The 72,089-nt window shown below is 33.6% G+C and overlaps 4 protein-coding genes across 5 annotated transcripts; 1 reads left to right on the top strand and 3 right to left on the bottom strand.

Annotated features, from left to right (window-relative positions):
* Positions 1-19,152: 19,152 nt before the first annotated feature.
* LOC131841073 (tudor domain-containing 6) lies at positions 19,153-37,164 on the top strand. Of its 2 annotated transcripts, XM_059189308.1 has the most exons (16): positions 19,153-19,299; positions 19,390-19,510; positions 20,734-20,863; positions 21,366-21,668; positions 22,788-22,929; positions 23,445-23,586; positions 24,242-24,367; positions 25,572-25,672; positions 26,226-26,314; positions 27,259-27,380; positions 28,319-28,430; positions 29,241-29,384; positions 30,062-30,168; positions 30,489-30,593; positions 33,378-33,586; positions 34,267-34,417. In XM_059189308.1, coding segments are annotated over exons 1-16 (2,106 nt in total). In that variant the 5' UTR covers positions 19,153-19,297. The 2 variants fall into 2 exon arrangements, with proteins under 2 accessions (XP_059045291.1, XP_059045290.1); XM_059189307.1 differs by lacking the exon at positions 33,378-33,586 and having other exon boundaries at positions 34,267-37,164.
* A 1,758-nt stretch (positions 37,165-38,922) lies between these two features.
* On the bottom strand, positions 38,923-40,574 carry LOC131841125 (uncharacterized). The gene has a single exon (XM_059189373.1). The coding sequence runs from the start codon at positions 40,468-40,470 to the stop codon at positions 39,127-39,129; it is 1,344 nt and encodes a 447-aa protein (XP_059045356.1). The 5' UTR covers positions 40,471-40,574; the 3' UTR covers positions 38,923-39,126.
* A 1,814-nt stretch (positions 40,575-42,388) lies between these two features.
* On the bottom strand, positions 42,389-49,427 carry LOC131841158 (suppressor of cytokine signaling 2-like). Its single transcript, XM_059189417.1, has 4 exons — positions 48,844-49,427; positions 46,954-47,246; positions 44,539-44,684; positions 42,389-44,077 (listed from the first exon to the last, which is right to left on the bottom strand). Exons 1-4 carry the CDS (start codon positions 48,917-48,919, stop codon positions 43,750-43,752), a joined length of 843 nt encoding a protein of 280 aa, XP_059045400.1. The 5' UTR covers positions 48,920-49,427; the 3' UTR covers positions 42,389-43,749.
* A 12,043-nt stretch (positions 49,428-61,470) lies between these two features.
* LOC131841083 (uncharacterized) lies at positions 61,471-62,500 on the bottom strand. Its single transcript, XM_059189320.1, has one exon. The coding sequence runs from the start codon at positions 62,386-62,388 to the stop codon at positions 61,471-61,473; it is 918 nt and encodes a 305-aa protein (XP_059045303.1). The 5' UTR covers positions 62,389-62,500.
* Between the last annotated feature and the right edge of the window lie 9,589 nt (positions 62,501-72,089).

The raw sequence follows: 72,089 nt of genomic DNA, 5'->3' as shown, positions 1-72,089 counted from the left end.
AACCAATTAAAACTTTATGTTAACTTAATTGAAAAATTTAAATAGCAACAGTTAAACAAGTCAATTCACGCGTTAAGGTGCGGTTCAATTAATGCGATTGAAAATTGCTATGTAAATGTCAAATAACGGCTGCCGTGCTAACTAGGGGTTATACGCATGCAATTTTAGAGAATATTGATCACTCGCAATTTATTTAATACTAGCTCTTGTACGCGGTGTCGTCTGTAGAAACTTTCACTCCCTATTCCACACGTTTTAAGATAATTTTTTGAGATAAAAATTAACACAAGGTGTTAAGTCCGTCATGTGCATATTCTTTTAGTAGTATATTAGTGTGTTATGGTTTTAATCTTCACATAGTATGAAACACAATAGCTCCCGTTGTTTATTTCCTTAGATCTTTTATACTACGCAACGGATTTTAATGCAGTTTTCAGCGATAGATAGAGTGATACAAGAGGAAGGTTTGTATGTATACCTAATACATGTATAGGCATGACCTATAACTAGCAATGTACCATGTCAGGTTGACCTCCACGCGGTTTCCCCTGGAAACCATCGTGATAAATTCGTGGTGAATTTGTTATGATGGGCTAACTGACCTGACCTCATGTTCATCTTATCATCCTCCACTGGTGCCCCGTCAGAGTAAACCGTTAGCGCAGGCGGCTGCACCATTCCATTATCATCAATAAAAAAAATACATGTATATGTAATTCATACGACCATGCGATGCCGGGGCGTATACCATATACTAATATGGGATATTCGTGATATAATCTTTCTTTATATAAATATTTCTTTAATACACGTTCGGTCATTTAATAATGAAAATGCAACAAAGAAATAGAGATACATTAATTTCAATTTATAATAAATAGAGAAATTTATTCTCAATTAGCTATGCTCGCGGGTTGATATAGTTGGCAACATGGGCCGCACTCAGCATTTGCTGTGACATCTTACTGTCACAGCTCTGAGATTCTGTGCAAGCCATTAGAGACCTCACCATTTCGGCTACTTTTTTAGGACGAAGCGTAGCCATCTCTCCCTGGGATACAATTTCATTGATATCTTTCAATGAAAAGATAAGAAGCATTCAGACACACGTTCGCATTTACGGTGTCTGTAGTCTAGTAGTTTAGCACACTGCCTCGCTTACGATGGTCGCGGTCGCGGGTTCGATTCCTCGCACAGTATTCACGAGTATGATTATTTATATCGGTCTTTATATTAATAATTTCATTTTATCGGAGTTTTCTATGTATATTATGTATTTACAATAAAATATCTAAGTATTTATATCAGTTGTCTAGTACACAACAGAAGCTCTACTTACCTTGGGATTAGATGGCGTTGCGTGAATTGTCTAGGGTATTTTTGTTATTGTTATTTTTGTTATTGTTTATAATACTAATTTGCCGGCTATTTGTCCAGTTTTTAAAACAAATGATAGTCTAGTCTCTAGTCTCTAGGATACAATGTAACTACATGTAAAATTTTATTGATATCAGTTAGCCCTTTAAGCAAGAAAATGTAACAAACAGACAAATATCCTTTCGCATTTATCATATTAAAAGTATGGATTGATGACTTGCAATTTAATACGTGCTACAGATAATTATGTCTGTCGTAACACGGTAGACTATATCTACTGTCGATTCACAGTGTCCACAAGTTTGTATTCCTGATTTATTAATTACAATGTTGAAAGCAGGCATGAAGAATGATAGAGAAGTCAATAGTAGTACTTTATTTTTAAACTTTACTTTACAAAGAAAAAAAAAGTAACACCAAGTCTCCATATAATTTAGTATCGTTTGTCTAAGTGCCGATTCTAGAAGACTGTCTTCCTGAGATACAGTGTTCCAAAACTTTGGGAGCAAGCGACGAGCATGCAATAACGCAATGCATGCTAAATTGTCTTAAATTATTATTATTGGGTAAACAACACTAAATCGAACCCAGTAATTTTTAACCGACTTCAAAAAAGGAGCACGTTCCAAATTTGTATTTTTTTATATGTTGCCTCAGAACATTTTTCTAGGTGAATCGATTACGATGATTCTCTTTTCTATTTGAAAGCACCAGCCTTCAGTATGGCTTCAGATAAAGATTTAATAAGTCTTCTTTGAGTTATATTTGAGGTGCGATTGAGGACTTTTATACTTTCCGTGTCCTGAACACGATAATAACTCTCTGCTATCTAGTTTAATTAATAGTGTAGGTTACAAGGAATTTATCATCAATATGTATATAATTTTATAACGACTACTAAAATTGTAAACATAGGTATAATTACTTAGACAGGTATTACTATATCAATATTGATGTGAATTATCAAATTTATATTTACCAAGAGAGGAATGATGCAACGAAATATTATAAATATATCTTTATCTATCATAATCATCTTTATTTATCTATCATAAATGACCTTCCCTTTATGGTAGAGAAAATTGCAGATATAGTGCTGTTTGCGGATGATACTTCGTTAGTGTTTAAAATTAATAATATAATAATAATAATAATCTCAGGACAATTCACACAGCGCCATCTAGTCCCAAGTTAAGCTAACTAAAGCTTGTGTTATGGGTACTAGATAACTGATACAAGTACATAGATATTTTTTTTTTCGTAAATACATACATAATATACATAGAAAACACCCAGACCGATACAAACAATCATACTCATGAATACAAATGTTTGTGCCGTGCGAGGAATCGAACCCGCGACCATCGGACGTAAAGCGGTGTGCTAGACCGCTAGACCACCGAGGTCGTCAAAATTGGACGTCAAACTAATCAATTAGACGATGTAAATTGTGCTATGTCTGCTATATTAAATTGGTTTACATGTAATAACCTATTATTAAATTCCAGCAAAACAAAGTGTATAAAATTTACACTTCCTAATGTAAGAACAATACACAGTTATTGCTTAATGATGAAATAGTAAATTTTGTTAATGATACAGTTTTTTTAGGTATAACAGTGGACTCGAAATTACAATGGGGGCCCCATATTTCAAAATTGGCCAATAGACTCAGTTCAGCTGCATATGCAATTAGAAGAATTAGGCAATTAACAGACGTGGCGACGGCTAAACTTGTATACTTTAGTTATTTCCATAGCATTATGTCATATGGTATACTACTGTGGGGTAAAGCAGCCGATATAAATACTATATTTATTTTACAAAAGAGAGCCATACGTTCTATTTATGGTATGGGTTCAAGAGAGTCATTACGTCAGTGTTTTAAAGATTCAAATATCCTCACCGTTACTTCACAATACATTTATGAGAATATCATGTATACACGGAAGAATTTAGAGAGTTTTAGAAAACTTAAAGACTGTACAAATAGAAACTTACGCAATAAAAATAAGCTAATTTTACCTAAATGCCGCCTGCACAAAGTCAGTAATTCATTCTATGGTAATTGCGTAAGATTTTATAATAAACTGCCAGAATCTGCACTAAATCTGACAGAGAGGCAATTCAAATCTTATATTAAACAATTTTTGTGTAAGAAAGCCTATTACAGGATAGACGAATTCATAGACGACAACATATCAAGTAAATAACTAGTTTATTAGCATACAACGTTATAATTTAATTTTCTCATTGCTTTCTTGATTTAATTGATTGATTTTAGAAATATGAAAGCGTAGCGGTTTTTGTATTGATTGCCGCATGCATTCTTATGTAAAATGTGAATACTATAACTATCAGATAGCAATTGTAAGTAGCTTTGACGTAGTCTAGTGTTTTGAGTTTTACTAAAATGTCCAGACTTGTGGCGGCGTGGTGGGCCGGGTCATTGGGCTCCCTAAAATATGGTCGAGCGCAGTGATGGCTGGCTCATCCGTCATACTTGTGAACGGGTGCTGCTTGTAGGGACTGGTCTGCTCTAATCACTATGACTGATTTCCTCTTATTAATTGTTTAACCAGTTGGTTATATATTCAATATTATTTCTATTTGAGTATTTAATAGAATTAGTGCTAATTGGTGGTTTGTATTCACACACTTAAACTTAAAAATGTAAAGTAATAATAAAATTATTTAAAAGAGCAACACGCAAGTTTCTTGCTCGTTCTTCTTGTGATGAGACAGCTTTCCGAACGAGCGGTAGATTAAAAAATGTAATGACTATTCAAAAGTGCTTCAATGTAAGTTTATTTGAATAAATGATTTTCTATTCTATTCTATTCTATTCTATATTATACATTCACTATGTCAACACACACAAGTATACCTGAACTTAATACATTGACCGGGGTTTTTATAAACAAATGGAATGGTGCAGTCGCCTCTACTAACTGGCAGGGCACCAGTGGAGGTCTTCATCCACTGAAGTCAAGTTAGTCAGTCTTATGCATGATAATGGAATGATGGACCCACTTGCGTTAACGGTTTACGCTGGCGGGGCACCAGTGAATTCACCATGAATTTATCACAATGGTTTCCAGGGGGAACCACGTGGAGGTCAACCTGATATGGTACGGTAGCAATGAGGTTATTAATCTTCATTACTAACAATCCCCAAAGTCAGGTTAGTTACCCCATCGTGGTGAATTTACCAATAATGATTTTTAGGGAGTTGGAGATCGATATGATAACCGAGCTCATATATTAACAGCCTCGGTGGTCTAGTGGTATGCCGCATCCGATGGCCGCGGGTTCGATTCCTCGCACGGTGCAAACATTTGTATTCATGAATATGATCGTTTGTATTGGTCTGGGTGTATTTTACATATATTATGTACGTATATAAAAAAAATAAAAACTATCTAAGAATTTATATCAGTTGTGTTGTTGTATCATAACACAAGCTCTGCTTACTGTGGGACTAGATAGCGCTGTGTTAATTATTCAGGATTATTTATTTATTATTACCAATAAACCTCTCCCTACCCTCCACTTTGTTGCCATTTAGAGACAGAACTCAAGTAGGTCTTACTAAAGAAAATACACCTTAAATAGACACACAAAATAAATACGTAAAAAATTGTAGCTAACGATAATTAGACACGCGAACAGGCAATAAAGCAAATTCTAATCTGTTTGTAAACGACTATAAAAAAATGTAAAAAAGGTAACCAAACCGAGTTGCTTCCGTGGAGATAAGGCGACGAGATTTTATCTAAATAGCGTGAGATGTAGTACCCTTATTACGTATTACAAAATCGTCTTGTCCCAAATCCGTATTAATTATTGACTGTTGATTTCAATAATACTTGTAATTAAATCGTTTAGTTTATATTCTTATGCACTATTGCACACAAGCTGTTCCCGTGACTTCGTCCGTGCGTAACTTTATTTTATTATATCAATTTATTGCACTCTAGCTTTTGTAACTTTATTAAATTAAATTTCTAAAATGTAAGTTGCCTAAGTTACTACTTATACTACATTAGCTATCTGAGAACGAAAGTTCCGTCAACAACGATCGAGTCATTTCAGAGATTAGCAAGATCAAACAGACAGATAGACAGAAAGAAAACTAAAATTTATTTTTTGATAAGTATATACTTTCATATGCATGAAATTAATTAAAAAATTAGTGAAACGCTGTTACTTTAAAATCAAAAGTCTGATATTTTTATTTGTATAAATGTAATAGCTACACCGTGGTGATATGGACCTGGTTGGACCTGAACCATGGACATAATTCAAATTCAAATTCAAAAATCATTTATTCATGTAGGACATTTTAGCCGCTTATGAACGTCAAGTTTTTACATTATATTTTTTTCCCCTACCGTCCAGTTCGGTATATAGATCCAATTGAGAAGAACTGGCAAGAAACTCAATTGAATTACTTTTTTTTTTATCCAGTTTATTTACAATGCATAGGTGTCTATATCTAACATTAAATGAAAATCCCGAACATGAAAACTATTGCCATGCACGCTCGTTATTCAAGTAATCGTTTAGTGAGTAATAGGCCTTGCTCAGTAAATATGATTTAACAGATGTTTTGAATTTATTTAAGGGTAATTCCAATATATCCTTTGGTATCTTATTGTAAATTTTTATACCTATTCCCATAAAAGACCTATTAACTTTTTCTAAACGATACTTGGGGACAGCAAGTGTGTCTTTAAACTTAGTATTAATATTATGAATATTGCTGTTTTTTGGAATGGATATACATACGAAAAAAATGACCGCGTCAAATTTAAAACAAATATAACACAGTCTGTGCCTAAATAGTGTTTCACTAAATATTAATCGCTTGTCCCTTTAAATAAATATCTTAAATACCAAGGGAGACCATAAATTAAGTCGGTAGACTTTCGTGTTTGACAAAAAAAAATGTAATTCTCTTCAATGATTACTTGAGTACTATATCGAACGTTAAACCTAATACTATCTCAGGATGAAATAATTTTCTCACTAATCCTAAAAATATATCGACCATAAATAATCACTCATATTGCCGTCTGTCCAAACCCTTTAATAGTGATGTCAATGTATTATCGATATGAAATTGTATCGACACAATTAACACTGGTTTAAAAATAATAGATATTAATTAAATATTAAAACATACTTAATTTAGAATGATAAAACTAACTTCTAAGCACTATCGTAATAAATACATATGTAGTTATCATCCCAGATTTGTTTCAACTAAACTCATTGAATCGATACAGGCTAATATTTCTAATATTAGGTAGATATATAATTTTGTGTTTGATAAAGGAGCTGCAGATTGTGGTGGTGTGGTGGTGTGGTCAGTACCTACGTGAGAGTTAGAATGCTTCATCAAAATTCGTCTATGGTACAATTTAAAGTTTCATATATAGGTACATATAGATAAGATAAACTTATATGATAGAAAAAATGCACCCGACGGTAACTTTAATTTAAAAGAGCAGAGTAAGAAATGCAATTGAAGATAGCCCAAGCTATATCTAAGCTGAATTTGCTTTTCTTACTCAATTGATTCGTGGAACTTCGGACGTCATGCAATAAGGTAATATATGTAATGCTGTTCATGTATGTAATCCATAGTTACCGCTTGCTGCTATCAGATGTGCTATTATCTTGTTTACCATTATAATGCAGTATATAAAAACCTCTTTTTTAGATAATAGTATTTTATTGATGTAAATCAAAAACTATCTTATTTGCGATATTTTATCGACAACTGCAGTACATCCCTAAAGCTTAAAATCGGGAACATCTGATTGGTTATAAAGACATTTGTGTAGATTAAAATATATATCGGTTAATAATATATTAGTTGTTATTAAAATATTCGTTTTATTGTCGCCGATACGGCCGCTTTCACGTCCTAAGTCGTCGTTAAACTGTTTTTATGTCGGATATTTTTCCTGATTTCTTTACTTACGGCCTTTTGTAATCCTTTTTAATAACATTAAGAATTTACACAAATTAAATAATTTTAAAGGTTAACATGAGCAGCTTGATAGTTGTGTACGAGTATACGGCCTCGCTCTATGGTAATGAACTACATTCGAATGAATTGCCATATTTTATGTTAGATTACATATGAATTTTAATTTGAACCACGAATGAAAGACTGGTCGCACTGCAATTTTTTCAATAAGGTTTAAGCGCGCAGCTAAGGAAACGGATGCATATCAAAGCTATCAGATACCTACCGTTGGCTATTACCTAATTTTTATCTGTACATATTATTGCAATATATGGACTGATCTAATTGATAATGGGAACTATACCTAAACTCACACACAGCTAATTGTGCGTAGTGTATAATTATATTTTTTATTTTATTGTCTAGTATAATGATGTAAGCAGATACTAAGTAGGTATCATTTGTAATGCCTAAGTACTTAATATGTATAAATCACTTCTTAGAATAAAGTGATAAAAATAACTACAATAACCCAGATATTTGTTCAAAAGAAACTTTCTCAATACTTAGAAAATAATATAAAAAGAAACATTCCTTATTTATAAACAGGGCCAAACATGTCCTATTCTATTCTATGAACGGTTAATTGAGCTATATAATTTGACACCTCACGGCGTAGTGAATAGCCAATTATTAATATAGGCCCTTGATTAATTGTGATATCAGCATTTAATTTTCGTGTTAACACTCTCGCCTCGCGCTGCGCCGCCATTGTGCGCCGCGTGCCTTTGTGTGCCGTGACGTTTCAATTTTGAATAAATTAAATTTCGAACGCTTCATTTTTTCGAAACCTTTTGGCTTCACACCGAAAGGAATGAGCTCGCGGCCAGTGATAATTTATTGTCGTAATAACTAAGAATAGATTTTAACTTGTTTATATTTCACTATGTTAATATAATACAGATACACACGTCGCTTTAGTTTGAATTATATAGATATATACCTGACACAATTTTTGTTATTATCCCTTAGGTATACAATAAATAAATAAAGTTGAGATAAATTTTATAAATGAATAGTGATTAATAATTCATGCTTTTTTAAAATAAATTTTGCCATATTATCTACTTATATAAAAAGTTGATCCAAACTTTTTATATCAATTAAAAACTACTTACATTTCATAATTTACTGCCTTCAAGTACCTATCAGATGATTTATTACATGTTACTAAGTGGTGCAAAAGAATGTCCATACCCTTTGTACAGATCAACACATTAGTAAAAAAGATGTTCTAAGCAGTAGGAAGACATCATAAATTACAACTTGGTAGTAGAGACAAACGTCATATGCATAATTCTAAAAATTTAGTCAGCCAGTATCCTACTCCAATTCAAACACGCTTACGGAGGTGCCAAAGCCCAAATAATAAATAAAAAGTTTATGACTGCAATTTACACAGTAGCTACCGAACTAAGTTCCATGATCAGAAATAGTTAATGAACATTAGTTTTTTTTTATCAATCAATATTCTAATCCTAATTTTATTAGTCAGTTATTAAGATACTAAATTAAATACCGATTCACATTAACCATATAACGAGGTTATGTGATTAACATGAATAATGGCGGCAATTCTAGAATTATAGTAGGTGTCTGCTTATACTATGTTTTGCATTGACTATCTTAATCTTAATTTATATAAAATTGGAGTGTCTGTTTGTAATATTAAAATAACCGTTTTTTACTACAAGCATTTCAATATAATAGTAAAACAAAACAAAAACAGGAATGACAATAATAGTAACAAATAACATTTTTTACTATTTTTGTCTGTCTGTCTGTCCGTTTGTTCCGGGTAATCTCTGAAATGGCTTTGACGAGACTTTTTTTAGCAAGTAGATATTATAATAAGGTTAAGATTTTGAAGTTACATTCCAATACATTTTCTGTTAGCTCTACATAGCACTTTCTAACAGTTCAGCAATTTTAATATTTATTAAATATCTCCTGCCAATAGATTTGCCACAGATTATTTAGAGTAAGTACCTACGTACAGAATGTAAGAATGTTTATTTCACAATATAATTCTTGAATAAACTTTACCTTATCAAACAAAAATAAAAAAATATTTTATTTTATGAATTATTTTATGTTAATATTACCTCCAGCCAAAAAAGATCACTTACGGATTTCCTATATACAATATTTAAGTAAATATGTGCTAAATGTACTTTTTTAAATTACTGGATACAATATCATAAATATTCTAAATTCGTATGACTTATTGGCTGAACATATTGTAAGTAACCTCAAAAAGATCGACAAAACATAAATGCAAAATCACAACATTATTATATTTAAATAAAAAAGAAATATATATATATATTCATATAGTTAGTATGTATATATTTAAGTAACTAATATATATAAAATATAATATAATACATATGTATTTATATAGTCGTAACTTAGCACCCCTCCAGTGAAATACATTAAACAATTTAAACTTTTGCCATATAGAATCGAATTTAACATAACGGAAGAGAATCATAATATAATTATTTAAAATTATATCATAAAATCAAAATATTATCCTTATCCTAGGATGCGGGAGTCCTAGCGCGTCCGGGTAATCCTCTAATGCTTTTTTAATCACTTGACGCCCTGCGCCGGCGCACTTCACACAGTGTAATTACACCAGCGATCGCCACCTGCCGACCATGATTGAGTCATTCCTGGTGATGACTATTTTTATATATATTTATGTAGCATTGAATAGTGTACGTTTAGCGAATATCATTAATGAGATTAAGAATAAAATAAGCGTCAGAGAAAAAAATACTGATAAAGATTTTGCTTTTGTAACCTGAAACATGTTTTGTATTGAATTTATTTTATTTCTGTTCAGGATTTACAGATCTCTCATTAAATCTAAAATAACTGAACAGTTGAACCTTATGGGAGAGTGGATGGAAGCTTATAAAGCTTGCTAACATAGGGGCAGACTCTAAAGTTAAGATAGATCGAAATTGCGACGAATCGAGGTTTGAACTCCTAGCGGTGCACTAAAACTAAAGTCCTACCTGATTGGTAGGAGTTGGCCTTGGCTCCATAAGTCCCTACGCGGGTTTAGAACTGTTCTTTCTCCCTCTTTAGGCTTCGATGCAGCTGTTCAGGCCAAATGCAAGTTTTGGTATTCGAAAAATGTTCAAACGGCAAGTTGCATTCTAAAAATGTTATCAAACTGCTTTTAATATATATCTTCTACAATTCAGTAATTGCCATCAAAGCTAATTAATTTATGAAAAAAGAAGAAAGTTGCCATTTAGTAATGACTATGTCTATTCAAATGTATGCAAATTACAAGATATACGCTGACCATTCCTTCAACATGTCACTATTATCATTCTAACAATATAATCTTATACAAGTTAAGAAAGTCACAACATAACGCTGTCAAATCAATTTCATTCACGCGAACAGATCATTAAAGTTGAAATAAAGCTATTTGTAATGCTCTCCGTGAGAACACCACTCATTCGCTCACTCATTCGTTCACTCAACCCAGGGTCCGCATAAATTTTACTTATAACAGGATAAAAAAGAAACAATAAGAAAAATATTAATTATTAAAAAAATATTTTGTAATTGAGGGTGATATAGTTTTTAGAAGTATCTTTAAAAAAATGCATATACTAAAAAGTTTATGAACTCAAAAACATACATTGTATAACTGTTGATATAATATTATAAGTTAAGATACAGAAAAGCTCTTTTTGAAGTACGACATACGAGTATATTCATATCGAAGACGATTTTAAAAAAACGCAATTTAGTATATAACTAATATACTTAATTGCGTTTTTTTAAATGTCTATAATGTTATCTATACATATAAATAAAATTGGAGTGACTGTTTGTAATATTGAAATAACCGTTTTTTAATACATGCATATGAATATAAATATGTTACATATACCAAAATAACATTTTTTCAATTTTTGTCTGTCTGTCTTTTTGTTCTGGCTAATCTCTGAAATGGCTAGACCGATTTTGACGAGACTTTTTTTTAGCAAATAGCTGTTATAATAAGAAGTAACTTAGACTACTTTTATTTTAGAAAAATATAGTTCCACGACTTCGTCCATCGAGGTCGCTAATTGTATCCGTCGAAGTCGATAAAATACTAGCTAAATGCTAGTATTTTATAAGATTACACGATACGATATGCAAATATTGAAGAAATTGAAGTCCCATTTGAAGGTTAATAGTAATTATCATCTACGTAATAAATTCTATAGCATCATGTACAGCACTAAACTGTCTACCTGTAAAAAGAGAAGGCTATAATCCCCGGAGGTTTGATGATTTGAATAATAATAGTATTCTCAGGACAATTCACCCAGCGCCATCTATACCAAAGTTAAGCTAGCTAAAGGTTGTGTTATGTATACTAAATAACTAATACAAATACATAGATTCATTTTTTGAAAAATACATATGTACATATCATACATACAAATATTATTTAAGACATGTTTAATAATATATTTTAGTTATTATATTATATTTTTAAGGTTTTTAATTTTAGGTTCTTAGTTGTACAATTAAGTTGTGTAAATATACTTTTAACTGGTAGAATGTAACCTATCCATATATCGCATTACATTTGATTTAAATGTCCGAGCTAAACAGAATGTATGGTCCCTACAATCCTCATTCTTCTAGTGTCAATCGACACTTGAATGAAACGTTCCCATATTAATTTAGGAGTACTGTCACACACTGACAGTCGGTAATGTGCAACAATTTGTCGGCTGACTGTGCTCGATATAGCTGACTCGTCATTAGATGACAATGACTGGAATCGAGACGTCTGCTCTATTGTGATTACGTTTTAATTTAGGTGATAAAATAGATTTTTTTTCACACCGTTTTAGTGTCACTCTTTTACAAGTAGGTAATTACGATAATTGCGTTTCAAAAGTAGATAGATATGCAGAGTAATAGGTACTTTAGGACAATTATGCTCCAGATCTGTAATGGGTTCGTGAAGTCTTTAATACAAATGGTGCAAAATGTATCAATGAAAAGCAGATCGTTTGAGACTGAGTATATAGCTACCTACCTCTATAATATAATGGAGTACTTACAAATTAATACAAAAAACTTAAATTTGAATGTTTGGGAAGGGGAAGGTCAGTGGTTTTGGACATATGAACTCTATTGCAATATATAATAAAATCATATCAACTCGAGTGTAACTGGAGCGGGAACATCACGCTCCAGTCACATCAACCTCTTTAGAAGCTATAGAACATTCCAGACAAATTTAGGTACTTTATCCTATTTGATTGTTGATATTGTATTGTAAGTAGTGGCCCTAGCTGTTCAGTACCGCATGGTACTGTCCCATCTGAAAGCTTTGTAGTATATTCTGGTGAATTTGCTCCAAAGCTCTGGTGCCCCGTCAGTGTATACCATAAGCGCAGACCCAACATACCTTGCTATAGATAAATATACCATTGGAGCAGCCATGATCACTATTCTTAATGCCAAACCATCCAACAAACAACAAACTTCCTATTTTTAAAGTTACTTTGAAATACCTTTATGTACCACACCGTAATAGCAAAAAATCTTGTTCTAATTAAGTAGGCGCTTATAATTACTAGGTAGGCATATAGACATTACTTACTCACATAGAAGTCTACCTAGCACTACATAATAATCATCTGTCCGAAATTAAAGTCGAATAAACCGCTACACTTGATTAATATATACTATTATAAGTATCTACTAGGCATTAATCATTCTCATATAGTCTTAATGAGTGTTAGATGTAAAGGCAAAAGTATAGCAGCCTCAGTGGTGTAGCGGTTTAACACACAGCCGTACTTTCGATGGTCGCGGATTCGATTCCTCGCACAGTACAAACATGTTTGACAATTCTTATTGAATTTCATTAAAATTGCTGAAATCACATTCTAAAGACATTTTTTTTCGGACTACTCGAATGCTGTTGGTCGTTGGCTTTTACAGTTTCGCCGGACGGTAGGTAGCGAATGCAGATCGCATTCAAAACCGCGGAAGAATTTATGGCGCGGCGTACTGATCTATAGGTTGTATCAACAACAGCGACGCCTGATCCCCTTAAGGATTATTTTTCTCAGCCGAGTCCCCAAGGAGAATTGAATCAATTTAACAAAATGTAAATTAAAAAAAGAAGTTTGCATAGTTTCATACAAAAATTGAGGCGGGCCTGCATATGCGGACAAAATCTTTATCTATGCATACAATTTGTTATAAATAGGATTTACCTACTACTACAACAGAAAAAAAAATATGGGCACACAGATTCCAGGTATTATTTTCAAACAAGAAATATTTTGTTTCTATTACGCAGGCCCCCTCACAACTAAATACCTATTATAAAAACAAAAATGAAGCAAATCGGTATACGATTTGACGTTAATTTACTGTTTGAAAGAATATTATACCAAAATGACCTAAATTGTATTTATATTATTTTATTATACTTATATCTTGTCAAATTATAAACACCCGGGCAAGCCAGAAAGAGCCATTAATAAATACTTTCATTTTGACATTGATCTAAATCATGAAATCAAGTAAATATTTAAAAACATGAAAAGGCCAGTAACCTATTAATAAACGAAATATATATATATCCATAGATTACCTATACTTTTATAAAACATTACCCTTAAAAACTTTAATTTCTCAACTTTATCGGCAAGTGTGAATAGTTGAGGACCAATTTTCCAGTAGCTGTATCATAGACAATATATCCATAAACAAATCACGCCATTCTTCAACATCCATAGACAAGCGTTAACAACTCTACACAGAAAACAATGGAGGCTTTGTGAACTCGCGCTCAAGAAGCCGGGACCCGTTTAACTCTGTCCCCCTCCCACTTACGACATGTTTATAACACCTTCTCTTTTATATTGACATGTTAATAGCTTTTTGCTATGCCCCGCCCATTCACTTGTATTGTGGTTAGAAAAATAGTTACAGTTTTGTATTTACAGAAATTACTATTGGTGGAGTACGATGATTTAGTATTTATGATTATTTTGAAATAAGTTCGAAAAGAAAAGACTTTTAAAACGACTTTTTTATTGTGGCTGTTCTCTGAAAGTGAAAAAAAATTGCTGACTGGTCCCATTTTGATCGATCCCCCGTCCAATTCAAACGGGGATCGAAATTACGACGGCCTGAGCCGAGGTTCGAAACCCTAGCGGTGCCCTCAGACAGTCGTATCCTTCCGCGGGTTTGGAGTGTCATCTGCACTCGCCTCCTGTTGTCCGATGAAGGCCAACAGCATTAGAATAGTCCGAAAAAAACTCGTTTTAAAGTAATGAATTGTTTTTGTATAAAAAGATACATTACAGCTTATGCTTGTCTCTCCTCTAAATTGTCTACTCTGCAAAACTAATTAATTAATTAACACACAGAACTAGACTGTAAGAAGTCGTTTGCGTGGGTAAGTACTTAGGTACCTACCTATTTCTATTTCAGCCACCAGCTTGCTTTATAAGCTGTCTTTTAATTTAAAGGGCAGTGATTTAAGGAAATAGTGTTCCTGTATATATAGGTATTTATTTATATCAGTCACCCTTTCAAGCAAACTACTGAACAGATTTTGATGAAACTCTACAGTAATATAACTTATATATCAGAATAACATATAGGCTACAAATTTTATGCGGTTGAAACCGCGAGCACAGCTCGTTTTTTATATTTGAAAGACGTAAACATTGGGATATTACCTATATATCTCTATTCTAGTAAAAATTAATAGTTTCCTTATATTCATTTTTAACTACCAACATACAAAAAAATACTGTTATAAAGTTGTGTGTCTTTTTGTATCTGACATAATCGAGTTCTTAACTATTCTTAGCTACAACTTCTTAGCTTGGTTTAACATCTAATCTTAACTAAATCTAATTTTATAACAAAATATATAAAGTTATTAACAAAGAAGACCAGTAAGGAAAGATTTTAGTAAATATTGTTTCATAATTTATTGCCATCAATTACGAGTACATTTGGCATGTAAAAACGTGTAAATGCTTTATACCTACGTTATTAATGTAATCATCTGTTATAGTTATCTATTAATATGATTCGAGACCGCTCTAACTATGTTTTAATTACAGGCCACAGGCGAAAGAGATGTATGTTAATAATAATTATAGGGATCATGCTGGCGATGCTTCGTTTAGATTTTGTAGGTGTTTAGTGATTAGTTGCTAGCGCTAGCTGTGATATTCAGTAAGCTGTCAATGTAGGTATACGCACAAATGTTTTAAAGTATCCGTGAAAATTTTATTATCCAAATTTCAATTAAAAAACAAAAGATTTTTAAGTGAAAGGTAAGTAAAGATAGCCGAAGATATGTTGCAATCTGCATTAGATATGCTAAACGATAGAACAATTTTTTATCTAGTACCTAAGTTAACAATTATTAATTTTGTCATTTTGCAATTTGCACCTATTGAGATATGAAATGACTTTCACGTGTGCTGTCCCGCTATATTTTGATCAATTATTTTATTTCAATATAAATAAAACACTACTACTCAAGTTTGTTTCGAAAAATCTTTATATTAATAAATTATTATAAAAAATTCAAACTATAACATATGTATATAATTAGTGAGATCAAACTAAGACTGATGTCTTATCAAACACATCTGATAGGTTTATTGTCGATTACCTATACTTTATTTTTATAAAGTAGGTACGTCTATAATGTCACATTAGTTACATATTTTTTATGAAAAATAATTATAAAATAAAATTACAACAAAATACGCCTTAATTCTCTGATATGTTGCTACTGGACTAAATACTTGCCGATACGGCAGTCGAGCAGCTTTCACGATCTAAACGCAACACAACAGGGGCTGACTGACACCTCCAATCCGACCGGTGATTCCTAGTTGTAAACGTAATTAGACAAAATTAACCCTCGAGACGTATTCAACGTTTTAATTACTTATTAAATACCCAGAAACATAACACGTATTACGACACCTTCCATTGAATATACACTCTTTTGATTAATGTGTAGAACTGAATACTTTCTATGTAAACCTAATAATTATTATAATTCATGCCAAAAAATATATAATTGCGTTGTCCTCATGTTGAGATAGCTTGAGTCAGCTATATACTTAACAAAATATAGTCTTGTAGGGAAAAGAACGGCAATTGCCGCAAAAATTTCTAGGACCGTATTTATGGAACAGTATAATCAGTGTTCCACATCCCCCTCACATTCGATTTTCTAAGTTGTCCGTAATTATGAAACAGCAATAAGTGGACAATATTTAGTATTGGTTAATTAATTATAACAAAGTTTGTAGGTCACATTACAATGTGTCAGTACTGATGGAAACTATTATGGTTATTTCTAGTAAATTCATCTTGCCTTGCCTTGAATGCCCCGACAGAGTTAGGCGTTATTTTTAGCGCCCGTGTTAACACAATTTCATCATCATTCATTAAAAACCATAATACTGGGGAGGATGGAGGAATGTTAATATAACGTGTAGACTATTTTTTTTATGATAATAGAATGGTGCACTCGATGCACTAAAGGTTTACGCTGGCGGGGCACCAGTGGATGGTGATAAAATGAACATGAAGTCAGGTCAGTTAGCCCATCGTGACAAATTCACCAACAATTTATCACTATGGTTATCAGAGGAAACCGCGTGGAGGTCAACCTGACATTGCTAGTAATGGAGTCATTAGTCCACATTATTAACAATCCCCACACCCCCTCCCCCCTCTAAATGTAGGCTATTGGCTGCATTGAGTAGTAAGCCTTCAATGCGATCTCCGTTAGAAAGTATCCTGTTCAATTTCTTATTAATTCGTTATGACGCCTTTAGTAGGTACTTTGAGTAATTCTCTCTTCGTTGGTATCTCGCCTATTCTATGCTATTAAAATATACCCATATGAACAATAGCGCTGTAAAATCTAGTATCTATTTTTATCTGTTATTTCTAAACATGGCATTTCCACCTTGACAAATAACTATGCATTATCAAATAACTCAAAATGCATAACAGCCTGCAATTTGACGGTCTCACGAACGCGCGAAATGGAGATATTAGCGCAATTTATGACTACTAACAACGGCCGTATAGCTCTGCTAGTAAACTAATAACACCTACCCTATATCAATAAAAGCTATTAGCATCGATCAGCGTAAGTATCTGTCCGGGAGTATTACCTCAAATTAAGTTAAACGCCCCGCCTGGCGCGATTCGCCCGCGACAGTAATAACAGTACGCACAGCCGCGAGCGACTCCACTCTAAACATGGCCGAACGGGAGTAATGGCGCGAAAGCATTGTCGAAGATTTCGCGCCTTCGTATAAAAATTTGAATTTAGAATCATTTAAGTTTCACTTATAATAATATTATTTTCTAAATAGAACATTGTAAAACTAACGCGGACTGACTAAATTGGCAAATGTATTTGTAGCTGCGCCCGCCCAAATAACACCCCGTAAGTTTGTGCATCTCGCTCGCACTAATTGGTTGTTCGTACCCGTGAATCCAATTAGTAGCGAGCGGGAGCGGGGTATCCTGAATTTATTACGTGGCTCTTGTTTAGTTTGCTGGTCTTTTTAATTGAAACGTAGTGCGTAACTCGCGGCCGCCGCCCGGCTAATGAGCACGGTTGCTTTGGGATCGTTTCACTTTAGCCAGATAAAATTGAACTGTTCCTTTTATTATAGTGAATAGTATATAAGTACTGAGATCTAATTTATCTAATAGGTGCATTTAAAATGTATATATGCCTATATACCGAAGACATTTTGTTATTTAGTTATATGTTGCACTAAGATCATAACCACTACATTGATCTTTTTATGTAGATATCTAAGTACGTAATATTACCTGCTCTTATTTCTTAAACCTAGACTAGTAACACTTCTAAATATTTATTAGAATATTTTTTTATGTCAATAATAACATTAAATTCGTCATATGATTTATCAAATTAGGTTAAATTTAAACTTGCCATTTTAGAGTACAAAACATACGGTCTAGCAATTTTCAATAAAAGATTTGACAATCTCCATATCTTTGCCTTTGTTACCATACTTCGTCTTAAAGCTTTAAATTCTTTTTTAAATGAAAAAATAACTTTTCTTTGATTAGTAGAATGACAACAATGTCGTATCTAAACGTACTCTAATACGTTGTCATAGTTTAAATAATCGTTTGAAGTTACGTTTTATTTTCTGTTAAAAGAACTAGTAAAACTAAGTAGCTAATAATATTAGGTAATATTATTAGCTACTTAGTTTTACTAGTTCGATGAATGAAAAGATGAATAGACATATTATTTATCTAATACACACAGAAGACATAATGCTATTGTGAAGCCGGTTGAAAATAGCTTTAATTGAGATTTATAATTTAGAATTATTATAGGTACTATCTAATAGCTAATAATATTATAACTTTATTGTGTACTAAGATAATAAAACTAAAATGTATTTTATTTTATACGAAGTTACAATTGTATTACTGGCTAGTTACAAACTGCCATCTAGTGATCATTTGCTTAATGCATTTATTAAGCGCATTTTTTATTAGCGTCCTCTAGTGAGGAGTAGTGAAAATTATAAATACAGAAATCATCAGCCCAATTCATTCAATTGAATGAGTCCTGTACTGTGTTGTCAGTATTGTCAATAATTGTCATTCATGCAATGCAACATGTGTGCCATCATACTGTCAAAATGTAAAATTAATCAATCGATCTAAAATCGCGATTCCTGACTAAAGCAATCTACAAATTTTCAACATTTTAATGTTTTCTTATACATAATTTAAGTTTAAAATTTTTTTTTAAAGTATACAATATCCAACAAAATGTAAGTCTAATGTTCTTAAACATGTGTAAAATAATTATTCCAAAAGGTAAATCAACATTTTCCTTTCTAAAATGAAAAATTTCGTTTTAGGAGTTTTGTGGATCTTGCAACTTTAACATTCCACCGACGAAATGAGCTGGAAGCACGGATTAATATCTTCTTAGAGAAAAGCGAACAAGCTATAAACGAAATAAAAAAATTACAAGTCCAGGTAAGTTATTTTTTTATTTATATACCCGCAATGTTTTTGATGATATTCCACACGGATTTTTCTATTTACCTCGAGTTTCCTTCTTTTTGTGGACGATAATGGACTGGTGCATCCGCCTGCGCTAACATTATGTATTGGCGGGCATCAGTGGAAGATAAGAATAATATTAGGTAAGTTAACTATTCAAATCGAAATGACCAGGAATTGTTACCACAGTAATTTCCAGGGCGACCGACCTGAGGTCTGGTGGCATCATTTCTTCATCATCCATAAAAAATATTGTATCAGTAATAAATATTTGTTTTCATAGACTAGTAGAATGAATCCATATTGCAATTGACCCTTATTTAATAAAAAGTTTATTGACTTTATTATCTGCAAAAAAATATTGTATAGGTAAGAAATATTTGTTTTAATAAATCTGTACTAACAGTGAATCAATATTGACTATTACAGTTTTTTTAAAAGTTTATTCCACTGCGATGTGCTCTTCACCTCAGAAATATTGGTATCAGTTTACTAAGATGTGTAAACACATGTTAATGTTTAGCATTCCTTAGGGTATAATTTCAAGTGTGACACCTTATATGCATTGTCAGTGAATATGTTGTATGCACTCTGAAATGGTCAATAGAAAATCTCAGACTCATCAATTATAATTGAAAATTATTACTAACAGTAATTTAAACCCTGTTAACTATAATTGCAAATTGTTAATAATGGCCTTGCATAATTCAAACCCTGTATCCAATTTAATTATATCCAATTAAAAAAAATTGATCTTAATTCCATTTTTTTTAAATATCACCAGAACTTTTTCTATATAAATCTATTTTGACCATACCAGAAGTTTTTCCAGTTTAATACAATTGAATTGTATTATCAATGCCTGAATATAGCATTATATTTATAGATCCATGGCTAACTAGCTACATGTATTATGTACATGCTATGTACATGGACATGACATTATTATGACACCTGTAGCACCTCATGCATTACCATCTTGAGGACTAAAATATGCCTCTTATCCTGTAATTTCACTGAAGTACCCTGGCCTTTAATGGAAACAACTTAGTAAAAGCAACATGGCAACTAAAATAAGTGAGACTAAGATGCAGACAACTTTTCCGTTTCTTGTTCTCTAAACATTCTGTTTTACTCCTTATGACAAACTTTGTATAAGTAGAATTTTGCTTATAAATTTGTATTTTATATTTTAGTCTCAACAATTTGTCCATAAGTTGAACTGTGAACCCGCAGACCTGAAGGAGTCCTTCTTGACTTGCATGAAACAACTTGATGAATACACATACCTAATCACAGACTTCAATCTGTCTGTTAATAAGCTTGGTAAGTATTAGCTATTAATGTGACTATCTAATTACATATTAGAATTGTACCTCATACATCTCAGTAGAGTAATTAAAAAATTATGTCCCGGGATGAAAGGGGTTGTTGATAAAGAGTCACAAGGGATGAGAGGGGAGGGGGAGGGGGGGGGGGGCGGCGGTATTGTAACATGTTGAAATGATTTCATTATACAATAAATTGTCTGATAGTGTAAAAACTTTAGCATTAGCTCAATTTAAAATTTCAACAGCTTAACTGTTAAATTAGTAATGAGTAACAAGGGTAATTTATAATATTATATACTAGCTACTCACCCCGGTTTCGCACTGGTGTACATGTATTATACAAACATTTTGTCTCCTATAAATTACTATGAATTATTCTATCTATGAATAAAAACCGCTTCAAAATCCGTTGCGTAGTTTTGAAGACTTAAATCATACATAGGGACAGATAGCGACAGTGACTTTATTTTATACTATGTAACGATAATGTTCAACAGAAGGGAACAATGCTGTGGAATATACACCAGTATTAGACAAGTTCAGTAATACGCTGCCAACACCCGCGCCTCAAGCCCCCAACCTAATAGATGTGCTCAGTGAACCGACACCGTCTACTTCCACTGTCTGTCCAAACCTCTGCCCTGAGAAACTAACACCAGTGAGGTGTAAGAAAGAAGACCAACTCCTCATTGATTTCTCCAGCGCTTCTTGTTCCTCTGAAAGTGTACCAATACAGAAGAATGAAGACAAAGAAATACAGTGCGAAGTGGCGAATGAATTGAACAACTTATCCTTGAATAGTGAGTTTATTATTTTTTAAGTAACACTCAATCTTGGTTTAATAATAACACAATTAAAGGAACAAGCAAATGGCTCACCTGATTGTAAGTGGTAACTTTATTTTTAAGAAATTCACACAGTGTCACCTGGGTTAGGTGACATTTTTTTTTATCATGTAGGTGGCAAACGAGCATACGGCCCATCTGATGGTAAACGGTTACTGTAGCCTATGGACGCTTGAAACACCAGGGGTGTCACATGCGCGTTGCCGTTAAGAAACCTTAATATACCCATCTTGAAAAACCCCATGCTGTAATGTAATGAAATGTAACACTGTGTGAGTTTCTTAAAAATAAGCTATGCGAAACTTTCGTTATAGGTGAATAGACAACTGATATAAGTACTTAGATACAAATATTCATACTGATATGAACATTTAGCATCGATCGAACCCGTCAGCATCGAAAGTACAGTGGTGTGCTAAACCGCTAAAGGCTGTTAATTGTAGGGTATACAAATGAACAGCAATACGGAAACACGTATAAGAATGATGTGACATCTTTGATGTCACACATGTGTTGCCATTTTGGAGAACTAAGAGGTCATGCCTCAATATTCTGTAATGTAACTGCCATGTGTGTAATTTTACACTCGACTATACTTCTTACAAACTGAAGGATAATAGTAATAATAACCAATATATATATATTAAAAACCATCCAGACTAATAAAATAATACTAAACAATACAAATATTTGTATTGTGCGAAGTAGAAAGCATTTTGCCAAGCAGAAGAGGAAACGCTACATGCTATGTGGTTGTAGCCCATAAATGAAATATCTCTTTTGAAAGGTATACACTATATCCTGAGATGAAAACCATCGCAACCATCTTAAGAATATCCTTCAATTCTTATCCCTGACGGGCTTGAGTAGCGAGCTTAGAAAAAGGTCTAGCATAATAAATCTATGTAGGACGCAGTGTTACAGATCTCTACACTTGATATTAGCCCAAAACCCTCAATAATAAAAGCCATAGACTATCGAACCCGCGATGGGTATAGATAGGAGGTTAAGGGGTGTCCTAAACTGTTAGCTGACAGAGTATGTCAAAATAAATGTATAAATTTCCCCATACAGAACAGTTGGCCCTGAGCGAACAGCACAATTTACCCGCCCAGACGGTCCTACAGTGTGACATCTTATATACGAGGTGTGCCATCATTTCAACAGAGGGCCTCGCACTCTGGATTATCACCGATGATCTCGAGGAAATCTGCAGGTAACATTAACATACCGAAAACATTGAATTATATTACAGATATGTAAAACTCAACATCTAAAACCTGGAATTTATATTAGAAATAGAAATTATTATTATTATTCAAATAAACTCAATACAAGCACTTTTGAATAGCCATATTTTTATGAAATTGCAACAACTCCACTGAATATAATTATGTATCCATCCATCTTTCTTCACCAAGAAACAAAAATAATAATCATAACACTCGGAAATATTAATTTAATTACTTGTGTTGTCTAGATTCGAACTCACTACTTGTGAGGTTTTATTCATGGTGAAAACTAGGCCAAAAAGGGAAACTATTAATGGCGGACTTTATCAACTTCATAGAAAAACAATGTTGGTTAGATTTCTGTCTAATATCTATGCGTTTTTAATCTTATTAACTGTTTAACCAGTTGTAACTTGCGTAACCGAGTGCAGTATTCGCAAATTCATTTTGTTAAGCTTCTCTTAAAAAAAAATTAAATATACTTTATGTAATTCTTCAGATTAATGGCGGAAATGACGGAGTACTATAAGGAGAACAGCATGTTGCTCACTCATGATGAGATACGCACATTACAGTACTGCGCTTTCTACGATGAGGAAAATAGTGCCTGCTACAGAGGATTCTTCATTAAACTCATCGAGGTACAATGTCGTATTTGTTTTATACTAATATTAAAAAAAGTTGTATTATGTACTGGACAACTGATATAAATACATAGTTACATTTTTTTGCAAATACATAAACAATATACGCAGGAAACACCCAGGCGGATACAAACAATCATACTAATGAATACAAATATTTGTATCATGCGGAGAAACGAACCCGCATCCATCGAAAGCGTGCTAGACACGACGACGACACGTATTTTCTATGTGTATTATATATGTATAGTAAGTCAATATGTGTTAATACCCATAACACAAGCTCTACTTAGCTTGGGACTAGATGACACTACGTGAATGGTAATAACTATAATAATCCTGGGGTTATTATTATTGTTAATTTGTATGATTGAAACAAGCATTGAACACCAAAAATAGATGGGTGTTTTTATACAACAACACACTGGTCATCTGCTCCCCTCTAAGGGTTGAAGGTTGCAACCTCAGGATGAACTCCATTGCCCCGGCATCTACTTCCAGGGGCAACAACCCCCAGATGGTTCGATTTAAGCCTTTTAAGGCAGGATTAAAAAAAACAAATAATATTAAAATAACCTAACTTAAGAAGTAGTGCCAGACTTAGGGACAATTTTTTTTGTGTGTGTTATATTTTTATTTATTATTATTACAGGACAGCGTTGAAGTGTTTCTGGTAGATACGGGCGAAATGCGAACAACGCCATCAAGTTGTATCAAACCACTGCTAGAGCGCTTCTGCAAATATCCGCCGTACGCGCGCTGCTGCCATCTTGCGGGGGTTAGTTTCATTTTCTTTTTTCGGACTACTCTAATGCTTCACCGGACGATAGGGGGCGAGTGCAGAAGGCACTGCAAACCCGCAGAAGGACTTATGGAGCGGCTGTGATAGAGATATTCAGTGGATTACGTATACAGTTGTAAATATAATTTATTTCGTTTATTGCAGCTTGTTACTTAGCAACAATACTTATTTTAAATGTGATGGATTATACTTTTTCTACTTCAATCAATGTGCCTAATACGGTCCCTTAATCCATTACATTTAAGACATTCTACATCTCTACATTTAAATAACATACATAATATAAAACAATATACAGAAGAGTAAACAATAGAACTACTAGCAAAAAACATATCCAAAATTAAATCTGTTAAAATACTAACAATTTCTGTTGGACCTATACTACTTATTTTAAATGTGATGCATTATACTTTTTCTACTTCAATCAATGTGCCTAATAGGCTGAAGGCCAACTCCCGCCTGACGGATACAACTGTAGTCTGAGGGTTCGTTTCTGAATAAAATACCCTAACTCCTTCGCGACTTTGCCTGCCTGATTGGAATGTATCTTATCTATCTACAAGTCTAATTTCGTTAAGGCCCGTTTAGCCTTTTGGTCTTGAATATAAAATAAGAAGCATGACAGCTTAATTCTCCGGAATAGCAACACATGGGTATTACGGGCGTTACATTATAATATGATATCCATTGTGCTGATCATGTACTATGATATAAGCACTAATTACCATTATCATCGGGTGGGATGTCAGTTTTAACAAAACTGGCAAAAGCAGAAGCACTTTCTTATAATAATACTAATAATATTTGTATTATTAGTATTGTTATGATTTATATATAATATTACGTATGTGTAATAAAATATCCAAAAGGAATGGAATGAGAACAATAAAATACAAATTAAATGAGGTTGGTCTGAGTTTTACTACAACCCTTAAAGTAGGCGAATATGTTCTGATTGATGCATAGATATCACCTATAAAAATATCTCTCTCACTCTTCTCTCTCTCTCTCTCTCTCTCTCTCTCTCTCTCTCTCTCTCTCTCTCTCTCTCTCTATCTTTTCTCGCTCTCTCTCTATGTCAACCCAGGCTTTGTACAAAAATGTCAGCGTGTTTAGCTCAGTCTCGTGTATTTGCTTATGCTAGTTTCGATGGGACACTAAATTATAAAAACATTTACAGGTTGATCTGTTGCATAAAGAGGATGAAGATATGATGACTAAACAAGAAGACTTTTTAAAGAATTATGTGGGTATGGCCTGTCAAATTGAAGTTGATGATAAGTAAGTAAAACTTGCTTCAAACTTTAATACACTTCCTTATTTCCAAATGTCGGGGTTCAATTTCTCGCAAGATACAAACATTTGTTTTCAAGAGTAAGATTGTATCGGTCTGGGTGTTTGCTATGAGACGAACTTCTTAGCACTCCATGGATTCACCGTGCGGGTGCCGGGTCCATCGTGTGGCAAAGAGGGAAACACCAAGCAGTTCTTTACAAAGAAATGCATTTAAGTATTTCTTCCAGTTGCTATGGGTACTATAACACAAGCTCTGCTTAGCTTGGTACTAGATGGCGTTGTGTGAATTGCCTAGGGTTATTAATATCTTATATATAAAATTCTCGTGTCACAATGTTAGTTACCATACTCTTCTGAAACGGCTTGACCGATTTTTATGAAATTTTAGATACTTATTCAGTAGGTCTGAGAATCGGCTACTATCTATTTTTCATACCCTTAAGTGACAAGGGTTGTCCACCCCTAACCTTTTATTTTAATTTCTATAATGTGGCATTAAAATACATACAACTCCTATATGGTTGTAATAATTTATCAGCACTTCTGAATCACTGGGCGTGTACGTGATACTGCCATCGAAGGAGACCATAAACGACATCATGGTGAACCAGGGTCTAGCTGGCCCGAGTAAGTAAAACACTAATTATTGTTATTACTTTATTTTTAACTTGACGGCTCAATTTCGTCGGGCAAGGCCGGCTTATAACTATACATTTGTAACACACAGTAAAGAAAATGCATAAATAATATATTAAAGGACAACATGTATAGTTATAAGCCGGCCTTATTGCTGAAAGCAATCTTTTCAAGGCAACCTTAGGGAAACGGATTGAAAAATGAACAGATAATATGCATACAGGAGAAAATTAAAAAATTACAAACATATGTTGATGAATTAAATAATAATAAGTATAATACGAATTTAAAATTTATTTTGCAACATCATTGCTGCTCCTCTCTTTTTACAGTGTGATATTATTATTACTAGTGGTCGCCCAATGGTCAAAATTCGACTATAATTAATTGAAATTATAAATTTATTAAGGTTCTATTGTCAAAGACTATACCTTTATGCGTGTGTGAAATACATGGTAATGTGTGTATTGATTTTTTTATTCATTTAATGTATTTATATGCATAATTAATAAAAAATATCCTCCTGCATTCCTCTAAACGATTACTTGAATGACGAGCGTGCATGGCAATAGTTTTCATGTTCGGGATTTTCATTTAATGTTAGACATAGACATCTATATAAATACCTATGCATTGTAAAAAAACTGGATTTAAAAAAAAAAGTAATTCAATTGAGTTCTTGCCAGTTCTTCTCAATTGGATCTATATACCGAACTGGACGGTAGGGAAAAAATTATAATGTAAAAACTTAACGTTCATAAGCGACCAAAATGTCCTACATGAATAAATGATTTTTGAATTTGTATTTGAATTTGAATCTATATAAACTAAATGCGAAATTTCATATTCCTTTGCCCGTGCAGTATTCGTAAAAAACAAAGTCTTTGCTTCACATATTAATAATATAATTAACAAAAATGTTTTATGTATGACAGTAGACAAACCCGTTCACGCAGTGGTGAGCCCTGATCTCTCGGAGTCAGTGTCAGTCTCGGTGGACAGTGATATCGACATCACAGAGTGCCCAGAATATGAAGATCCCGTGGAAGCTGTCACGGTAAATAAAAGTATTTTTTTTAATATTCAATAAACACCTTTAAAAAACTATACAAGAATTATCTATCTACTATTTAACCTATAAATCATACTACGAAATAGTTGTAATAACATAAAACAACATGAATAAATATGTTTATGTTCATGTTTTATTTTATTTTTTCTTTCTAGTATATGTAATTGGTTTGTATTTTTATGTTGTAATTTTGTTTTAATTATTATCATTAATATTTTATATAGTGCCCTCTCTCTCCCCCTATACATATATATATATATATATATATATATATATATATATCCTCATTTTGGTGCCACTGAAAACCAGCTATATGTTCACATAGGACACAATAAAGCTGAGTAGAGCCATTTCAGTGTCTATATGGAAGTCAAAAATGATTATTTTTAATTACCTACATGGTAAATTAATTTTAATTATATATTCATTTTATTTAATCTTTTTTTTTCGTTTGTATATTGTAACATTGTTGAAATGCACTGAATAAATATTATTCCTTTCTTTCTTAATATATGGTAATGGTATTCACTCGTCTACATTAGCAGTTTACGCTGGCGGTGCATTAGTGGAGGATGATGAGATGAACATGTGGTCAGGTCAGATAGCTCATCGTGGCGAATTTACCAGGAGTTTATTATGATGGTTTTCAGGGGAACTGTATGGAGGGAAATCTGACATGGTACATTGTTAGCAATTCCTTCCTCCCATCATTCTACTATTAGGTATTCAGTTTTCGTTGAAACTCGGTAAGATATAAAAGAAAAAAACAAACTAAACAATAAATACGTAGTTATAAGAGAACACTACATTTCTACCCAATTCAGTTTAAACATCTTTTACCAACCCCACTTTTTAATAGCGATATTAATTTAAATGACAAAGTTTGCCGAGTTATCTAGTAATTGTAGTAAATATACTTATAGGGTTACAGCAATCGTGATGAGGCTGACATCTGCAAACATTATACAGGCGGCCCCGAGAAGACTTGCTTCAAAGGACCACGCTGCAACAAAAGACATGTTATGAAACACCCAGGTAAATATCTACAACTAATACATTTATTTACCGGATGTAATAAATATACTACCCTTTATGTGATATATTCTATAATCCTAATATATTAACTTGTGTTATGGGTACTAGATAACTTATGTAAATACATAGATACGTAATATATAAAGAAAACACCCAGAGCGATAAAACAATCATACTTGTGAATAGAAATATTGGTGCCGTGAGAGGAATCAAACATGCGACTATCGGAAGTAAATATTGTATAAATTTAATAATTAAGAGCAATCCAAAGGCAAACATGGTGACGACCGACGCCACTAATGTTACATTAATTTTAACCTTACCTGACCTGACCTCATGGTCATCCTGTCATCCTCCGCTGGTCCCACACCAACGTAAAATTACTGCAAAATTACACCGTTCCATAATCATGCAGTTTAAAAATAGAAACTAATTACAGATGCTACTACAGATTTTTGTAACGCCATAAGTATTTCACAGTGTGTAAAATATTGTAGCAATTTTTGTAATAATCACATTTAGAGGACAAAATAAATAAAAAATAACCAAATACAAAAAATAACAATCCAATTGTTATTTTTTGTAAATAAATATTGATTTACTTATATTTAATTAACAACAAGGCACTTAAACTCTGTTCAATCATATAACATTGTCAGCGCTATGAATTTTAAGTTAGATATATTATACAAACACATTATTTTCATTTATAAATTCTTCAATTTTATAATAAACTTTTTTCTGGCTTAATACATAAAGTGTGCTCTTCATGACTTAGTACATAATATGTTTTTTTCTTAATATATATAGACGGCTGGACTCTGGACCGCGTGGAGGCGTTAACTCACAAGCCGCTGCCGCTGCCTCCGCCAGACACCTGGCACAAAGTGCTTGTCACCTACGTTTGCCACTTCAATCGCATCTACGTGCAGTTCATCGACGAAAAAAAAACAGGTATTCAATCATTTTTTTTAGTAATTGAAACAGTAGTCAATCTGATGGCCCATCTTAAAATAAGTATCAATCATTGCGTATTGTGTTGCATTGTCTTAGACCCGTGATACTAAGACATGCCCTTTATCTTGTAATTTCAATGCCTAATCCCACCATAAAACTAAAAACTAAAGCAAGATGCTTATAAAATATCCATTCAATGTTTTGGGTCCTGTTACGCTGCTAAAGTTTCCCAATAACTGTTTTTCACTTGTAACTGTATAGACAGTGATCAGTTTAATTTTTACATTTACATTATATTTACATCTATGTATGTATATTCACACAACGCCCTCCTGCAAAATGGACCGACGACATTACGAAGGTGGCCGGGAGTGAATGGATGCGGAAGGCGGAAGTGCGCACATGGTGGAAGTCTTTGGGAAAGGCCTATATCCAACAGTGGATAGACACAGGCTGATGATGACGATGATGATGACATTCACAAAAGACTGATGATTAATAAAATGTACCAGTAAAAACTCTTCTTGCGTTTCTTCCTTGTTGAAAAATTCTTGTCAACTGAAATGAAGTAGTAACATCTACTTCAGTTTTTAGAAAAGTGTGACAAAAATTATGACCTCCATAATTCGCACAAAAAATGTATGTGCATAAACTATTTTGACTTTGGTTTCCAGATGAGCCGTTGCCCGAATTCGGCGTGATTCGCCCTCCAATGACGCTGGAGGCGCTCGTACGGGACATGAACAGCCCCGCGACCAGGACAGCATACAAGCCACTGAAGGTCAGCTCTATATACATAATAATAATATCTTTGGACACTTCACACAATGTCATCTAGACCAGTGAGGTTATATTATGGGTACTAGACAACTAATAATATAATTATAGTCTACATACAAAACACCTAGATGAGTTGAGATGAGAGATGATTGTTTGTATCTGTCTAAGTGTTTTCTATGTATATTATGTATTTACAAAAAATGCATCAAAGTATTCTCTGGTTTATATAACACAAGCCTTGCTTAGCTTTTGGGACTAAGTAGCGCTGTGTAAATGGTTCTGGATTATTATTATTAACTTCAATATTCTTATGCTGTATAGACTACGCCAGCGCCAGGCGAACTAGTGGCAGCGCTGTACCCACCCGATGACCAGTGGTACCGTGCGTGCGTCCGGTTCTCTTCCCGCGCTGACCAGAATGTTGAGGTAATATTCCATATTTAAAAACTAAAAATATATTTGTATGTGCAAGAAAATATTCAAATATTATTGTTTGCAATAAATGCAGCCGGTATTAAATTTTCTTATTTGCTTAGAATAAGAAAAAACTTAAATCACTGTGTTATGTATATTTCCAAGCAGTTGTTTAACAATATAGTATATATATATATATATATATATAAAGTGTTTGTTACATAAAATAAATCAATTTTAGTATGAATATATTTTAATTTTTCATAGAGACGTTTAAGATTTATATTATCAACAAATCTATGGGCGTATGGTTTGACGCAACTGGTATCCTCGCCTACGCGAATTCTTGATGTTGTTGACCATATACCTTCACTGTTGGACCTTCTGCTGACTTCTCATCCGGACGTATATCAGATATCTGTGGAAGCCCCACTGGGATCCTCTGATCATTGTCTAATACGGAGCGAAGTGCCTCTCACGCGTCCTTTTTCCATCTTACCCATTTTATGTCGGGGGATGAGATGCGAGTATGTTCACACTGGACGATCCTGATGTAATAGCTGGATCTGTCACCGATGTAGTGTAGTACTTCAGGGAATGGAGATGTTTATTCCAAATTCCCAGGTACCTGTCGGTGGTAGATCTCAGTCCTGGTATGGGGGATCCTGTAGATCGGCGTCTCGCCATAAGCAGGAATGCTTCCGTGCCTGGATTGCAGCTGTGAAGTCGAGTCATCCAGATATCAGTGCCCATAAAAGGAAGTATAACTCCGCTTCCAGGTCCTTCAAGAGTTATAGCCACAGCAAAATCGGAGCACATCAGCAGAATTGGTAAGAGACTGAACAGTCTTCCATCTGAATCCCGGGCTTTTTGGTCTCTTGCCAAAGCTGCTCAGGGAAATTTCTGTCAGCCATCTTTTCCACCACTGCGCAGAGACGATAACTCGTTGGCCCAACATGCTAAAGAGAAGGCCGATCTCCTTGGGTCTCTTTTTGCAACTCGACACTGGACGATAGGGAGCAAACAACGCCGGTCATCTCGCGGTGTGAGACTTTTATGCCAGAGGTAAAATTTACCCAAAAGCTGATAAGTCTCTTTTCTCCCTCGATATCCACAAGTCGAGTGGGCCTGACTGTATTTCTGCTCTTGTGCTCAGGACGTGTGCACCTGAGTTGGCTGCGGTACTAACGCGTCTTTTCCGGTACTGCTACTCTACAGGCGTAGTCCCAAAACTTTGGAAGACGGCTTTGGTTCATCCGATCCATAAGAAGGGAGATCGCTCAGATCCAGCTAACTATAGGCCCATAGCCATCACCTCCTTATTCTCAAAGACCATGGAGTCGATTGTCAACCGTCAACTCCTACGATACCTAGAAGTGAACCAGTTGATTTCTGATCGTCAGTATGGCTTTCGCCAGGGTCGGTCAGCTGGTGATGTTCTAGTGTATTTGACACATTGATGGACAGAGGCTATTGAGAGTAATGGGGAGGCCCTATCTGTTAGTCTGGATATTGCGAAGACTTTGATCGGGTTTGGCACAAAGCTCTTCTTTCAAAGCTACCATCCTTCGGGTTACTTGCGAAGTTATGCAAATGGGTCGCCATCTTTCTCACTGATCGGAGCATCAAGATCGTTGTCGATGGTGCTTGCTCCGACCCACACTCTGTGAATGCTGGTGTTCCACAAGGCTGTGTGCTATCTCCGACTCTGTTCCTTCTGCATATCAATGACATGTTACAAATCAACAACATTCATTGCTATGCGGATGACAGTACCGGAGATGCCTTGTACAGCGGCCATGCTAATATGTCGCAGGCAAAAGTTATAGAGTACCGGAACAGACTTGTGTCTGAAAATTGTGTTCAATTCAACCCCAAGAAGACAAGTTTGCGCGTTTACCGCTAAAAAGAATCCATTTATCGTATCTCCTCAGTTTCAAGACACTCTCCTTGATGTGAAGCCAAATCTCGAGGTCCTTGGCGTTGATATATCCAGTGACGTTCAGTTTCGCGGTCATTTGGAGGACAAGGCTAAAATAGCCTCAAAAAAGCTTGGTGTGCTCAGTAGAGTGAGACGGTATTTCACGGCGGCCCATCGCTTGCAATTATACAAGGCGCAGGTCCGGCCGCATATGGAATACTGTTCTCATCTCTGGGCGGGAACACCACAATACCAACTACTTCCATTTGACCGTATACAGAACCGAGCAGCCAGAATCATTGGTAATCGACGTCTATGTGACAAACTCGACCCATTGGCTAGGCGGCAAGATATTGCATCTCTGTGCATTTTCTACCGCATATATCATGGGGAGTGTTCTGAGGAATTGTTCTGATTAATACCAGCCACTGAGTTTCACCACCGTACCACCCGCCAGAAACTGAAATACCATGCTGATCATCTGGATGAATGGCGGTTTTCTAGAAACTTTTTGCCACGCACAACCACGCCACGCCACGAGCGTCTCGTAACTCGCGCTGTGACTGGACTCCAGCTGCGTCACCCTCAATGTTAGGTCCCTCCCGGTCCGTACGTAGTCGACGTTATCCTAATGCGGTGTGTTCGCGTGGCAGGTGATGTACGTGGACTACGGCAACGTGGTGTCCGTGAAGGAGGACCACGTGCGCGTGCTGGACGCTCGGTTCGCGGCGCTGCCTGGAATCCAGCTGCGTCACACCGCGTCCTCAATGTTACGTCCGGCCCTACATCCGGCCCGCCGCGTGCTGGCCGGCGTGCAGCCGGTCCGCGGCCGTACGTAGTCGACGTTATCCTAATGCGGTGTGTCCGCGTGGCAGGTGATGTACGTGGACTACGGCAACGTGGTGTCCGTGAAGGAGGACCACGTGCGCGTGCTGGACGCTCGGTTCGCGGCGCTGCCCGCGCAGGCGGCGCGCTGCGTGCTGGCCGGCGTGCAGCCGCGGGACCGCTCCTCGCGGCAGTGGGCCGCCGCCAAGCACGCGCTCGCGGACCTCGCGCAGGACCGCGTCCTCACCGCGCACGTCATGTGAGTACGTCCGGCCCTACATCCGGCCCGCCGCGTGCTGGCCGGCGTGCAGCCGCGGGACCGCTCCTCGCGGCACGTCCGGCCGCAGGACCGCGTCCCGGCCCTACATCCGGCCCGCCGCGTGCTGGCCGGCGTGCAGCCGCGGGACCGCTCCTCGCGGCAGTGGGCCGCCGCCAAGCACGCGCTCGCGGACCTCGCGCAGGACCGCGTCCTCACCGCGCACGTCATGTGAGTACGTCCGGCCCTACATCCGGCCCGCCGCGTGCTGGCCGGCGTGCAGCCGCGGGACCGCTCCTCGCGATGGTGCGGCAGCAGCGCGCTACAGACCGTTGCCTGTTTTCTCAGAGTTAAACCATTTTGTAGTATGTGCCATGTCAGTGTGTAGTATATTTTAAAAAAGTAGGCTTTTTGATTTTCTCATTAAGACCAATTGTCTTATGAATATTGGAATGGGGCACCCGCCTACACTAACGGTTTAAACTGACGGGGCACCAGTGGAGGCCATCATGGTATAGCTAAATTCTCCATTAAATTTATCACGATGGGAGCCACGTGGAGTTCAACCTGACGTGATACATTATTACTAGCTGATGCTTTTAAATACACTCAAATCATTCACTTCGCTTCACTTTATTCACTTATACTATTGTTGTTTATAATATAATCAATTTGACCTACAGCGCCCGGGATTACGACGAGATAACGATAGAATTATTCGACGAGAAAGATTACAGCGTGGCAGAGACCCTCGCCGAACTCGATATGGTCAAACTAGAAGAATACACGGTAGAAGACGACACCAATGTCACGCAGAAACTCGTCGTACCATAGACTAGTAATCTCATTTAAATCTCATAGATTAATAAACATAAATACGTACCTAGATTGAATTCACAATCTCAACATATTTAATTCTTTGAGATCAAATGTTAGCACAAATTCATATTAAATCGAATTTTATAATTGTATATCTCTTAACTAGTTGTGTCCTGCAGTAAAATAAGCCTGTTGCCGACTACGTAGTTGTCTATAAGTGAAATAATGCTTGAATAAGTATATCTATTACAAACAAACACACATACATAATATCAGTAGATAGAATATTTGATAATTAATATTAAGTATTGTTTTATGCAACTTCTCCCATAAACTAAATAAGCATACATATTTTCTATATTGTATTTAATTGATACTATAGTTACTCTAAATAATTTCGCTAATCAATATTATTTTTTTATTAAAAAACAAATTTGAATAGGTCAGATCTGAACCAGTTGGTTTTTAATAAAGACATATGAAACGTAACGCTATTTTCTTATTCGTAGAATATAGTTTAGCTTGATTACTTTATTATTGATCTAAACACTATTCTAAAAATATGAACTTTATTTTTGTTAATTTATTAGAAAGTGTAAATGAATATTAATTTTATGGAGATCATCATGGTATTGCTGGCCTATTATTTCTAGATTATTTTAAGACTATAATACATTATTCTCACTTTAGAACTTATAATGTAGTCTTTAGAGGTTTAAAACAATAGTTGCAAGACTAAACCGAAAAAAACTAGACGAAACTCTAGTTCGTCTTACGACAGTAAAGTAGTGAAAAATCTCGCGCAGATCTTATTGCATATTGTATCCGAACATAAAACTCACGAAATTTGTAATTATTTTCACTATCCTCTAAAAATACATATCTTATTAGAACGGTTATATTGTTTTATATCGACTTTTAATATATATTTGTCAGTGCAAATTGCCTTAATGTTGATAAATGCCTCTATAAGACATATACACGTAATTGTAGCAACAAAAATTACTTCTAATTAATTAGATAGGAAAATAATCAATCTGTGCTTTTGTTTTAGTATAATTTTATTCGTTTATTGTTTAAAAACAGTTAAATTCGTTTAATAGCGAAATTGGTATCTAATAATTCCTTAAGAATATCTTTAAAATACAAGTTTAGAAAATATTGATAACATACTTGTAAAGTATGGCTTTATAATTTCTAATGTTATTTTATTGTATAAGATTTTAATCTGTGTTCTTAGACATTAAGGCACGCTAAGGATATAAAACGACTATGTCAATGACGGAGGTTGTCCCTCTATGGCTGCTAATACATATTAGACAGTTCCAATGTTAATTATATAGCCGCTACGAAATTAGAAATCGTATTACCTATATATATATATATATATATATATATATATATATCCCAGTACATTCTATAATGAACAAAGTACAGTTCCACAAACATATATAAACCGCTACATCACCGATGTAGCGGTTTATATATGTTTGTGTGTGTATATCTTTTGGTGAATTTAGTGTTGTTACAAAATAGAATTTCTACCATTTCTACATTAGTAGAAGTTTCCACTGAGTCCGATAGGTTTGTGGCACGATGAATAACTTTATTTTGCCATTTGTAAAGAGATTAACTTTACGTCCACTTTAATTAATAATATAACGTTACGACAGTTACGCCATATGTGCATCAAGGTACTGTCAAATCAAATCAACTGTCGATGTCATAGTGAACGCAACATTTGACCTGCCCGCCCACATTTAAATCCAACGTGGCTGGTAGCACGACTGCCGCTCTCACTCGGATTAATTTTACTCGATATAGGTATCAGCGAAGTCTGATAAATATAAAAGGATACATAGTTTTTAGTGTCGGCCAAATTCGGACTTGGGATCTTTGGATCGCAAAAGGGATAGCAGGTAAACCACTTGACTACGAAGCTCTATAAAAATAGTTCCTTCTATCGTCGTAGATTAATTTGCCAAATAAATGTGATATATATGTATGTACCTTAGTTTCTTTATATTACACTTATTTTAGATGTATATAGTTTACGTTATTAGTTTGTCTACATTTGCTTACATTTCTCGAATTGTGTATTCAGAATCTTTATACAGATCGTGTTTTAGGCAGGTAGTATATTTTTTAACAATAAATTTCGCGAATCAAAACAACTATCGTGAGTAAAGCAACTGGATAATTGAGATGATAACACCGCAATTAATCGCATTACGGCAGCAAATATAATAGGATGTCTATTTTTAAAGCAGTTGGAACATTTATTAAATAAATTTGACGTCTTTTTTCCCAATTGATCGTTTACATATAATACAGATAAATCACTTACCATATATAATAGATGTTAGAAAGATGAAATGGATTAGGCTTACGCCATCTAAACGTCAATAATTGTTTGGCTATAACTACTAAATAGAAACCGTTGTTCGTATGAATTCTAAATAATTAAATAATAGATAGTTAATTCATGCATAAAATTATGTGTCATCCTATTATCGAATTCTTGTATGCTGTAGTATTAAGTAAAAGTCTCGCATTCCTTCCCATGAGAAACATTTACGAATACAAGGTAAAATTGCTTGGTATTTTAAGAAAAATTTGTTAACATGTGTAACATGTAATTAATGTAAAGTAGATATGATATTCGACTGATTTTAAAATAAAAAAAAATATACTATGTGTATTAGAATATTAGGTAATACTTTAAAATGTTTAAATTTAAAATAAACGAAAATTTAATTCAATATTAGTTTTAATTTCGTGCCATTTAAGTACTAACTGTGCCCTGTGTTTTTCTTCTGATATATAAGCTAAATATTACTGTTTCATCAATATACTTTTAATAGTTACTAAGTTACTTTTACTCTTTCACACAAAAAGTGTGAAAGAGTAACAAACATCCATCCATCTCACAAGATTTTTCATTTATAGTATTAAGATTTCGTGGTATTGTTACATTTTATTTTAATACTATTGGAGTAGACTGCCGTCGTCTTAACTGGAAAAGCAACCTACTGCGTTCAGAACCTCATTGAAATTTTATCAAAATCGATTCAGCCGTTGTATTTCTCAAAGAAATGCAGTGCAGGATGGCACTGATTAAGAGGAATTAGATAAATATGCAATCGCTATTGAAATAATAAAATAGCAAATTGAAAAAAAAGCCTTTTATTATATATCTGTAATTCTGTATTAATAGAAACAGGTAATCAGACTCGTACGTAGATTAAAATTTATATACATTGTTAATAAATTATAGACTATAATGATTAGGTACAATTTCAAATATTGAACACTCCAGGCTAAATACAAGAATTTATATAATATATAAATATAGAAGCCATAAAGAATGTAGTCATCCACTTTTTAGTTATAATCATCATCCAAATGGTGAAGATAATTATCAGAAATATCATCATTATGGGATCATTGAAAATATTTTAAAAAGATGTAGGTGCATTAGCATCATCCTCTCCCCTCATCCCCTCATCACCGTAACCTAGGTAATTCATGAGGAATTGATCAGTATTTAATGAATTTCTGATAAATTTTGACATAATGGGCTAAGTGATCTGATTTCAACCTTCACTGGCGCGTGCCAACATTAAGTATTGGTGTTGACGTATTGGAGATACGTCAACACCAATACTTAATGTTAATAATATAAATAAATAACTTAATGTTATTTAATGTTTTCATTATCACACAGGGAAAACCTAATGAGCATTTAAAATAGAATGCCACACAAACAATTTAACAGAAAACATTTGCCACATTTTTCTTAGAATGACAAAGTAGAAAAATAATAAATCACAGGATTAAACCAAATTCGATATCTCGATATAATATGAGTGATTAAAACTAGTATTTATTAAAAATATTTGCTTTTAGATATCATAAAAAGTTACAATTAAACTATAACAAATATTAGTCAGCCATATCATATTCTCAGTAAGAAATAATTTACTAAAATCCTTAGAGCAAAGATTCCAAGGTTACCTCTATTTTAAATGCTCAAAAGTTGAATGAACCCTTTAAACTTATAATTATATAAATTAATTTATTACAATACTAATATGAATAATTGTGACTAGACAAAATTATCACTCTTCATAAACTCCATACATGAAAGTAGCCATTTGGCAAATATCAAATAGAAGCTATAAACTAAATATGATTGGAAAACTATGAGATTATGTATCAGAAACAAATAATTTTGGCAACTCAGATTCCAAACGAATAACTCTGACTATAGATGTCAGCCGCCAGTTATCAACAGGATTTGCATTTTTGGGACTGTATGACTCTGGAGCAATGAATGTACTATAATATGAGATTAATTCATGAGACTGATCTCCATCCAGGTCGGCAATCATTAATGACTGCTCCTGATATGTTAAGTCAGGCTGACATATAGGCAGAGGTACATCACTATTTATAGGCCCTCTTACACATATTTGAAGAATATCAGTCTGACTTACATTAACATTGTGTGTTTGCATTTTATCAAATGACACCAGAACAATCCTTTCTGATATATCATGAGCTGTAAAATTTGCATATTTTATAAAGGAAGATATAGATGCTACATTTATAGTAGGCCTATAGTAAAATATATCGTAATTCTTTGGGCTTTGATTTTGTACATTATATTTGACTTCATCAATTTTCAGTGCACCTTTAGCCAAGTGTGCACTGTTCCACTGTCATAATTTTAAAACAAATCCACGAATGGAATTTGCAAATGCAAAGCTGCTAGGTTTCATAGCAAACACATGGTTAGCAGAGTACTGCCAACTGACATTGGTTGTGCCATTTCTGTCGAGCAATAATTTTAATGTAACACGACATGAATATGGACATTCACCAGAATTTTCCACTATAAGTCTCCCAGGACCGTTTGTGAACATGTGCCTTGTGTTACCAATATTTTTCTTCAAGCTAAGATTAAGTTTCTTTGTGATTGAAGCTGCTACGGTATGATTCACAGTCTGATCTGATTTAAATGCTTTTCTGTTGATTGTACGAAGTGATAATAACCTTACAGCTTCAGTGGTACTGTTCTTGCAGAGATAAGGTAAGTTCAAATGAACTGTTTCAGATTCAGAGAGTAACTTGACAGATAAGCAATCATCCATAGTTACTGGCTCTCCAATTATATTTCCCGTTGCACCAGAGATCATTAACAATGAGTTGTGATTTGTGTTCGGATAAACAGTTGCAACTGTTAGAAGATCTGTTACTTTGTCTCTATCCATATCCTTTACAAGAGTGGGGAAATCTATTGCAGCTATATTACTGAACACTTTCCCATGTTTGTGAATATACCAGTAATAAGTCCCTGACAAAGGATTCAATGCTGCAAGCAAGCCCTCAGATCCAGAAACCAAGCAGTCCATCTGACCGTCACGATTAACATCTAAAATATGACATTTAATTTCTGTAGGGATTCTATTCTCTCTTGTGTACCAACCAACTTTACCAGAGTTCCCGACTATAAGCAATACACCATTCACATTGTCATTGTTGCCATTTTCCTGCTTCATATGGTTGCCGCGGTATATGAATATTAAATTCTTTGTGTTCGCTATAGCACCTTCTACAACTTGCACGGCGCCTGACAATTCGATTTCGTCGTACGGCAATTCCCAACTAGTAGTTTTGTCCTGCCACTCCTCACGCGCGCATTCACCGACTTCGGAGCAAGGAATACCCCACAGAAATATAACTACAGTAAAAATACAAACGAGTATTGACGTGATGAAGGCGCAGCAACGCGGGAATGACATTTTATTAGAGGCATCCGACTGCAAGAAACTTACGTTGTCCATTGTGCTTTCAACTGTATTAAGATTAGTGTTAAACTCGTCCATATCACTCATACTGTAATTCTTTGAGGACTGCAGACCGCTGTTAAAGTCTAAATTGTTACAGCTGTCCGTTGTTTTCATATGAACATTATTTTCCAACCTATGATCATCTTCCGAGTCGGACTCCGATAAAATCTGTTTCAGCGGTGCATAATTACCGCCGTTTCCATTTGCAGACATGGCGTATAGATGTTAATAGTTATTAACAGTCACATCCTTTGGATTGTAAGCGTATTTTAAGAAATATTTTATAATGTCGGCAAGAAAAATATATAATATTTGGTTGAATCAATAATGAGTGTTACCCTATTTTAAAAATATTTACCCAATTTGTCTCGCCAGATAATTGTAAAACTATTAAAAGAGCATTAACCAATAATACGATACCAACCAAAAAATAAAATTACTTTAATATTATTAGTCGAGGAATTACTTTATTTTTTAATATAATCTGTGAATACTATACGCGGGGTAATTCTTTTCCCCTCAAAAAAGAAATTCTCTATATTGAAGTTAGCAACCCATGAAATAAAAAATAAGATTATTTTTACTTCGTTAGAAGGATATTGGTGTTCTGTGGTTAGAACTCAAAGAAAATATAATACTTGAGATGTTGTTTTGAAGATAATTATTACTATATGATTATTGACAGATATTGCAAATATTATGTGGTTTAACATCAGAGGGAGGAACTCTCCTTCTAATTGTTAGTAAAGCGGACTAGCGACCCTATTGCTGGCAAATTCATGACAGGTTGACCTCCACGAGGTTGCTATTTTGTTTAATTCATCACGATGGGTGGTCTGCTTGGATCCTGATTTCATCCTCATTTCATAACCCTCCACTAGTGTCCCGTCAGTATATACTTTTGTACAATACCGTTAATAAACTTATATCCTTATATTATAAAAAATATAATAATTGTTAATCGTCGACGTATAGGATTATAGGCATAATTAAGTATTTAGGCAACATCTTAATACACTTGGCAATTTATTTTAATATTTGGGATTACTAAACAGTCTACTTTTACTTGAAATGAATTTACGCAAGATTTCTTGAATTCAACTTACAACATTAAACTGCACGTTTTAAACCATAAAATCGGTATATTAGTTTTTCTACAAAGAATATTAATTTTGTTTTTATTTTGTTTGGCGAAAAGATACGAAGGAAGACTGATAATTGTATGCGTTACAAATCTTTGTATTTACTAATTGTAGTTGTTTTGCTATCCATGAATAATGACTGGACCGATTTTGACTTTCAAGTTTAATTGACTTTTTATGGCTAGGACTACGTAAAAATTCAAAGCTGATCAAATCTCTGAAATGATTGTAACTTTTTGTGTACTACCATATAACGGGACTTTATTGTTAGAAAAATAAAGTTAAATTCCATTTTGAGAGATTCGAAGGATCTTTAGTCTATTTGGTTATTTCCGTCAAAGGAGGGTAGCTTGATGGTCGGAAGTCTAATATTACACATTTGTACTGCTGTTATCTAATTAACTTAGATTGATTTACAGAAGAAAAATAAAAAGAAGAGAAATTCCACGCGGACGAATTCGCGGGAATAGCTGGTTACATATATGAAATGTAGATACCAGCGATTCAGAGTACAAGATAGCGACAATATTTTCATAGAACCGAATGTAATTTAATATACTTTCATCTGTGTGCATAAATTTATATCGTATGTTTTGAGTATTGTATTATTATTATAATGGTAGTAAGACGAATAACTGCGAATGTAAGGTACGAGCCCACAACTACAACCATTATATTTAGGTACATTATCCATAATTTTCGTCGAATTTGTCAACTATAAGAGAGTAGAATTTTGTTGAGAATATATCAATTGATGTTCTTGTTCCGAAGTTTACTTAACTTCGGAACAAGAACACCAATTGATATATTATTTCGCTGCTTGAATTGGTGCATTATTCCAGAATGACTTACATAATTCATGTATACACACCCGCACATACATAAGCTATGTATTTTATAATATACACAAAACTCACAAAGTTATGAACGGCCCAACGAAGCCAGGGCAGACCACTAGTATTAAATAAAACGAAATCTTTTAAGACAGAATGTATATTTTTTTATAATAAATTATTTGCAGTTCTTTTTATACATTATTTCTATAAACATCGAAACACGAGTTTCCTTCTATTATGTCACACTTATTTAGGTAGTTGGTGCTTCCCCTTACAAAATTGTATAAAAATAATCTTGTTTAAATTAAATAACATTCATTTTCTATGTTCAGCGAGAAAATCTCCTGAATTTGACAGTTGCCTCGTGCATAACGCCGATTAAATAATTTATGTGGATGTAAATATTGACACCTATACAATGATGGTGAAACCTAAATACGTTCTAATTGAGATTATTAAGGTACAGTTAATTAATTCTACATTAGTGAACATCACTAGCCAAACCTGCCTTCTACTTTACGACGATATAGTATACCGAATAACCATTACATGGTTTCAACCTGCCGACATCATTCATTTACTTAACTACGATAATGAAATAAATAGAAAACAAAAACAAGAATTATATACATCTTCAGCCTCAAAAATACTTCCATTGGATAATAAATTGCTGCTGCAAATTCAGATTTGTAGTTAATGTTTGATGGCACTAAGTTTTAATTAAAAACTAGCAGATTTAGTACAGTCGGTGCCGTATATCGTTACACAAAACAGATGTCAATGGATGTAGGACTTAACAGAAACGTAGGAACAAAGATAAAATATCAGCTTTTATGCTTTAGTGAACAAGTAAATCTACTCTTAGCCAATAAATAAATTAATAGAAATATAATTATATAAAATAATGTGATGATTTCTTAACACGATGGACAAGATTAGGCATTAGTGAACAATTTACTAAAATAACAATATCAGTAGTTAAGTGCGGGCTGCATTATTGTAGGGCTGCGCATACAAAGTGCCACAGGTCCGTCGTACTTTGTACATACTGGCCACAAGAAAGGAACAACACGCGACAGTAAAACAGTTTTACAATTAGACATTCATGATCAGTCTTGCATTATTTGCACAAATCTCTATATACAGACACAGATTTGACTTATAAAAGAAATAATAATTTGCGTAAAAATTCCACTAAATACCATAGTTGAGTCCCATATTGAATACTTATAAATAATACAGTTCATTATTATAAATTAATAGTTTGTTAGTTTGCTATTAAAAATAAAAGGTCCAGCCCTTTACACTAGCATCCTGTACTAGACACAGATTACATACAATGCATTTGTACAAACAAAATACAGCATTATGATAACGGGCGTACGTTGCTCACAATATATCTATTATTCAATTATACGCCCTTCAACACATTATTTTCTCTCTCAATTTCATATACTATAAACATCATTCAATATTAGATGCTATTGACTAAATAAATTACACAGATCCTAGTGTTAGATCGAGTATGGATATTTGCCGAGATAGTCTATTAATGTAGGGGGCAACGGTAATAACCTGTGTTTAGGGGCAGACCACAGTTTTGGCTTCAAGGGGTTCGAGTCTAAAGATTTGTGTATGGCGAGCCGGGCGGCTTCTTTTAAACTTGGTGGGTTCTTTCTGAAGGGGCTTGTAAGTAGGACGGGCGAATGGGGACAGCCTTCCCGGTTGACCCACACAGTGCCGGCGGCGCCCTTCTCCCCGATGAGTATGTAGTGCTGCACCATCTCGACCACGCATCTAAACCGCGGCATATATTTAACTAATGATGTGTCACAGTCTAACCTGTAATAAAAATAAGCTAACATTAATAAAATAAGAAATATATTTAAATTGCACATACTATTTCAATTATGTCACATAAATTAACTTTATTTTTTAAATGCATGAAGTAGTTATTTATCACGGGACAATGGTACTTATTCCAATGTATCTCTATTCAATTATGAATTAATAAACATATTGTTCCACAATACAAAACTGATTTAAAAGGTGAAAAAAATAAACATTATTCTGACATACACACACAATGTGTATTTAAAATTATAATTTAGTAACGAATTTAACAGGCACTTCTCAATCAGAGAAGTATTAAAATTAAATAAGCTGTCTCTACATCCCAACATACAACAATTAGGGATGTCCGAACCACTGCATACACCTTAATTATTTGATATTAAGTATATATTTAAATGGTTTGGTTTCTTAATAATTTAGAATACAAATAAAAGGTAAAAGAAGCTCACCTAAAGAATCCATCTTCAAAATGTATCCGAACCGACGTGGGCCCTCGGTCCGTTTGTACTGAGAGGGAGAAAATAAAATTCTTATCACCAGACCGCCGTATTAGGAATGCGCCTATGCTTGCATCCTTCAGTAAATTCTGGGCACCCTGGAAAGATAGAAAATGATACATTAGTAAACAGTATAACCATCGCGCCTAAGAGTATTATTAAATTCTTGTCCCAGACGGGACTAGGTTCACTACCTAGTACTACACTACACTACTTTGAAAAAAGGCAAGCACAATAGATCTATGCTGGTCGCAGTACTACAGGTTTTAGCATCTAATTAATAAAAAATATTATTTGCAAAGAGTATACACCCAACCGAAATTGGTGAACTCATGATGAAACCTCAAGAAATTTATAGATGTGAAAGGAAAATATAAATAATTTTTCAACCTTACATGGTGCGGTCACTTTACCATTCATATGAAAGTTCAAAGTATATTTTCTGTTTGCCAATTCTGTTTTTTTTTGTCATTTTAGTTTTACAATTAATCTACATGACTTTCATGTTGGTGTACTATTCAAAACTAATCTATATAGACAATATTAAGTGGCTGGTTCCCAAATGCATTATCTAAAACTTATGTTCCATTTTATATAAAATATTAAAGGCAAATATTTAAGATACATTTAAAAATGGCGATAATAAATGTACTTAATAGTACCAGATTCATTACTAAATGCAAAGTTGACTATATATATATTTAAAAACCCATTTCTGGCCTCTGTCATTAATGATGTCATCCCAGTCGTAATGATTGGGCATAATCACATACTTGGAAATTATTGAAACATGTTATTTATCTAGAAAAGAGGACTGTAATCTTAGTTGTTATATTTAGATTCAGAAAACAATATCAGTCATAGTCCATAATTATTCAATGAGTAGTCATGACATATTAAATAACTTATAATAAATTATGGGAACAAGGAAAATATTCTTACAGACAATTTTGTAAAAATAGATTTTAACCTTCAGATTCAGTACAACATTTCTTAAAGAAGTGCTTTATTGTACAATTATAGGAGATAATATTTGTATCTTTTTTTAGTTTTACAACTGCACCACTAGATGGTGTCAGTTAGTTTTAATAATTTTATGCTACATCTCGATGTTAAGATTTCCATGAGAGCTGTATAAGCATTTTGTTAATTTTTTATGTATAGAGAATTGCGTAATGATTTCTATAGTTTAATGTATTAACTACCTTAATCTTAGTACATCCTTGGGATCTGTGGATAAGCTTATTCATTTATAGATTTCTTAGCAGTCAAAGTTTTTAGAACTCAAGAATTTGTCAGTCTTTTTCATAATAAAACAAGATTACTAAAGATTTAACTTTGTCAGTCGAAGTTTTTATAACTCAATTTGTCAGTCTCTTTTATGATAAAACATAGGATTAGTAATGATTTACAACTTGCTTGTTGGAGGAATTTCTTCCTAGAACGCTGGCTAATGTCTGAGGTCATATCGTAGTTCAATGTTTTTTCGCATTAAATAACAAAGTGATTGATAGGCATTCATAAACAAGTCTTGTGCTATTTTAGAAAATATAACATTCTCAGATAGATAACTGACGTTAAACGCGAATGTTGTTGCTATAGATATATTATAACAATGTAGGAGTGAACATATATACTGTCTAATAGTTTTATGTATACATACATACGAATTTATAATTCTGTCATGCCGTTCATACATGCCTTAGATATATAAGTTGGCGAGAATAAAAGTCACCTCAAACCTTGGGGAAGGGCTTGCAGAACTTTTTCGTGACTAATAAATTTATGATTAATAATGTTAGCTGTTGCAAGTCAGTGATGCTTAAATGTGAGAGACAATTTTAAAGCCAACCTACATTGTACCATATTTAAGGCAAGCCATGAATAAATAAATGATATACTTAGGGGATAGAAACTTGTGGCACAGTAAATAAGATTTTTACATTGACGACCTTGGTGGTCCAGCGGTCTAGTGCATCGCTTTACGACCGTTGGTCGCGGATTCGATTCCTCGCACGGCACAAACATTTGTATTCATGAGTATGATTGTTTGTATCGGTCTGGGTGTTTTCTATGTATAATATGTATGTATTTACAAAAAAAGATATCTATGTATATGTATCAGTTGTCTAGTACCCATTACACAAGCTTTAGCTAGCTTAACTTGGGTCAAGATGGCGCTGTGTGAATTGTCCTGAGATTATTATAATTATTATTATCTCTTGGTATAGTAAATAGGATATTTACCTCTACTGACTTTTGACTAGGTTGCGCTAGCCATAGCATCAGCTGATGTTAATATCCGATAACTACATTGATATTGTACTATGTTCAGGCTACTTTTAAAAAATTATATAATAAACATACCTGTAAATCTAAATCCTCGTAATACCATCCTGATAGGTTCAGCACATCAAATGTGTCTTTTATCCGGATACCGTCTTTGTATTGTCGCAGGTAGAATGGTGAACATGGGTTGGCGTACAGCGGCGAGTGTGGCAAGTATACTGGGCGAGTGGTGAATGGTGAGGTAGCTGGAGAGTGATGGTGTGTCGGCCACTTGCCGGAGATGGGGGTCAAGTTCAGCAAGAACTCGTTCCTGCAGGTTGGACAGCTGGCGGCAATGCCGACCCCTGGTACACCCACATTTAGACATGGATCTGAAATGGGAGAAAATGTAATTTTAGTACATATATTATCAATCAAGCAATAGTTATTCAGACAAGTAACATTTTTTATTCAAATGCTTAAATAAATATTTTTTCATTCATTTTTATCCAGTTCAGTATACAGATTAAATTGAGAAAAATTTTCAAGAAATTCAATGGATTTTTTTTTTAATAATTCTCTCTTTTTAATAACTCATTCAAAAAGCATTTCTATCATCATAAGAACAATAAATGGAATAGTTATTTAACAAATAATATAACCTTATATCCTACACTAATACAGATTAAAATAACTATATTATAGGAAAAACAACCTTAAAGTTAAACCCCTAGTAGATTTCTGAAAGTTAATGTTGGTTTTAGTTACACATCAGCTGCCAAATAGCTGCTATGTTTACTTTGAACAGTGAAATTACATGACATCTCAGACCATGTGAATGGCAACGCATAGAAAGTACCACAAGTCACATGATGTGGTATGTGGTACTGCTCAAGTATATACATGGTTAACATCAATTGTACCTTGACCTCGGAGGTCTAATGGTTTAGCACAATGCTTTACGTCCGATGGTTGCAGGTTCGATTCCTCACATGGCACAAACATTTGTATTCATGAGTAGAATTGTTTGTATCGGTCTGGGTGTTTTTTATGTATAATATGTATGTATTTACAGAAAAAAAAATATATTAATAATAATACAAATATATAAAAAATGTATTTGTATCAGTTGTCTAGTACCCACAACACAAGCTTTAGCTAGCTTAGTTTGGGACTAGATGGCGCTGTGTGAATTGTCCTGAGATTATTATTATTATTAATTAATGTACCACAGGGTCTTCATATAGTGATTAACATACAACATGCATATAATAAACATATGTACGTAATGATAATATATAAATTTAAACTTTATGACACATGTCTCTTGCAGGAATATATTCAGAACTTGGTTTAAAAAAAAACAGGAAACAAGATATATAAAAAATATATTTTTTAAGAAATATCTTCTAATTTAAAATAGGAATATGAAATGAATAGTTTAATTTTGAAAAAGAACATAATACAGAAACCATATTTTAACTATAAACTAGTTCCTATTTATATATAATAACCTATAGAATTACTTTAATTTAATGTAATTCTATAGGTTAAAATAATTAATAGTTAAATTCATTTATATAAGTACTTAGTTAAATAACTGAAACTCAGCATATATATATATATATGCAGTCATATATACCCCACTGAAAATCAGCATGTGAAATATATATACTGCAGTATAAATGAACATAATACAGAGTCACATTCAGCGTTACTACTATGTTTTAGCTTTTAGCTTTTAAATTGTATAGTATTTAAGATAGATAGCATCTAAGAATACTGTAATGCTGAATAAATGTCTTTATTATTATTATTATTATTAAATAATACTTAATATAAATAAAGCCCCAATTATTACCAGTATCAATTGTAAACATAATGAATGCATAATTAAACTGAATTTTTTTTAGTTCAATTATTAAAACTTAAAGCATATTAAAATATTGATAACGATTTATATTGCTTGTAACTAAAAAATAAACTTACTATGAGGAGATAACCTCGCAGCCAACGTCATATTGAAAGGAATTTTTTTCGACTCTATTATTTGTACCACGCACATTTGCTTTTCACAGTATTCACAGTTCCACTATGCTGAGCCGTTGTGCAACCCAACAGCCAATTCTCAGAAGGCCACAATTCGTAATTTACACACTCAACTAAACTTCAGATTGGTCGTATTTATGAACACATTATTGGTTGTACACGAATGCAAAGTTTTGTCCTATAATTATACTTCCTATGATAATAACGATATTGAGTAAGTTTCATTAAAATTGCTGAAGATTGTACAATATTATTCTCATAATCCACTTAAAAATACACAAGAAGGAAACTAATAACTTTTTTTTAATGCAATGTCACTTAAAAAGCACAGAGTAAAAATAACAATAGTAACGAGACTTTAAATAACAACTAAGTGAATTAAATACCACATTACGACACAAGCGAGTGCTTGAACGTTTCAAAACGGAATGAACGCTTGAGCAGCAATAATGAACGGACAGAGCAAAGCGATATTATTTCTGCGTCAACCACTACGTACGCACTGCTCACTCGCGACTAGCGACACGTTGTGCTGCGCTGTTTGTAAATTGATTTGAACGTCTGTTGAGCGTTGTGATCTCTGGCGCTTCTTGCACACTCGACAGAAGAGGGGATTCGAACGAGGACAACTGTACTGACGAGATGAGGCTAAAATCGCATATAAAACTTGAACATTCACTAACTTCTGAGAATTCATTCACAATAATCAACCAGTTATACCAACAAGAAATTTTGTTCTTCAATATAAAGTCGGTTTTATAAATAAATTTGATGACGGTGTGATTAACATGTTGGTAACATAGAAAGTTTGAAATATAACGAAAAGTTATAATATGATGATAAAATAATCGATTAAGTTGCGTTATCGCACCCTTCTTTTGGCTATTAAAACAACGTAAAAAATGAACTGAAAATCAATACATTAATATTTTTAACATATGTATTTTTTTTAATTCAATATATCCAGCTACTCTAATACGTTTACATTAGCCGATTAATATTCGCCAAATATTATATATATAGATTAACCTTTTACTTTTCCTTGTCTGGATCAGATAATTATTAGTAAAAAGAGCTACATCATTAGCATTATGCAACAGAATGTGAACGCATCCATAACCTAATAATAGCATATGGTAGGTAAGTACGTACATAAGATAATATTATCTAGATTCTATGTAATCATGTAAAAGTATAAAACGTTACCGCGAAAACTAATAACGCGTTGCATTCATATGAGAATTAAGTTATCGGTTCACAGATAAGATTTCCTATAATGGTACTATTCAGAAAATCACTAAGTACCTGGATTTTAAAAACACCTATATCCAAGAATTATCTGCTCTTATCAGAATCCTAGAAATTTGTAAGTACCAATATTTTTTCGTTTTGATATCGGCAATCAGTTGTTAAACTAATAAATAATGTGATTATTTGAAATAGATATATAAAGTACATTTTGAATAATTAGGTATCTGGAAAAATCCATAATTGTATTCTGTGTAATAATAGTAATAGTAATGTTGCTATATATTTTTCAACTATAGCGTAAACGTACCGTTCAAAAGCTTTTTAATATGTAATTGTAAAACAAAGGAAAATCTGTATAAAATATTTCCATAGTTAGTTTCCATTATGTTGATCGCACGGACTCTGTTATTACATGTTTTAATTATTATAATACAATTTTTTATTAGTATAACGTTATTTTTCTGTCTTCTCTGACTAATAAAGAGATTTTTAGATTATCGTGTACAAACACACTTGTATTTAAAACATACTTTCATTTAGAAAAATACTTATATTTTTTTACCATGGTACACGTTTTAACGTGTACATATTTTATATATTAAATATAGAGACACGGTTCGTTAACGATTTATTATCTATGTCTATGCCTATATGATTATCGCCTTAGTAACTACTTCAATAGTGATAAGATATATCTGTTATTAAATAACGTAAACGTCACTAATCACGACATGGGATGCCAACCGTCCGAGGATACTCGTACAAATATGAGATTTTTTAACTTCAACAAGAGTATATTCAACTCTGAACGAGTTTGTACAAATTGTAATAAAAATACTATACTGTTAGAATGCCCAATTATACTATTATACAAGTATTTATCAGATATTTAAAATTTTTAAGGTTAGCAACTCTGGTTACCATTAGTTATACTATGAAATATTATCTTATCTGTGGTTATACAGTAATAAGCTACGTGGGTAGTAAATTTAAAATATACACGAAATTAATCCTAAACTATAAGAATTCCTACCTACTTAAGTATAACGGCTTCATAAATATATTGTTTGATTTGCTAGTAAACTACGTTAGACATTACGTATTTAAATGTATACATTCTTAATGGAGTAACGTTAAAGAATATAATAGTTTATTTTTAAACTCAGAAGAAAACTAAGTACATTGTAAAGTTTCCCAAACTTATCTTTGCCGAATGCATTTTGTGCCGAGCCATAACAATAAAAAAATTATTAAATATTTATACACAATTTTCACAAAATATTTGTGAATATTGTGAATAATAGTGTGCAAATAAAACCTTTTAATTGTAAGCAGGATATTAGGTTATTAGGTGACAAAATGGTCAGTAATGTAGTACTTAACAAGGGTTTTGTTTTATCATAACATATTAAGTTATCAAATTGTTGTAAACAACTATCGAATCATACATCCACTTTTGAAGTCACCGATTATATAGAAATCAATGATTAATTCTAACATTCCAAATAAATACAATTATCAAAATCTTCATTGGTAAATCATTTCTCTAATTAAAAAAAGTATTAAAATTAATAAAGAATTTGGGTAGTTAGAAAAATTATATTAATAAAGTGATTTTCTTGACGTAACGTACCTATTAAAGTGTCTATTCATTTATAAGGATTTGAATGTCTCGCGCACTATTCCGACTTTCCTAAAATATCACGAAACATAAACCAAGCAAAGGCTGTATGGGCTTAGACTCTTTGCCTTTCCTATAAGGATAAATAAAAAAAGTTTATATTTTGTTCGGTTTTTCCCATTTCAGGGAAAGGCAAAAAGTCATTATTTTTGACGTAACTGTCTGTATGAGATTGCTGTTTTTTATGTAATTAGAAGAGCAACCAAATTCCGGCCCGTACCCGCGCAATCGACTTTGTACAAAATCTACTACATATTTACTTTCACAAAATGAATAAGCGTTATACCTACCTACAATGCATACGCGTGAAAAGTGATTCACGTTTTTCTTAGCATTACACACATAGTTGATAACGTGGAAGACAATCAGACGGAATTTGGAGTTGGGACGTGATGTCTAACTAAACTCATGGCAGAATTTCAACACGACTAAAGCGACCATGCGTTTCGCATTCTACAGGACTGTCCTGTAGTGGCAATTGTAAACCGTTGGCCTTAAGTAGCAATGATAACTCCAAAAAAGTCAATAAAGGTTTAACAAATAATGTTAAACGAGATTGACTTTACTGATTACTTCGTAGGTACCGTGATGACCCAGGCGAGAGTTGGCCTTCAGCCGCTCCATAAGTCCTTCCGGTTTGAAGTGCCATCTGCACTCGCCCTTATCGCCCGGAGAAGCTGTAGCAGCATTAGAGTAACCCGAAAAAAAGTGCTGCTGCACTTTGCACTGTCATATTTTTTAAATATGTATTAATCCAACAAATGTACTGTTACTTTTTGTACAGTGTGCATAATATATAAATAAATCTTTTTTAATTCTTCAAAATTATAATTGAGAAAAAGTCCGGTATTGATTTCTGGTATTAATGGCTGCCCTAAACATGGTAGCGTAGAAGGCACGCAGGTGTCCGCGTGCGACGCGAGAGGCACTTCCCCGTATTGCGATTATATTCGGCGTTCTCGGAATCCCTTACCTGAGCCAGCGCAGCTTTCACAACCATCTGCCGGCTGTCGTTGGTGCGTTATAGTCTTGAGCATAATCGTTCAATTTAGTTCGCAGCTCTCTCTCCAGTTCATTCTTTTAGTTCGCATCCCACTCGATTCAGAGAATGGCTAGTCAACTTCCACGTCTATTAGTATTATTTATTTATTTAACTTTACAAAAATACAGTGTGCATATAAATGTAATAACATATATAAATATACAGATAATTACTATATATGAATTATTATCCCGCGCGAGTGTGCGTTCTTGTTTTTATAGCAAGACGTTTTGCGTTTTATGAAACAAACTAAAGAGCGAAAGATCTGCGAACAAATTTGCGTAGTTCGTCTTTGGGAGTGCTCTACCGAACTAGATCGCTTGTGAACTACACAAACTTCACTATTCCGTTCGCAATACGCAGCTGCGTGTTGAATTCGTGTGAATGGTTTCATAGACAAATATATAAATCTCCTTTATTTAGTACGCTATATAACGTGAATGACTTACATGGATTTCGTTATTCAGTGCAAAAAAAGAAACAAACGAATTATTTTCGTAATAGGTACTTCATAATAAAGTTTTTTTAATGCGTTAGTAGCTGTTTCGAGACTTTCATCCTCAATCATATTATTTTATGAGATAAAAGATAGCCTATGTCCGCATAATACTAATAAATATAATAATAATAATGTGTTACCTTACACATAGCCAAATACACATTTATATTTATACTTATACTATTAGGTTGGATTCAAAAAATGACTTTTTGTTATCATTATCAAAGACACGTATACCTACATTGATATAATTTTATCACATATATGTACGTATTTTTGTTAATAAGAAACTAAGATTCTTAAGAACAATACAATAAAAAATAGGTATAAATCTGTAATAGGTATGAGACCTATAACGTTGAACGTATTTTAGATGAATGAGATACATAAATTAAAAGAACATGTTTTAAATCAACAATGTTTTTTCAGTTGAAACGAGTTATGCATAGAAAGGGCCCACGCAACCCTACATTCTCTACATAGTAATATAATCTCACGTTGCATCAGACTTTAATTTTTATTTCAAGTCAAGGAATCCTAAAAAAAATAGTTAATCATGCCTGCTAAGACCGAGAAAAACGTTTTACTTGCGCAGTCCTTTTTGAGTTATATCAGTTTCTAAATGAATTTATATTAAAAAAAATGTGAAGTAAATAATAATATATACCTATATATTATTTACTTCACATTTTAGTGTGCCGTAGTTTAGTAATAATAGTAATTAAACAACTATATAAATATATAGTTATAATATAACTAATTATTTTATCTTTATTTATTATTCTATTTCTATTCTAGTTATAAAATATATATATTAATGTGATTCAAGAGGAAAGTTTATATGTATAATACATGCGTGTTATAGTGTAGAACAAACCGAGATCAAAACTATACTAATTACTACCTACTAGCTCCGGCTTCGCCCGGGTGTACATGTATTATATATATAAAACTTCTTCTAGAATCACTCTATTTATTTAAAAAAACCGCTTCAATATCCGCTGCGAAGTTTTAAAGATTTAAGCATACATAGGGACGGAGACACAGCAACAGCGACAGCGACTTTATTTTATATTTATTAGTATAATAAAATGTAACATAATGTCCCGGTAATTTGGCAACCCTACCAGCAATTATAATTGAAATCTATGCTCAAAAAATATTTATCGTAATTCCCGACCGTAATGTGATTACAACAGTAATTTTTAACGGTACAAGAGTTCCGTGTCAGCTAGACATCTATGGCGACTGTTGAATCAATATGTCCAATTTTTAGTGAGGTCAAACTCAAAGCATTTCTAGGAAGTTGGCACACTCCGATTTCGTTTTAGCATTGAATACCGTTGTTCTCGGTATCTCTTTTGAAGAGTAGGATCTGAGTAAACATTTACATAGAAACCGTGCGGATTATGTTTTATGCGAAACTCTATTGGCACGTTCAATAGTTATGTACTAGTCATGCTTTCTATGTATTCGTATGTGATTAAATAGTTTGAAGAATGCGTGGTGTATGTGTGTTTTGTATGTATGTACATACATAGGCTATCAAATTTATGCTGGTGAAACCACGGACACAGCTAGTAATTTATAACGCAACTATGCGCGCCTCAATATTAATTATGTAATTGACGGTCTCGTTGGTCTAGCGGTTTAGCGTTAATTTCCGATGGTCGCAGGTTCCATTCCTCGTACGGTGCAAACATTTGTATTCATGAGTATGATTGTTTGTATAGGTCTGGATGATTTCAACTAAAACAAACAAACAAACTAAAACGTGAGAGGAGCTTGCTAATGGATACTTATTAGTAAAATAGGTGTTACGCTCTCTCTGTCCATCCCATGTTCCCAGTTAATCTGGGGTCGGGTCTCACTGTACATCTGCGCTAGAGAACTCTGTCCTGGGTTGTCTGAGTAGTAAGGTTGTCCTGGTCCATCTGCTTCTTAATATTGTTCCACCAAGTGCCATGTGGCCTGCGCCTACCTCTAGGTACGATAGGTGTAACGCCAACTTTATTTAACTGAGATAATAAAAAAATAAAGGGGGATGGGGATTGTTAGTAATGTGGACTTATGACCCCCATCACAAGCAATGTACCATGTCAGGTTGACCTCCACGCGGTCCCCCCTGGAAACCATCATGATAAATTTCTGGTGAAATTGTCACGATGGGCTAACTGACCTGACCTAATGTTAATCTTATCATCCTCCACTGGTGGCCCGCCAGCGTAAACCGTTAGCGCAGGCAGTTGCACCATACCATTATCATCCATAAAAAAATACATAGATAAAATATCCAACTGATTCATGAATACTAAGCTATATAAATTAGACTGAATTCCGTATTACGTCAGAGGCAACAGGTGGCATTGTATGTACGTGTAAAAGCAATTACGTATCAGATAACAAAGTTAAATCTAAAATACATTATGTATGTCTATCTATCTACTCATGTAGAAAATACCTTGTTAGATAGACAGAGACAGAGAGACGTGTGTCGTGAACAGACTATTGATTACTAATACATTTTTACTTAGAAATCATTATTTCATTGTATAAGAGAATAATTCCTTAAGGCTGTTCTCGTTATTTTAAATAGTATTAATTACAATTTATACTGCGATTATTTTTATACATAACTAGCTGTTCCCGCGACTTCGTCCGCGTGGAATTTAACTTTATTTTTCTAAAATATAAGTAGCCTAAAGAAGTAAAAATTATTTTGTTCGTCTTAATGCTATTTAAGCGAACGTCTTCGTCATAGTAGCTCCAATCTTTAATTTTAGTTCAATCAGTCGAAAATCTAAGAAGATTTATACAAACTTTAATTCCCTATTTTATCCCCTTAGGGGTGGAATTTATCAAAATCCTTTCTTAAGGGATGCCTACGTCATAGTTTGTATGCGCAAAGTCTCAGCCCGATCGGTTTAAAATTGCCAAAGTTTCATACAAACTTTTTCCCCTATTTTATCCTCTTGGGGATAGAATTAATCAAAGTCCTTTCTTAGCGAATGCCTACGTCATAACATCTACCTGCATGCCAAATTTCAGCCCGATCCGTCCAGTGGTTTGGGCTGTGCATTGATAGATCACTACGTCAGTCACCATTGAGTTATATATATTTAGATTAGCAGTTTAGTACACCGACTTAGTCAGAGAGGTCGGGTCGCGCCTTCAAATCTGCGCGATACCAAAAAATTTTGTTTGTAAATTTTTGTAATTCTAACTCTCCAGTAATATATCGATAACAAACTAACTTTATACGAGAGACGGTAGTCTCATTTCTTCTACGTTATATTCAATATGAACGAATTATGGGTACAACAAGTGTTGCGGTTACCGTGACGTCGAATCTATCTCTGTTTACCCCATATAGTTTCAAAGTCGTGAAGGTACATTTACAGCACCTTTGCATTAAAAGAGATACAGAAATATCATAAATATATTGTGATGTTTTATTGCCCTTACTCTAAACATTATATTAATTGTTACTATATATAGTATTATTTGGCTGTTGGTTTTTAAAAAAAATATTACAAGAAAATACAAAATTTTACATTTTATATAACTTTGTAAAATGTAGAAAAAAATGTCTTATTATATATATTACAGGAACACGTTGCCTTATTCTAAACGACATATCAATTGTTATTTTGTATTGTTACGTTAATAAAATAAGAACTGTATAAAAATTGATAAAGAAAAAATAAAAATTGTTTAGTATATTTCATAGACAGACTGGCAGGTGTCATTCGAAGTCGTTTTTAGTAACCTGCTACCTACTTACATGCACCTCACCAAATATTATTGTTTCTACATAGTTTTACAAGAATATTTAAAGTGTAAATAATGTCAGTGGTTCCGAGTAAACGCGTCATTCCGCGAACACTTAGCACGTTATATACTCATACAATGCATATCATACAAATAATAAAACACACATATCACCTATTGTTACGATAATATATGTATAAAGAAAATGAAAATATAATACGTAATTTGTTTTTGTTATCCTACTGATTTTGTTAGATTAACATATTACGTCTATATCACAATAAAACTTCTTTATTATATTTATTATTTCTGCCCATTATAAAAAAAATAATGAGAATTATAATAAAACTAGCTTTTGCCTGTGGCTTCGCTCGCGTTAATGTATCCGTATGTCGTATGTAAGGGTGGAATTTATCGAAATCCTTTCTTAGGGGATACCTGCGTCATAGTAGCTTTATGCATGCAAAATCTCAGCCCGATCGATTTAAAATTGACAATGTTTCATACAAACTTTCATCCCCTATTTTATACCCTTGGGGGTAGAATTAATTAATAAATTAAAAATCCTTTCTTAGCGAATGCCTACGTCGTAACATCTACCTGCATGCCAAATTTCAGCCCGATCCGTCCAGTGGTTTGGTCTGTGCGTTGATAGATCACTATGTCAGTCAGTCAGTCTTTGAATTATATATATTTAGATTACTGTCTGACCCTTGCAACAGCGTCACATTTTCCCGTTTTTGCAAAATAATCATAGTATCTAGCTTATAGCCTTCCTCAATAAATGGCTATTAATACTAAAAGAATTTTCAAAGTTGTATCAATAATAGCAGAGAATACTTGGAATAACTAGACCTCTAAATCACTTTACCTCTTTATAATATTAGTACATATAATTATTATGAATTGCGTTTATGCTAGCCTATGTAGCGCCTATAATGTACATTATAATGCGAACATAAATTATTTATGACTAACTAGCTAGTTGACCCGCGTAACCTCGTCTGCAGCACACTTACTTGACATTTATCATTATATTTCATCCAATTTTCATATTATCTTTTTAAATTATATCCTATGTGTCATTCTGACGTATATGCTATATTAGTGCAAAATTTTCCATTAAATTCCGTTCAGTAGTTTTTACATGAAAGATTAACAAACATCGATCCATACTCACAAACTTTCTTCTTTATAATATTAGTAAAACATACCATTTACATACTTACCTAAGTAAAAGATATTATACGCTCGTGTAGGGTACAATCTTTGTTTCATTGTCGACAATAGCACTGTACACTTTATCTATTTTCGTAGTAATGCTTTTAATAATAAATAACTATTTATCAGCAATGGTTTTTATTTTCTGAATTGTGCATGGTTCATACGAGTTCAAGTCGTATTCTAGGAATTTGGTACAAGACAAGGGCGTGCTGCGGACAGTGCCGGCGAACTGTCGAACATACATACTAAACTAACAATGCTTGTAGTTTAGCCATAAAAAAAATACCGTGCATAAAGTACTGGTTAAATAAGTAGGTAAATATGTATTTCTATATAGTTTAGTATCACCACAGATATCACGGAGGTAGACCGTAAAATGTCGTCTGGGCGGGTGCCTCCATCTCACCTATTTCAAATCACAAGTAGCTTACTTTAGATACTATGATTAGCTTTGGCTATTTAAGCAAGCTTATTGTTTCGTTACTGGGTCCGATTGGGCAGTAAAATTACAAATAAAGTGCATCTTAGTTCTCTGAAATGGGAGTCGTATCATAACGTATTGCAGTTTTCCAATAATAATAATGACGTATTGCAGTATACCCGTAGTGCAGTTTTCCAAGTCCATTAATATGAACATAGTGTTGTATTAAGATATGTAACTACATAGTAATTTGACAGATAAAAAAGAAGTAAACATTCTTCTAATATTTGTTTAGTGGTTAGTTTCACGATAACCATACAGTTTATTGAATCTAGAACCAAAATAACTTTTGCTACATTTGGCTGTGTTCGACATCCTTAAAAAATGTACGTAGTTTTTTACAGTCAAAAAACAAGTAAAATATTCTTCTAATATTTAATGGTTTCACGATAACCACAACGTTTATTGAGTCGTGAGACCCAAAATAACTTTTGCTTAATTTGGCTGCGTTCAAGTCTAATTTTTAGTTAAATATATTATGTTCCTATTTATAGTCCGAATTTACAAAAAAATAACTAATCGTTTAACTACGAATGACACTAATTAGTATTATTATATTGTTGCATTCAATGATAAAATTGCATTGATATTCACATGGTCTTATCAAATTTATCTATAATTATCATTTCCATTGTCGGTTAGTAGTAAATGACAACAAAGCATACTTATGATTGATGACAATCGGTAGGTATACTTACAATATAGATAAAATATATATTTATAGGCTTTTCCGAGTATTCGAAATTGCTACTGGGAAGTATTATATTTATTTTTATAGCGCATTTAATTAACTTTAGAAGGCTGCGCGTATAAACTTACTTAATAACATAGATTAGGGGGGAAGGGATTATTCACGGAATTGCTTACAATATATTTTTTTTTATCTCTGAGCTGAAACTGATTTACTACAGTTAAAATTTATACGCAACAATAATGTATTGTTTCGAATTTAACAATAATTGAGTAACAATATTAACACAAAGGTAGGAAAAATATCTAAATATAGTCTACAGTATTTTTCATGTTCAATATATATTTATTGTTCTATGTAACATTGTATTGTCATTCTATACTATTATAATATACAGTTTAACGTATTAGCATTCTGAGGTCATTAGACCTCCCTCCCTACAATATTCAGCATAATTCAGTAGGTATCTGATTATGCTCAAATGATGTCCATAAAATAAAGAAATAAATCAAATACTTATGCAGTAGTCCTGGAGATTACTCATAAGTGCATAAACTTACAAAATTTGAACTCTTTCGTTGTTATTTTAGAAATTATATATGTATATATCATTACATTGCTTTTATTGTCGCATTTACGATATTATAAAACTTATAAATAAGTTAATGCGGATTCAGTTTCTTTCGATAAATATAGGTATTACTCATATAAATAGTAGGTATTATATACATACTGTATAAATGTAGTAAATAGTATGTATATATGTAGTTTGTTATATTAGTACTTAAAAGGAATAAATACCTCTTTACTATATCTAAACAAAATTATAATAATTATTTAATTAACGGTTAATGTTCTTTAATTTTCAAGTATATTCTTATCAAACCATTTGTTTATTTACTAATTAAATTTTCATTTAATTGTGAATTCCATTGTAATTTACGTGTGCTATCTTTCATTTCAAATGAAAAACGTAAGTAAATAGGTATTAATTCGGTTTAACAATTTAATCCTTTTGCTTTAAAATGTTATTCTCAGAGTCGTGTCGTGACAAACGATCTTATCTTTCCAAGAATAAATTGCACTCTTTTGAGCTGCATAACTTATACTGAAGTGTGCTTGAATGTGTATTGTAACATAATTATGGTAATGTATATTAAAATTTACAATAACATGCCAAAGAATATTCTGGAACTGCCTTTTTATAAATGTAAAAGTTTAATTAATTTATTACATTTTTTTCAGTTTATAATATGAAGTCGCTTTCGCTGTTTCTTCTCTTAGATCTTTTAAATTACACAACGGATTTTAATGCAGTTTTTAGCAGTAGATAGAGTGATTCAAGAGGAAGGTTTATATGTATAAGGCACGTACATCCGTGCGAAGCTGGGCAGGGTAGCTGCCAATAAATAATTATTTAAATGATAAAGTGCATAGAGCTGTTCATGGTAAGTACGGGATTTTCAATAAATATTAGTCATATAAAACTAATAAATTAGATAATGTTTAATAATGCTTTCATATTAAACTAAAAACCACAACAGTTAATTTCTTATTAGTTCTTAACTGAAAGTGTTGTCAAAATTGAATGGTAGACTTAAAAATGAAAAAATTGTATTGTATCATTGTACTGAATATATTTTAACTATCCGTAGCATCATCACCACCATGCAGCATCATCACCATCATGCATCATCGTAGCATCATGACTGTTACTGGAGCGGGAACACAACTACTATTTTAATAAAATCCAAATATTAGCAAAAATGTGTATTCTTCCCAAAAGGGCTCACAGCAAGAAGTAAACAAAACAATATATTATAGTCAAAAGTGACGTATAAAAATAGATATAAAAATATAAAATTTATAAAAAGAATGATAGACAAGCTGCCAGTAACATCCCACCCTCCTGTGACATAGTCACATCCTACTGAAAATCTACTGGCAACTTGACCAGCCTTTTCAGTGGCCGTCGGAGTATGCCTCCAGAGGTGCTTACCTCCGCTACCCTAACTATACCATCACGGCCCGGAAATACGGTGGCTATCCGACCTAAAGGCCACGTACCTCGTGGTAGCGAAGGGTCCACAATAAGGACCATATCTCCTACGGTCACTGTTTGTTCGCGGTTTTGGCCAGGGGATCTTCTCGGAATCAGTGTTGGTAAATACTCCTTAACCCAGCGAGACCAAAACATGTCGGCTAAACATTGAGCCTTCCGCCAATCACTTCTTCCGAGAAAATCACTCTCATCCAAAATAACCGGAACCGGGTGATATGGAGATGATTCACCTAAAATGAAGTGGAATGGTGTGAGAGCGGGTGAAGAGGGATCTAAAGGAACGTGAGTGAGAGGCCGGCTGTTTACTAACGCTTCAACTTCAATTAAGGCTGTATGAAGCACTTCATCTCTGGGAGCACGATCACGCAGAATAACTTTCAACGCTGTCTTTACAGACCGCACTAGACGCTCCCAGGCGCCTCCCATATGAGGAGCTGCAGGTGGAATAAAAGACCATGTTATCCCTGTATTAGCTCCTTCTTCGCTCATCGCTTTTAGTATGTTGTTAGAGCCAACGAATGCCGTTCCGTTGTCCGAATATATCTTATCTGGGGTCCCTCTTCTGCTTATAAAACGCTTAAGACACATAAGGGCGCTGTCGGTGGATAGAGAAGCTGCGACCTCTAAATGAATGGCCCTTGACGTTAAGCAGGTGAACAAGGCAACGTATCTCTTCTCCTTTCTTCTTCCGACTGTCACCAACATCGGTCCCATATAATCCAATCCAATGAAAGTAAATGGACGACGATGATGGGCTAATCTCTCCGCTGGTAGGTCGCCCATAGGCGGATTTAAAGGTTTAGACTTCAGAAGAATACATCTCGGACATCGATGGACAATGGCACGAAGAGAACTCCTTAGATGAAGTATCCAGTATCTTTGTTGCAATTCATTGATGACGAGATTTGGTTGGGCATGAGCAGCTCGACAATGGTAAAATGAAATCAAAAGACGTACGGTGTAGTTACGGCCATCGAGAATGTAAGGCCACTTTGTAGAATCTGGAATATCAGAAGCTCCGACTCTGCCTTGTAAACGGATGACACCCCGCGGATCTAAAAATGGGGATAATCTTCTTAAACGGCTATGAGCCTTGAGGGGAACTTGCCTTTTCAGTGCTTCTAGCTCTTCAGGAAAGGATTCCATTTGACTCTTACGCAATATATCTTCTTCAGCCTTGGCCAAATCTTCTGCAGATAATGGTATCAATGAAAGACAAGATGATGATGATGACGATACTACCTGAGATGATGATGACAAATTTCGTCGTAAAATACGTGAATGATGTGTAAAATTCTCAAGCTTCAGTCCACAAGCACCCAAAAATATTTTTAAGTCTGTACAAAAGAAACGTTATAACAGTTTATGTGTTCTTTTAAAAAATAGTGACTGAAAAAACGAGTAGCTAATAATGCTGCCTGAAGCTCTAGATACATTATGAACCCCGATTCATTACATTACACATATCTTAACAAACACAAACGTAGGCAAATTTACTAGTGTAATTCAACATGCTCTTTATTAAACTGATCAAAAAGATATCAATAAGGAATACTTTAGAATTTAGAAAACTGTTTAAGCCGTTGAATCACATTTGCCAAACTTTAGATTGATCATGATCTAGCAGATCGTCTCAATTCATGTTAGAACGCAAAATCTTTTGAGACTCTACCTTGAATTGTTATTGAAGAGAAAATACCTATGCATCATATAATCTCATGACGTGAGATAATAGTAAAACATATGGAACCTCTAATAAAAAAAAATAATCCGAAATCTCTATCTCTATCAAAAAATATAGTTATATGAGTATCATGGTAAACCTTTTAAAAGGTTTATGCTCTAAATATTTTAATTGTCTGTAGGTCTGCCAATAACAATCAGCCGTTGCAATCAATAAACAATCAGCCCGATTCCACAATAAACCACTAGTCTGAAACCTGCTGTTTGGGAACCTACAAGTAGTAGTATCTAAATTTTGAATAGTACGATCATGCAGAGAGCCAGATGAATGAGGGTGTTTCAATACACCAAGTGCCTCTAATCTAAACTGGCCCCTAAACAGCACGTTCAGAGACGAACTAAGAGTAGGTTCTTTATCAATAACTCTAGCATGATTAATAACTTCGACGGGTTTAGTTTGACTGTCAAAGACACCATGCAATACCCAACCTAAACTAGTAAGGGTCGCAACTGGTTGTGATCGTGTTCCTGACCTAATACCACGTGATACACTAAGGTGCCAATTTTCAGCTCCAATTAAAATAGTTGGTATGCCATCATATACCAATTCCTGAGATATATCTGACAAATAATCATACTTAGTAATATCAGAATACCGAACAGTTTGTGATGTCAAATTTAAATTGTCTATAGACCTAGCATTTTCAATAGTAAAAATATCCGATCCGAATTTTCCGCGTATTTTAAAATCTACATATTCTACTTTGTCCTCTCGAACCATACCGCCAACACCTTGTACACGAATATGCCCCTTAGGTCCATTGAGACCTATCCGTTTAGAAATACAGGCATCTATAAGGGTAGCAGTCGAACCATCATCTAATAAAGCCAAAGTTTCGATACTGCCTAATGGCCCTTGGACTACTACCGGAATCATTTTAAGTAAGGCGCTATTTGTGTACTGCGTTGTACTACTGAAATCACGATTTGTATATGTACAATTATTTTCTAATTTTAAACTTTTTGGTTGAGAATCTAAAGAATTAATCGGTATAGGTACGGAACTATTTGGTTCGGTAATTTCTTTTGCAACTGTGACACATGTAGGTGAAAATTTATTTGACGTTGCTGTCATAATGGCACCGTGAAGTAAATAATTATGGTATGACCTACAACCATCAATATTACATCGCTTTTTTGAATAACAATTACGCCAATTATGTTTTTTATCACCGAAACATTTGAAACAAAGTCGAGATTTTGTGACAAAATCAAATCTCTCGGCGACAGAAAGGTTTTTGAATTGTGTACAGTCTGTTATGATGTGTTTTGAAGAACAAAATATACATGAATCAGTCGAATAAAAATTTGTGTTATTGCAGGATTCAATACGTTTTGGATGTTTCAATGGTTCAGTAGGTTTTGAGAGTGAATATTGAGGAAGTATTCCGAATTTTCTATGATTACTGGCTTCCTCGGAAAGAAACTTAGATAATATTTCTAACTTTGTACCCTGGAATTGATGTGATGCTGCATAACCTGGCCAAATGTAACGCAAGAATGGTGTTAATTTAAATAAAATAGCATTGTAAATTTCTGTTGAATAAAGATAATGTTCTTGTTTAAGGTGTTTAATTGTACAAATTGTATTTTGTATAGTGGAAGAAAATGAATTTAAATCTTTTAAATCTGTCTGTAACCTAGGTAGTGAGCGAATAATAGACAACTCTTCCATAACTATAGTCTCAGGAGTGGCAAACCGTTCCTCTAAAGCTAACATAATCTCTTCTGGGTCGTCACATAACAGTAGGCGAGCAGAAACTGCGCGCGCAGCCTCACCACGTAACATGTAACGAAGACGAGTAATATTTTCGTTTGCAGAATAATTATGTTTCGTATCATTGTAGGCACGTTTAAAGGCAATCCACTCAGAAGCCCTACCGCTGAAAGGTAAAATATTAATGTCTTTGCTATGATATTTATTTCCTGTAGATAAATTTAATAAAATGTCACCCAAACGCTTTAAATCGGACTCGGTTGAAGTTTCCGGCTGTGTAACAATATGTGTGGTCGGCGGCTGGCGACCATCATAATCACTCCGTAACTTCTGCTTGTCCTGTGGTATATTATATACTGACGTTTGATTATCCATGGGAATTGAGGCGGGACCTGTACTAAGGGGACAATATGTTAATACATGTTGGCTAGGAATACTATTTATATCACCCTGAGTACGTTTATTTGAAATTGAATGTGTCGTATTTTCAATTGGTATCTGAGGTGGTAATTCAGGTACGTCGAAGAACTTGTCAGGTAAACTTTGAACCCAAGAACAGGTCCTAGATCTTATTACGGAAGGATTAAAGCTATTCCTTGACTCCGATTCTATCTCAGCAATTTCTGCCTCTAACCTAGCTCTTTCGGCCTGTTCCTTCAATAAACTTAATTCTTTAGCCTGAGCGAGTCTTTGGGCTTCCAGTTCCTGGGCCGCCCGCTCGGCCTTTATTTCATACAAAGTCTGGGCATGCCGTGCCTGGGCTGCCAGACGTTTAGCTCTAGATGAGGGCTGTGATACCGTTTCCTTTGAACCCGATGGTTCATGATGGTGAGCAATAGGGGCAGAGTTCTTAGAAATCGCCACTCGAACAACAGGGGCAGCGTCTTCGGACACCGCCGCTCGAGTAAATGGGGCAGTATTTCTATTTACTGCCGCTCTAGCCATCGATCTTGTTTCCATGACGGGAAAGGATAAGAAAAAATTAAAACAATACTTACTGGTAAATATGCGAAGGACCAATGTTACTGGAGCGGGAACACAACTACTATTTTAATAAAATCCAAATATTAGCAAAAATGTGTATTCTTCCCAAAAGGGCTCACAGCAAGAAGTAACAAAACAATATGTAATAGTCAAAAGTGACGTATAAAAATAGATATAAAAATATAAAATTTATAAAAAGAATGATAGACAAGCTGCCAGTAACAATGACCACTGACTTATCCTATTAGGTTAATTTCAATCTGCTCACTCTGTGGGTCAACGGACCTGCATCCGTGCATCACGTCATTCTGATCATTGCATTCTACACTAGTGTTATCATTAAGATCATTTATTACACAAGGAAATCGAACAAGGCCTTATGAGTGTAGTGAGTGAGTAAACGATTTCAAGTCCCCGAAATGATTAGAAATTCAACACATAGAATGGCTTAGTAGCCATTCCATAGTACCTAATCATGCAATATTGTATGGCTACTGTAAAACCGCAAAGCCAAGGTGCGGTTGCACGTTGGCTGTGGATACTATTAAACTGTCTACATACGTCCTTCAAATCAGAAGCAATATCGGAGTAGAAGTGACTTGTAACTGTCTTCTGTATACATGACCAACACTACATATCATATGACACTTGTGATACCACTCATGTGTTGCCAATCCAGCGAATTCTCTGGATTGGAACTGAATTTCTGTAATTAAACTGTAATAAAACTGATCCTACCAACGATGCCGTTTACAAATCAAGCTGAAATAGGCGAGACTGAGGTACCATAGGGGAAAGGGGATTGTTAGTAATGTGGACTGTTGCCCATTGCTAGTAATATTCCATAAAAGTTTGAACTTCACCTTCACCTGGAAACCACCATGACAAGTTCTTGGTTAATTTGCCACGATGGGCTAACTGAGCTGACCTCATACTCATCTTATCATCCTCCACTGGTGTCCCGCTTCATATACTGTTAGCGCAGTAGTGCATTTAATCCATTATAAAAAAAAAATCCAGAGGACTGAGATATCGTCCTTATTATCCTGTAATTTCATTCCCCAATTCTCACCCTTTTACCGAAACCTAGCTTACCCTGCGCAGACGATCCCTTACAAAGTCTATCTCGGGTAAGCTATTATAGTATTAATATGTACTCGCTGAACGACTTTAGTCTGATATTGCCCCTGATTTTAATGCTGTGTGTTGACCGTTGTATTGTATGCGACATTTCCATTTTTGTTTACGTTATTGGAAGAGCATTGTCATGCAATCGGCGGTTGTAGAGGCGAAAGTAGCCAAGTGGAACGAACTATAAAGTCAGTTCGTAGTAAATGTTGCAACTCGTAAATCACGTCACGCATTCACGTGCCCGTATAAATAGGGTTGTCATAATTACATTTTAATTTTGGCAAACATATTAATGTTTGTGTAGATAATTGTAATATTATATCTCTTAACATTCTATCCAAAAATGTAGGAAAGTAACAATCATGGGCATTTTTTTTTATTTCCGTGCAATAGTAGTCGAAACTGTGGTTGCCTTCATTCATTATTTTATTGGAATATTAAAGTACCTAGTAAGAACATTACCTAACAAGAACGAGTTATTCGAGTGGTTCTGTCTGTTGATATTTCACGTCTAAACCACTAAACCAATTTTAAAGGATTTTGTTACACCATACATATGATATAAATTAGTCTTTTTCGAAGACATGGGTAATTTTTTGTTATGAAAATAAAAATAGAAGTTACCCACTATCTTTCCGAAGCTATCAGCCCGAAGAAGAGTCACTATCTTCCACGGGCCAAAAACTTGTATTTGATTGCCTTTTAAAAAAAGGATTAAAAACATTTCGCATTTTGCTAAGTTATTTCTTGTTGTCACATTCACAAGATGCCGTCGTATGTCGCTAAGTACGAGTTATTTGCTTTGTAAGTTATATACCAGTATGAATGCTGAAATATGAAATGCAGTGAAATTAATTCTCATGTATGGAGGTATTATACCGTAATTGCCATTCTAAAAAGGCCACCATAGCACTCAATTTGCTATTTCAATTGCATATAAAACATAAAGGCACAAAAACAGACGAATAACTTTGTCAATTTAAAATAGGTTATTCATATTTAATACAAATATTAAGGTTTGTAAAGATGCTTATAATATTTGTTTAAATATAATAGTTTATTTAAATATAAGAACAATGATATAGATATATAAACAATATACAACAACAATATAACAACAAGAACAAATACAATGAATATCACTTTCACAAATTAGACTATACTCGTACAGATATAAAATTAATCTACATTTATATGTTGTTGTTGCTTATGCAAGATTATTTTTACTCCTTTTTATATTTAAGAAATCCGGACACTAAAGTACTTCTTAACACATTGAAAGGTTTTATACTTTTACATTACATAACCTGTAACATTTCTACAGATTCTATAACTTTTTACGTTGAGGGCGTAATAGCCAAAGTTGTAATAAATGAAAAATAAAACTCTATGGTCGAGTAAGCAAGTGGCGGCCCTAAATCACACACGTATAATGCCGTCACAAGCTGCCACTGTTTGCTTTGTGTATTGTGTCCAAAGAGACTGGTAGTTTGTATACATTACGACAAAAAAAGCTATCATCTATGGTAAGACTACGACAACACTGGCGAACAAAAGGTAAAGCTATACCAGTGGTTATATAGCCTCTACTTGTCGATGGTCATTCGCTTATTGATTTTCCTTGGAAAACGGTTTGGTGAAGTAGGTACGCGTGCGGCTAAGGACATCGCTGAGCTCTAAGGACATTTTCATTACCAGTTTCTCTTTGAATACTTAAGTAATTTGTTTTATTTTCATATCAGTAGTTAGATTTATTAAGTAAATACTTAGCAGTATAAGTTCTAAGCAAATAATTATTCGTTTGCTATTAAAAGTTTGATATATTTATATTTTTCAAATAAACCACTTACTATTTCGTATGACTTACATAAAAAACTATTCAGTCTAACATTAATAAAAAAAAAACTTGTCTTTGAATTGTCCGACTGTCTGTGTATTTAGGTATCGAACCCAGGACATTTACACAAAATACTGTCGCTATGTAATAAGTAAGAATTATTATGTTTAAAAATTAATAATCTTTACAAAGTATACAATAAAGTCGCTTCCGCTGTCTGTGCACTTAGAATTTTTAAAGTACATAATGGATTGTAATGCAGTTCTTAGCCATAGATAGAGTGATTAAAGAGGAAGGTATATATGTATAATACATGTTCACCAGTGCGAAGCCGAGGCGGGTAACTAGTAATATATAACTATGCAATTATGATAAAAGATTTGAATTTAAAGTAAAATTATTCGAATATCGAATTCAAGGAATCGTAATACCAACATCGGTATCAGGATGTACAAATTCCGATAAATTGTATTATATCACGTTTTCTCCTAAGTTATTAAGAATATTTGCGACACCGTTTACGCATTCCCTTGCTTCCTACCTACTGTTGACTCAAGCCTCTACTAATGAATATAATTTGTACGAAGTCACATTTCTGTGAACTCGCGTTTCTCGGTTTACAGAATCCTAACTCAACCACAGAGCTCACCAGTAAGTACCTACTTGTTTAAAATCTCCAACATTGTGCAACAATATTTTAATACAATTCAGTAGATGAAATATTATATATGAATATATAATAATATCATCAATTCCAGTCTAATGCCCAATTATTGTATATGTAATTTTGGAGATACGCTCAGTTTTTTAGATATATATTGTAGTTTGAGAATAATATTATTGAATAGTAGCAACAAACGAAGACGTGTGAAGGTAGATGATGTCTGCACATAATAATAATAAGATTTTATGTAACATCTACCCGATAATTAATTTCTATTCTATTCTATTCTTATATATACGTATTAATAATGATTGTGTCAAATTTAAAACAGTATATACCTAATATTGAATTACGAATAATGCGGTAACATTTCGTCTTTTTTATGCAATTGTAAACGTAGAATAGTTTGAGGAAAATCTTTAAATATAACAATGTTCACATTTTTCATTTGATATTTATGATGCTGACTACACTACTTAGTCGTTCTTGCCAACTATTAAAAAAAATTAGATATGTTCTTCAACATATCATAATTTTATGTAGAATAAAATATATCTTTGTAACGATCGCAAAATATTAAATTGTAAAAAATGATTAAAGATTATTATTATTATTAAGTAGTTAGTACTTTATTAAAGCACCATGTTGTGACGTAATATGGTAAAATTAATAGCGACACATCGGATGAGATCATATGAATTGAAATGGTTTCTCGTATCGTTCACGCTGGTCAACCCTTAGAAATTCAACATTGTGATATAATATTTAGGATTTATATTGTTCTGATAGAGGAAGGATTATCATTTCTATCTATTTATCTCTTTGGTTTTTACTGTAACAATAAAATAATTATTATGTAGGTAAAATGTATGAAAATTTAAGAATAGAATATGTTTCAATTCTAATATTTATAAATCGTTGAAATATATAGCTATATATTATAGGTACTAGCTGACTTCGCAAACGTTACCATATAAATTAAAATCGCTATTAAAAAATAGGGGTTAATGGTATATGGGAGTTGTACATATATATATTTTTAATGCCACATAAAAAAATTCTAATTTGTCCTAAAAATAAAAAAAATGTTAGGTGTGGACAACTCTAATCACTTATAAAAAATAGATAGTAGATTCTCAGGCCTGTTGAATATGCATATAATATTTCATAAAAATCGGTCAATCCGTTTCGGAGGAGTATGGTAACTAACATTCTGACACAAGAATTTTATATATATGATTATTATATTATACTATATTAATTTAATTTTAATTATTGGGTTTGGTGTAAACTTGGATCAATGTATACGCAACAATATCTATAGTTCAGTGTCAGCGATATCTGATATACGAGTATGGTTTGATTACCGACATCAGTGATGCGTATTGGTATATCTTGTCCATTTCGCATGATATTACTAATGATGTAGACGTACATATTTTTTATATATGCTATTATAAAGCAATACAAAATACATACTTAACTTTCTAACAATTTATCAACTAGCATTTTACCATTGTTACAAACTTTATATCATTTATTTATTTGAGATCCAAAGAGATAATATTCAAATACTTGTAGCATTTGAATATTTTCATAATACCCCTAACTCATCGTTGCACGAATACAAATATTGTAGACATTTGTTATGAGATATTTATATATAACAGTCAGAACAAATATTCAAGTTTTTAATTTTGTTTAATAATTTAATTTAGTTTAACTCATAGTTTAGCTCATACCTACTGATAAACTACAGAATGAATACTTCAAATATGAAAGAATTTCTTCCATATCTAAAACAGTCTATCTATCCATATCTAACAACCTGTATGCAAATTTAGTTGTTCTAAAATACCTATCAATACTTAGCTCCTAAACAACAATTTATTAGTAGATTGTGAAAAGCGGACGCAACATGAAATGTTCTATTTCAATGTTACAGTAAAAGCTTAATTCATTATCGAATGGATGGAAGCATATTCCATTTGATATATACGTAATGCTATGTACAGATATTGAGTATCTTGAATGAATTGGATTCAATACAGCTATAGCAAGTTTCCGATAATTACATTGCGGTGTGGTATCGAATTTATAGACAATAGCAACGAGGTTTATACAATCATCTCTTACTAATGAAAGGTTTTAATTAAGTATAATGCTATTAAATTAATATATATTATTATGATGTCGCCAATTCTTAATTATATAAAGTATTTTATTATTTGAAATGGTGTATGCGATTGTTACTAATTGACTGTTATAGTTACAAATCGTACAACTTCGTTTTATATACATACATATACATAAATAATGTTTATTAAAATATACTGAATTTAAGCACTTTTGAATGGAATGATTCATTCTACTACCACTGAAATGTAGATTCAACAAAAGAACAAGAT

Source organism: Achroia grisella, unplaced genomic scaffold, assembly GCF_030625045.1.
Source record: "Achroia grisella isolate CSIRO2021 unplaced genomic scaffold, CSIRO_AGI_Agris_v1 utg1573, whole genome shotgun sequence".
Taxonomy (NCBI): domain Eukaryota; kingdom Metazoa; phylum Arthropoda; class Insecta; order Lepidoptera; family Pyralidae; genus Achroia; species Achroia grisella.
Note: the sequence above shows the minus strand (reverse complement) of the source record. Positions and strands in the feature narration are given on the sequence as shown.

Bases quoted from the DNA above. Each gene is read 5' to 3' on its own strand.
- LOC131841125 (XM_059189373.1), bottom strand. From the start codon at position 40,470: ATGTCTGCAAATGGAAACGGCGGTAATTATGCACCGCTGAAACAGATT.
- LOC131841158 (XM_059189417.1), bottom strand. From the start codon at position 48,919: ATGTGCGTGGTACAAATAATAGAGTCGAAAAAAATTCCTTTCAATATG. The intron at 47,247-48,843 runs GTAAGTTTATTT...CTCCCATTTCAG, and splicing joins TGCGAGGTTATCTCCTCATA to ATCCATGTCTAAATGTGGGT. The intron at 44,685-46,953 runs GTATGTTTATTA...CTATCTTTCCAG, and splicing joins ACGAGGATTTAGATTTACAG to GGTGCCCAGAATTTACTGAA.
- LOC131841083 (XM_059189320.1), bottom strand. From the start codon at position 62,388: ATGGGCGACCTACCAGCGGAGAGATTAGCCCATCATCGTCGTCCATTT.
- LOC131841073 (XM_059189308.1), top strand. The intron at 25,673-26,225 runs GTAAGTAAAACT...ATAATTTATCAG, and splicing joins CAAATTGAAGTTGATGATAA to CACTTCTGAATCACTGGGCG. The intron at 26,315-27,258 runs GTAAGTAAAACA...TATGTATGACAG, and splicing joins CCAGGGTCTAGCTGGCCCGA to TAGACAAACCCGTTCACGCA.